General features: G+C 40.2%; 2 protein-coding genes across 2 annotated transcripts; both read right to left on the reverse strand.

The window, feature by feature from the left end:
- Positions 1-7,375: 7,375 nt before the first annotated feature.
- Positions 7,376-12,380, reverse strand: LOC113076903 (hyaluronan synthase 1-like). Its single transcript, XM_026249515.1, has 5 exons — positions 12,222-12,380; positions 11,233-11,955; positions 10,862-11,087; positions 10,271-10,403; positions 7,376-9,443 (listed from the first exon to the last, which is right to left on the reverse strand). The coding sequence occupies exons 2-5, from the start codon at positions 11,938-11,940 to the stop codon at positions 8,768-8,770; spliced, it is 1,743 nt and encodes a 580-aa protein (XP_026105300.1). The 5' UTR covers positions 11,941-11,955; positions 12,222-12,380; the 3' UTR covers positions 7,376-8,767.
- A 20,598-nt stretch (positions 12,381-32,978) lies between these two features.
- LOC113076900 (uncharacterized) lies at positions 32,979-39,628 on the reverse strand. Its single transcript, XM_026249512.1, has 2 exons — positions 33,262-39,628; positions 32,979-33,050 (listed from the first exon to the last, which is right to left on the reverse strand). The coding sequence occupies exon 1, from the start codon at positions 39,626-39,628 to the stop codon at positions 33,668-33,670; it is 5,961 nt and encodes a 1,986-aa protein (XP_026105297.1). The 3' UTR covers positions 32,979-33,050; positions 33,262-33,667.
- Between the last annotated feature and the right edge of the window lie 32,461 nt (positions 39,629-72,089).

Below are 72,089 nucleotides of genomic sequence, written 5' to 3' on the forward strand. Positions count from 1 at the left end.
AGCTCAAAATCACTTTCCAGAACATTCTCGTTCAACATTCCTGTCTGGTGGAATGATCTTTCCACCCCTATCCAAAATGCTGAATCCCTGACAATTTTCAAGCGACAGCTGAAATCTCTTTCTAAACTACTTGGCTTCATAGTTAAAACAAAAACAAAAACAAAAAAGCACTTTCTCTTTATTCCTTTGTCTAAAACATTGGTATTACAAGCACTTCCTGTGTCTGTTTGCCTCTTAGGATAAAAGCGTCTGCAAAATGACTAAATGTACATGTAGCCAACTATGGTAGAATCCCAAAAATCAAGTCAAAACAGGGAAAATCAAGAAAAATATTGGACAGGCAAATCTCGTGGTCTCACAAATCCAGCTGAAAGTGGTACCGATAACATAATATGCTGATTGTCGGTTGCTTTTAAATGAACTTTAATTTATAAAACAAAATGTATTTGGCCAAATTAACCTTCACTTACTTAATAACATAAACACAGGCTTTACTCCCTTCAAACCTTAACTGGATTGTCACTGTTTCTGTCACTTCAACATCCCATCCAGGCGAACACACAAAAATTAAATGTGTGATGATAAAATGCATTTAAAACTATCCGATCCGTGGATTATCCGTAGAAGATATAACTATCATCATACACCGGTAAAGGCATTTCCATTTGATTTAGGACCAGTTTATTAACCTTTTAACTGTCACCCCCATTTTTGAACATACACGTGAAAGTACACTATTCACACTTAAATTGTTATAATTCATAAACGCTTTTGAATACAGACCAAAGGTTGGTCTCTTTTTAAAGAAGACAATCTGCAGATTATTGCAGAAGTGAAATCATTTTATAAAAATGAAAGCATAAAAAAGTTATAGAAGTTTAAATTTACTGTAAATACATTTATTATTTTATTTTTATTATATTTTATATAAAATAAATATTCTATAAAATGTTTTAATCGAAAATTGCTATAAAATTAAAGTCATATGTCTAAATAAGTTGTGTTCCAAATTTGAAGTTGATATAAAAAAAATGTAGGTTCATATGCAATTTTGTTTAGGCGTTATACCACAAAAAGCCACCGGGGGCCATTGAAACTCCATTGAATTTTTTGGATTAATTTGTTTGTCACAAATGTATCAATTTCTCTCTCAATATTATGTCTATGACAAAATAACCACCAAATATGGAATCTTGAGACTCAGACCTTTCCAACGATATGTATTTTGTCAAGATTATGAAAAGTTTTGATTCTAAAAGACCGTAATATATTTGGAATATGACCCCTCCCACTAAAGGGGAGGACCACGCTAAAAGATTTTAAAGTAAGATTTCCATGGTAACGCAGTGTCTGATTTCAAAATGGTTTTCATAAGATGAATTTGTAGTATATAAGCTTTCAAATTATATATAATTTATGATGATTACTAAAACATGTGATAGGGAAAAAGGAAGCGGAGTAGATTTTTTGTGACAAAGGTCAGAACTCATGTTATGATGTATATGTTTTGAGGTGCACTCTTCTTATAAATTAATCTTTTACTGTTCCTTCATAATTTTTAACAACAAAACGTGGTCAAATATCTATTTAGGAGTCTTAGACCTTTCCAACGATATATAGTTTGTCATGATTAGATTAGGATATAATTGTAATATATTGAAGTATATTTAGGCGTCCCGTATACGGGACGGTGACATTTAACAGGTTAAAGAATAATTTAAATATTATTATATAGAAGTCAGCTTTTGAAAATGAGCAGGAGAATATGCGAGAGGCAGTAAATATGAGTTTATGAATGAGGCTGTACCACTAGGCTACATCAAGTTATATACCTCCTTTTATATGACTAAATATAGCCAGACGTGACTTAAGGCGTTGCTCTGTTTTCAGTCTTTACTCAGTGTTTTGCAGCGGTTGTCCCAACAACACATTACATCCAAACTGGGCGAGAAAAATACTTAATTGTACAGTATTGCAATTTTGTTTAGGACAATGTGTTTTTAGAGCTGCAATTTCTTTTACAATGTCTGAATTTTATTGCAGGGCTTAAGATTTAAAGACCTAATGTTTTTTTGTTTCTTTGTTTCATAAATTTCAAATACATTTAAGTAAGCAGGTTTTTAGGAATTAACTTTGCTGATCACTTTCATCACCACTGGTCATCGCCAACTCAGTGTTGAGGTCATGACTGCTACATGGTGCCAAAGTAAAATGGACATAGGAAATTTTAATTCAAAGAAGCAACCTCTGTTTTGATTTTATTTACAGTTTTAAAAAAGTCATTGTCAGGCATGTTCTCAAATGCAAACTGTTAAATAATTGGTATGATGGAATCATTACTAAGTTTTGAATGTGAAAAAGGTTTGGGATTAAGTACTCTCAAGAGTTTCCTTGAAAGAATTAACTATCCTAAGTGTCAGATGTGACATGGAAACTCATGACTCATGTCTTAAAAGATGTTTATGAGGACTGTTCTTTCCAAAGTTATAAAAAAAGACTGTCAAAATGTTTGATGACAATCAACATGTAATGACTGTGGAAACAAGAGTGTTTTTAAAGCACTGCTGGAATCCAGCAAAATGTGTCTGAAATTAGATTTCAAGAGGGGCAAAAATTATTTATAGGAACTGCCAGTTCTGTGAAATCAAACCATCTTACTTATTGCAGGAAAAAAAATATTAAGAGTTAATATTTAATATTAAACAGATTTTATTTAAAATTTTAATATATTTTAAGTAAAAAAAAGAGAAAACTCCCATTTACTCACTATCATGTTGTTCCAAACCCACTATTTTGAACAATGTTTCAGCTGTTTTTGCCCATTCAGTGAAAGTGAAATCAGCTTTGAAATACTAAACTCCACATACAGACAAAAAACGATAGGGCTTTTCCTGTATTACAACTTTGTGTTCTGAATTAAGCAGAAACAACACAAACAACAAACTGTAAAACCTAAGTAGAGGACCACATTATCAATTGTTATTTGTTGTAGTCTTCAAGTGTACAAATATCATCATATATAATGGTAGCAGTTACAGTTTTGACATTTAAATTTATCAATGAATCTGAATCATTTGTGGTTGCTGTTGTGGTCTAGCTTCAGCGTGTGAGAAGTGAAACACAAATAACAGTAGGATGAATGCACTGTCTGAGGTCTACACAGCACCTCTTACTCACATCTGTTTCCTCTTTTAATCATTCCCAGATGTAAAGTCTGGGTCTGTAGACCCTCTGACGCAAGAAAGGGAAAAGAGAGAGCATGATCTGAATAATTACAAACATTTGTCGAGGGTGAAGCATAACATTTGCCATGGGCTGACTACCAGTAACAGAAAGAGATTTTCTCAAGCGCAATCACAATTGCGTGTTTGAGTCATTGTGAGTCATATATCAGTGCCAATCAGTATCTGACCAAATAAAGAAACCATTGGTTGGAAAATCTCTGGTTGACCGCAGTAGTCACCGTTTTATCAACCTCTCAGAGTTGAAAGAGTAAGAATGATACAGGGCAGGTCCATTACTGGAATTTCACTATCAAAAAAAATATTTTGGCAAATAGAAGAACTGCATTGCATTACTAAAGAGCTCAAGTTGGTTTTCTGAGTCATTTCCCACAGAATATGTGTTTTATGTGCTTAAAGGCGCGGTCTGTTGCTTGGAAAATCTTCGAAAATCCAGTCATTTTAATAAGAATCCATGCATCCAGGAGTTTCCAGTAAGGGCGATAACTTCCTGCAGATTCCATTTGAATTCAAGCTGGACACTTGAATTTTCTGTATTTATTAACAGAAAGCTTCTTGGTTTGAAAGTGACTTTTATGTGAGCTGGGCTTCATACATCTTTACACTATTGACAATGGACCTTTTTTCTTAAGGACAAAATATCTCACCAAACAAATGTGTATTTAGTTTTTCACAAATAATTTTTCATGTTGACCGACAAATTGCTACTTGGTTTGAAAGTAACTTATGTGAGCAGTGCTTTATGTATCACTACACTTATTAATATTTTTGTCAGCAAAATCTCACAAATGTGACCACACCTTTAAAACCTACAGGGCCCTTTTTTAACGATCTAAGCACATTGTAATATGCTCAGCTAACCTAGAGTTTCTCATGGTTATGTGTAGACTTTTTTATCTGCGATGGGAGTCCACTTCCACCGTTATAACTGCAGCCTATATTTCACCGGATGCTAACAGCAAGCTTGCCATGAACAAACTGCATGCGGCCATTAAACAACAGACTGCTCATCTGGAGGCTGCTTTTGTAGCGGGTGATTTTAATCACTCCAATTTACAGTGCTCCCCGTGTGAAGCCATCACTAGCCGCATTTCCACTGTCGGGCCAGTGCGAGCTAGGGCTTAAAGCGGGCCGGGCGGGGCTCATAGCCCCGGGCCAGTAGCACCGAGGCCAGAATAGCGCAGGGTTTCCACAGTGGAGCTTGAAGCACCGCTGTACGTCACTAAAACACGCCCTTTACACGCCTCTCAGAACAACGTCATGCAACCTCATAATTTCACCATCAAAGAGAAGTTATCAGAAAACTGAAAACAGAAAGACTGTTTGTTTGCATGCTTCGTTATATATTCAAATTCAAAAGCATCGATGTTTTAACTATATAATTGATTTAATTTATCAGGACTCAAAATTAATCACACATAAATACACTTATTTCTATTTTATTAATTTATTTTTAACGCTTATGAAAATAGCCTGCTTATTCAGTCGAGTCTGTTTCTGTTTATTAGCCACAGCCGTCATATTTATAATAAATGATAATATCTCTATTTTTATAAAAGCTCCCGAACAAAAAACATTATTTGGCTATATTCTTTTATGATAGGCAACGTGAGCTAAACTCTCGAGACGAGGCTTGTGACAGATAATATAAGTTACTTAATAAATACAATTTCTTCAAGCGGTCATATTTTACCATGGTAACATGTTTAGCGTGCATATCTTTTTCATCGCTTATAAATATTTCAACCTTGTATGGTGATTATAATCCACATTGGATCAAGTTATTTCAAAAACTCGCTGCTGACTGAAAGAGAGTTTTGAGCTCGACTTATTTAAAAAAAAAAGGTGTTTAATGCTGGTGTTAAAGCTGTTGTCTTTCTGAAATGATCCGCAGGGCATACTCGCTATTTTTATAAAAGCTCCCGAACAAAAATCATTATTATATTTTGATGGTATGCAACGTGGAGCTAAACTCTTGAAACGAGACAACAGATAAAATGTTACTTAATAAATACACAATTGTGATAGAGAATAAGAAGCTGACGTCTGATTTATCCAAGCGGTCATATTTAACATGTTTACTGTGTAACGGTAATGTTTAGCGTGCATACATCGCTTATAAATATTTCTGCATTGTTTAGTGATTATAATCCACATCGGATCAAGTTATATCAAACACTTGCTGCTAACTAAGAGTGAGTTTTGAGCTCAACTTATTTTAAAACGTCTTTAATGCTGCTGTTAAAACTGTTATCTTTCTGAAATGATCCGCGCTGACGCTCTCCAGACACGGAGAAACTCGGCCTTTGTTCATAACCCCTCCTCTAGCCCCAGCTGGCCCGCTTTGGCCCAAGGTTTTCGTCGGGCCAAAAAACCCTGGCCGTTGGCCCCGAGGAAGCCCCAGCGAGGCACGATCAAGCCCCGGAAGTGACTGTGGAAACGCGACTGTCCCTGGCACGCACTAGCACGCCCGGTCTTAGCTCGATAGTGGAAACACGGCTATTGTGGACTTCAGGAAGAAGAAACGAAGCATGCATGATCCATCCACATTAATGTTGTCCCATTGCTCAACTGTCTTAGGTCTTCTTTGTTGCATCTTCCTCTTTGCGAAGATGCAACAAATGTTTTCTATGGGTGAAAAATCTGGACTGCAGGCTGGCCATTTCAATACCCGGATCCTTCCTCTATGCAGCCATGATGTTGTAATTGAAGCAGTATGTGGTCTGCCATTGTCAAGTTGGAAAATGCAAGGTCTTCCCTGAAAGAGACGACGTCTGGATGGGAGCATATGTTGTTCTAGAACTTGGATATACCTTTCAGCATTGATGGTGCCTTTCCAGATGTGTAAGCTGCCCATGCCACACGCACTCATGCAACCCCATACCATCAGAGATGCACGTTTCTGAACTGAGCGCTGGTAACAACTTGGGTTGTCCTTGTCTCTTTAGTACAGGTGACATGGCATCCCAGTTTTCCAAAAAGAACTTCAAATTTTGATTAGTCTGACCACAAGAAAGTTTTACGCTTTGCCACTGTCCAATTTAAATGAGCCCGGTGGATTGTGTTCACGACACTGTTTTCTGGAAGTATTCCTGAGCCTATGTTGTGATTTCCATTACAGTTGTATTCCTGTATGTGATGCAGTGCCGTCTAAGGGCACGAAGATCCTTATGCACAGAGATTGTGTTTATGTTTATGCACTGTAGATGATGATAACTTCAAACTCCTTTCTGATATTGCTCCACTATTTTTCACCGGAGCATTGGGGGAATTGGTGATCCTCTGCCCATCTTGACTTCTGAGAGACACTGCCACTCTGAGAGGCTCTTTTTATACCCAATCATGTTGCCAATTGACCTTATAAGTTGCAAATTGGTCCTCCAGCTGTTCTTTATATGTATATTTAATTTTTCTGGCCTCTTTTTGCTACCTGTCCCAGATTTTTTGGCATGTGTAGCTCTCATGAAATCCAAAATGAGCCAATATTTGGCATGACATTTCAAAATGTCTCACTTTCAACATTTGATATGTTATCTATATTCTATTGTGAATAAAATATAAGTTCATGAGATTTGTAAATGATTCCATTCCTTTTTTGTACAGTGTCCCAACTTTTTTGGAACCAGGTTTGTAATCTAGTATAGTTTGACCTGCTGAGACTGGCATTCAACATTTTCTCAAGCACTTTCTTTCATTCCTTATGATACAAGCCTTAGTCCCACTTTGCTTTTCTCATTCTTATTTTCATAAATAAGAATACTACAGTCTAAACAGTCTAAACATGTTACAACACTTTAACTTTTCTCATGAAATGTTTTGCATGAAGCAATTCCCCCCACCCACCCCCAAACGACAACCACCCTGCTCTCATTCAGCCTGTGTTAAATCATTTTAAATCATTTACTTTGGATTGAACATGCATACATTATCCCACAGGTTTTTTATGGCCAACCATAACTTATTTGTGGGCTGTTATCCTACAGTGTTATTGATTTTGCTGTAAATGACACCTAAACTGATTTATGTCACAATATTTACTTCTATGTTGTTTACATATTATTTTAAACAGATAATAATTCATGGTGAAATAGTTTTGTCAAATACCTGTTTGAAATAAATTTAGAACATTTTCTTTTAAAAACAATTTATTGAATCCCTTGTATTATTTAAATAACACACATTTGTAACTTCACATTTACACAATATTTGAAATGACGACATAAAATACCCTGTCAAGTTACATTAGAAAGCATTAAAATGTATTTTAAATCAATACACATCACAAAACACATTTAGAAATACCTGCACAGTTTTCTCATGAAATATTTGCCATATTTGTGTTAGTAGTCATTTTGATGATGACAGATGCTAAAATATCATCAACATCACATGATCAGTGCTGTATCTATTTATGTTCTACAAATAATGTGTTGTAACAGTATGTCTTATGGCGCTTTTCCACAGCGTGGTAAGACGTTTCCACTGCAGTTTATTACTACATTAGATTTGGCGGGATTGTTCACGTCGTTATAGTTGTGCCGCCTACTACTGCCACCAATCGTGAAAAACTTTGTAATTTCCACGTCGCCCCATCAAGCTCTCTCTGGATCCAGTCCTCTGCTATCAGAGAGAGGAATGTCTGTACTTCCTCAAGAGTCAACGAAACTGCCATTTTTGGGTTGTTAAAAAAGGAGCGCTCATTCAAAATAGTTGCTTTAGCTCCTTCGCTGGCTGTTCTGATTTCAATCTAGCACTTATTTTATGTTTGTATCGCAAGCATAGACTGTATCATAGACATATACACCAGTGTACATGTCTATGAGACTCTATAATAGGGCTATACAAATCTTGCCCTGGAGGGCCAATGCGGTGCAGAGTTTGGCTCCAACCCTAGTCAAACACACCTGAGCATGCTAATCAATGTTTTTGGGATCATTAGAAAATCACAGGCAGGTGACTTTGATCAGGGTTGGATCCAAACTCTGCACCGCATTGGCCCTTCAGGGCAAGATTTGAATAGCCATGCTCTATAAAAACAGGTCGCAAGTTCAGTGATGCAGGTAGTGACGATTCTCTCCTGCAAATCCATGATCAGTAGTGTTTACACATCATGTTTTGGTAACGGTTCATTTGGAACCCCAACCAAGGTGGTACTAAAAAAAGTACCAGGTACTGTAACCAGTGGAAATTCTCTCACTAATAATAACATATTTGTATTATTTGGGTTCAATGCTATGTTTGTTGAATTAAAAAACCTACAGCATCAATTTTGACTCTGTATGCATGCTTTCTGCACATTTCATGTAGTCATTATATTTGATAAAGACTGGTTGTTTCAAGTCATTCCCAATCTCTGAATACTTAGTGGACATCGTAAATTGCATACATTATGTGCAATATTAAAATAAATCATAAATACAATTGCAAGTTTAAAAACAGTCCATAAATAAAATTGCATGTAAACCATTTAGAAAAGAAAAAACAAGTGTTCTTTAATAAATAAAAAATGTGCCCAAATAATTGTCTTATACATTCACAGTGTAACTCTGTGAGCGTTTTCGGAATAATCTCCGAAACCACATCCAATAGAGGCAGATCATTACCAGCCAGTAGCACACATAAGCTGTAGCTCCAAATATCAAAAACTTGATCTCCTCTTTCTTTCCATCTGTTGTCCAGTCCATTTTGCTTTCCCTGTAGATTGTGTACACCAGGCCTCCCAACAAAATGGCAGCCCACACTGATAGAGGTACCAGGGGGATATAATTCCCCACCATTTTACGACGGCCCGATGTCCCCCAGCTGCTTTTGTTCATGGTGATAATGGCAAAGTATTTTGCAGGCAGGAGGCTAGTCATATAGAGGGCAGAGTATAAGGACATGAAGAGCATCACTGCTTTCTGTCGTAGGATGCAGGCATATGTTGCCTTTACCAGTCCAATCAACTGGATGCAGCACAAGACCCACAAAATGTCCCACAGAGTGCCTGTCCAGAAGAGCTTGATAATGGTGGCAGTGACAAAAAAAGGAAAGATGCCTGACACAATGGATTCATAGGTCATCCACAGGTGATGCTTGTGCCACCACATAGCATTATAGAGCCATTCACGAAAGTAGGATTTGGTCCAACGCGTCTGCTGATTGAGCCAGCGCAGAGACTGGGCAGGAGTCTCCGTGTAGCACTTTGAACGGGCAGTGTACCTTAAAGAAACAGAAACTCTGTCAAAACATGCCTGTTTATTAGAATTGATAAGTATTTGACAGAAAAAGGATCTCATGATTTATATGGTACCAATGCAGTCTAATGGTGTCAGACTATTTTCCACCATTTGACCAATTGGTTCTTGCTGTCATTCCCATTAAAGATCACATCATTTTTACAACTTTCAAAACTGTTCAACAAAGTTATTGTCTATTACAATTATTGATTTATTTTTCAGAAAGACGTTTTGTTAGCTGAACAATTGGTAAGTTAAATCACAGTCATGGCCTCTTTTTCATTCCTGTCAAAAAGTAAATATGGAGCTGAGCATTATGTTTTGGGGTAATTTGTACAATCTTATTCATACATTTATGTACAATCTGTTTATGCCCTGCTGATGGATAGGTATGGGGTGTGCCTTCGTGCTTATTTTTTTCTCTCTTAAAATGTTTCCATATAAATCTCATCGTACAAATCCGTGAAATTGCCACCTCATAAAATAGTTATGTTCTCTCATACTGACATAGAGATTGTGTTAATCACATCATGAAAGGTAGACTTCACAGACTTATGTTATTGAAAAAGTATCAATGTGAATCTGTTTGAACTTTCTTATCTGTTCTGTTTGCCATAATAATATCTTGATATTATCATGTTGACCCTCACATCACTACAGACAGTCCTGTTTTACTGAGCTGGGAACGGTTTGTAATGGTAGTGTGCCAAACAGTGCTCAAGTTGAACATTTCTGCCAAAAGATGGACAGCTACTCATTGTGTATTTAGCTTGTAAATAGCCAATTGTGAATCATACTGTCACTACTTACTTTGTAGCATAGCCCATGCTTAGCATTCGATTAGTGAGATGACGATCATCCCCGAAAGTACAGTGGGTGCCAAGAAATTTCTGGTTGTACCAGGATTCCAGAAACTGCTGCAGCAGGTCATTCCTATAAAGACCTGAAGGAAAGATCATGATACTCAGTTATTCCTACAGACGAAATGTTAAAACTCAAATCAGAGCCTGCTAGGGTAGATCAGATGAGAACCGAGCAATTCCAACATTTTTATCAGTGTTTCTCAACAACAGTGCTCTGAGTGAACCAAGATTTGAATTAATTTTTTTAAAAAAAAATATTTATTTTTTTACATATTAGAATGGAGCCAAATGTTTTAGTTTGCTTCATCAATGCCTAAATTCCATTTGGCTGTTGATTAATATAATCCAATAGCCTGTAGTGACATCCTTTGTAAAGTAATTTTATTTCCGAGGTAGTTCAAGTTATTGGATTAAATGTGTTTTGATTAAAAAAGTTGCACGGATGACTCAGTCAGCATTAAGACCAGAAATATGCATTTAGTACATAGGCTCAGATTTGATTTAATGCAGACTTTAGGTTGTTTAATTTCTGTATTACCTAAGGGGCCGCTGATACAGGAGACGCAGTCGAAGAAGGACTGGCAGGACCTCTCAATGTTAAATGCCATCCAGTAGCGCAGGCTGCTCATGAAGCTGATATAGGAGTCTTTGAGGTTAAGGATCATCACATCGCCTCCCACGGCGCCGTATTTCTGGTTGCTCTCCAGCACCTTGCAGAGCTCAGCTGTGGCCAGGGGATCTAATTTTGTGTCCGAATCACATACCTGATTAAACAGCAGAATAAAAAAAGAAAATTGATTATTCCCTGTATGAAGTTTTTTTTTACATACACACATTGCTTTTTTCTCTAACATTCAATGCTCAAATTTGTACTTAAATTAAACTTGTGTACTTGTCAGTATTACTCACCTGTATATAATCTACAGAGGATCCTAGTGCCTTGAATGCTGTATACATCACTTCCCTCTTTCCTCCCCATTTCTGCATGATGCACACACACTTCTTGGTCCTGATGAGTTCTTCAACCTCTAAGCGCTGAGTGTCTTCAAACATAACTCCGTCGACTGCTTCTGGAGCATAAGTTTCTGCTTCTGGAGCATCAGATTCAGCTGCATCCTTGTCTTGGCTAGTGGGGTTCCAGGAGTGATAGTTGTTTTGCCATATATAAGAGCCAGGATCCTGGTCTGCAAAGACCTCACAGAACATCTCCATCATGTAGCGGTCATCATCTGAGTTCCCATCCACCACCATGATGATGCGTAGCAGCTCAGATGGGTACTGCAGCGCCCGTACTGACTGAAGGCACTCACGAAGATAAGCAGGGTCCTCCTGATAGGCTGATATAGTAAAGCCGATGGTTTTTGTGTAAGAGCATGGTTTGCGTCTGGCATTCATGCGTCTATGCTCCACAAAGGCAAAGAAGCTCTGAATTAGGACATGGAGGCTGAGCAGCACTCCATAGAAACCTAATGAAATGATGTTGTATGGAGATGTGGCTATCTGGAAACCATCGATGTATGCCCATAACATCACCCCAAGTACCAGAAGAGCAAAGAGAAATGTGAGAATGGCCCGGACCAGAGAGCCAAATCTCCTTAATACTGGCTTGATATCCATTTTATAATGAAAATGCTAGAAGCAAGGGGGGGGGTTAGAAAAAAAGAAAAATTAATTTGTAATAATCATCATCATCAAAAACGATGGAAGGTCAATATACCTTGTAATCACAGTGATGTAATGCTTTAGTCCAAATATTAACTAATATTGCACCAATATTGCAAATGAAATTAATGTACATATTATGTATTATATATGATTATACATAAATACAAGCAAAACATTTGAAATAAATATATTCATATAAATAGATTTAAATGAATCTGATGATATTAACATACCTATTCAATCGAACCAATCTTTACGCAGGTTCATTCACTCCTTCTTTGACCTGCTCTCCTCCTGAACTAACTGGACAGTCAACTCCTAAAATCTCATAGTCTGGCTCAGGGAACATTCCTTCTGTAGATGTGTAATGAGCTCCAAATGTGCCTGAGCTCAGATGACGCCCCACTCACAGGACTTCCATCCGTGACTCACACACTCGACGTCAAAACTCAGAACTCCTCTTTCTGAAATTCTGAGGTACTGGGTGTCCTCCAAAAAGGTTAGGAGATTGTAAACAAAAACTGTTTAACATGAAACAGTACACATGTTAATGCTATAAAAGTGTGCACATTGAGAGAATTAAACAGCAGATGTTTCTATTACCAACTTCTTTAAATTGAGCAAATGCTGCTGTGACGAGTGGGGTGGGGGCGAGAGCCGTGGGAATGGAGCGAGGCCGGTGGAGTAATTGGGAAATGAGCGACACCTGCGACACTCACCGGTCTCGAGTCCCACGGAGGAGATCAGAAGGATACAAAAGAGGAGCGACGACAGTGAAGGACGAGAGAGGACCAGGCCTGGGCTTTATTTGTGTTTGGTCTTTGTTTGTGCGCCACAGTCGTCTGCGAGAGGCTGTCACACTGTTTTGTGTTTATTTTATCCTTAAAGTTTCATTTAAATGTCTGTCGGTTCCCGCCTCCTTCTCCCCATGATTGTGAAGTTTTATACCGTTACACTGGTGCCGAAACCTGTGAAGGAAGGAGGGACGCGCTGCCGAAGATCCCTCGCCGCTGGGTTGAATCCACGGTGCCATCGAGCAGGGCGTAGCAGTCTGGCGCCAGGGATGCTTGAGGCGGTGGGCTAGAGTGAGCTGCCGGGGACGGACGAACAAAGGAGTCGGCACTGTTCGCCGGGGGCCGGAGCCTGCTGTCATCCTCCAAAATGGGGAGTAGCAGGGAACGGGGGACTCCTGCTGGCTGCCCGAACATGGAGGATACGTTGCCGTCCACTGGGCGGTGGAGGTGTCTTTCCGTCCAACGAGGGCAATCCAGTGCCTGTGGGAATGGAGCGAGGACGGTGGAGTGATTGGGAAATGAGCAACACCTGCTCGAACTCACTGGTCTTGCATCCCACACAGGAGATCGTAAGGATATAAAAGAGGAGCGATGACACTGAAGGACGAGAGAGGACCAGGCACCTGGACTTGTGTTTGGTTTTTGTTTGTGGGCGTCAGTTGTCCACGAGGGGCTATCGCGCTCTTTTGTGTTTATTTTATCATTGAAGTTTCATTTAAATGTCTGCCGGTTCCCGCCTCCTTCTTACAGCTGCTAATACACATACATTTGTTAATAAAATTAATAAAACAAAAACATCCATGTTTTCATGTTAGTGAATGAAAGGAAACAATCCACTCGCATGCCTCTGTCCAATGATGGTGCATCTCGGGCCAATGACATCACTTCCAGGGAGGCATTACCAGGCCTGTTGTACATGCCCCCTTCCCTTGACTCCACCTCCATGTCAACACAGTGCCAGAAAGGGAGACACAGAGAAACGTGAAGCACAAAAAGAAAAACAGTACTGCAAGTTTAAACTAGACTGAAACGCAAATTAAAAGCAGTAATGCAAATACTAAATACTCTCTTTTTTTTTTTTGGCAAAACATTTTTTTTTTTTTGGCAAAACATTTTTTTTTTTTTTGGCAAAACATTTTTTTTTCTATCAATAATTATTATTTTTTTTTTGCAATTCTTTATTTTTGTTTGCAAAAAGCACATTTATAGTTTCTCAATACTTTCATTTTTGTTTGCAAAACTTAATTTTCTTCTGCAATATTTCAATACTTTTGCAAGCATTTGTGGCCTTGTTTTGACTCCATATAGCTGCTTCTGAAATTAGTTTTTATTAAGGTATTGTTTTCCTGTAACACCATGTTATACCAGCAGAGGGCAGCACCGCATTATCGACCAGTGACTCGGTCGCCCCTCTCGTTCTAAATGCGTCTGTACAGGTACATCTACATAAATTAGAATGTCGTGGAAAAGTTCATTTATTTCAGTAATTCAACTCAAATTATGAAACTTGTGTATTAAATAAATAGTAGTGCACACAGAAGTAGTTTAAGTCTTTGGTTCTTTTAATTGTGATTATTTTGGCTCGCATAAAACAAAAACACACCAATCTCAACAAATTAGAATACTTCATAAGACCAATAATAATAATAATAATAAAAACACTTTTAGTGAATTGTTGTCCTGCTGGAAAGTATGTTCATTTACTTTGCATGTACTTAATATTTGGTAGGGACTCCTTTTGCTTTAATTACTGCCTCAAATTCGGCGTGGCATGGAGGTGATCAGTTTGTGGCACTGATGAGGTGGTGTGGAAGCCCAGGTTTTTTTGACAGTGGCCTTCAGATCATCTGCATTGTTTGGTCTCTTGCTTCTCATCTTCCTCTTGACATTACCCCATCGATTCACTATGGGGTTCAGGTCTGGTGAGTTTGCTGTCCAGTCAAGCACACCAACACCATGGTCATTTAACCCAGCTTCTTTGGCAATGAATGTTTGTGGCTTACCCTCCTTGTGGAGGGTGTCAATGATCGTCTTCTGGACAACTGTCAGATCAGAAGTCTTCCCCATGATTGTGTAGCCTAGTGAACCAAACTAAGAGACCTTTTTGAAGGTTCAGGAATCCTTTACAGGTGTTTTGAGTTGATTAGCTGATTGTCATGTCACCATATTCTTATTTGTCTAGATGAATTGGTGGGTTTTTGTTAAATGTGAGCCAAAATCATCACAATTAAAAGAACCAAAGACAACTACTTCAGTCTGTGTGCATTGAATTTATTTAATATACAAGTTTCAATCTGAGTTGAATTACTGAAATAAATGTAATAAATAAATTTCCATGACATTCTAATTTATTGAGATGCACCTGTATGTGTAAGTGAACAAAATTTTTACATACAAATCAATATAAAATAAATGGAACAATTTTATCTGGCTATTAAAAGGTTGGTTCATCCAAAAATTAAAATGATGTTATTAATAACTCACCCTCATGTCGTTCCAAACCAGTAAGACCTCCATTTATCTTCGGAACATAGTTTTGTTATGATCGGAGACCCAGGGAAACACAGGAGACAAAAGATCCAATCGCAGTGTGGGTTTTAATGGGTTTTAATTCCAAATCAGAAATCAACAAGCAGGGGTCAAAACCATAAATCCAAACAGTACACTGGCTGAACTGCTGTGAAGAGAGAACTGAAGATGAACACGGAGCCGAGCCAGATAATGAGTTCTCTCTTCACAGCAGTTCAGTCAGTGTACTGTTTGAGTAAATGAATTACTCCAGAATATTGGTTTGTTTGAACTCAGAGGGAGTGTCAGCCACATTAAAAAAGTTAACAGCTTAAGTCATTTGTGTGTTAATGCTTATTGGAGATGCAAACCGTTTAAAACGATTCAGTTCGATTTGGTGAACTGGTTCAAAAAGATCCGGTTACATCGAATGATTCATTCGCGAATCGGATATGAAAAACTGCTTTGTTTTGAACTCTCTCACAACAGACACGGAAGAGAAGACTGATGAATAAAGTCATAGTTTTGATATTTTTAGACCAAAATGTATTTTCGATGCTTCAAAAAATTCTAACTGACCCTCTGATGTCACATGGACTACTTTGATGATGTTTTTCTTACCTTTCTGGACATGGACAGTATACCATACACACAGCTTCAATGGAGGGTCGAGAGCTCTCGGACTAAATCCAGTATGACCTCCATTTATCTTCTGAACACAGTTTAAGATATTTTCTTAAACTGTGTTCAGAAGATAAATGGAGGTCTTACTGGTTTGGAACGACATGAGGGTTATTAATGACATAATTTTCACTTTTGGGTGAACTAACGCTTTAAGCTAGGTCTAATATTAAACTTAAGTTAGTAAAGAAAAAAAATGTAATACATATTTCTCTATCAAATTACATGTCGTTTTGAAACACCTTCGGTTTACATATCACAGCTGATTCAGTGTAATATCTAAATATATGGGGATTACATTTATATTATTTTTGTTTTGATCATATATATATATATATACACACACACACACACAGTATAAATAAAGCATTAACAGCAGTACAAACTGATGGAAATATCTATGAACTTTTAAAATATTCAGCTAAGCTAGTTGTTTTTATTGTTGGATTTTATTAAATTTTAATATTAGGAATGTTAGTGAGAAGAAGATAAATTAAAAACTTTTACATATCAGTCTGCATTAGTGATGGACATCGGTTATGATCATCTTTATTATGTCTTCTGAATAAAACAGCTCCCTCCTCAGTGTAATGAGAAATGGTGTTTTAATTTGTGGACTACTGTTTTATTAGTGAGTTATATCTGTGAGGATCACTTCTACTGCTGGAATCAGGATTTATACGGCAACAAGAGGATGCGCTGAGGACTCCCTCTTTAAGGCCTTAAATGGGTCAGATGTTGCTAAAAAGAACATTATTTTGTGTATTTGGTGTAATGAAATGTGTTTATGTGGTTTAGGGCAAAAAAAAAAGACATTATTTTTCACATACTGTACATTATTGCTTCTGCCTTCTGACACACATCGCTTTTACAAAGCTCATCGGTCTGAAAAGCGAGGACTTCTCTGATTGGCAAGCTGTAAATGTGCTGTAAATTGGAAGAAATACCTCAAGTGTGTCGGAAATGTTATGCCCCTCAACATACTGTGATTATGTGTGTCCCGGCACGACAAGACAAAAACAATAAAAATCCATTACAAATGAGACATTTGTTGCATCTATTAGGGACATAAATACTGATTATAAGGGCATGGACAAGTCTTAAATTTTATAAAGAATCTCCTTGGATTTGAGACTTTAGTCTTTGCAACTTTACAGTTCCCTTTCAGTCGGTCACGTTCGACGTTACGAATGGGGATCTCGCCCGAGAGCCCAATCACCTTCGAGTGGTACAAAACGAGCCAATGGTACACAAAGTACCTTGGTCTGCGGAATTTGCATTGCGAGCTCTGCCCCGCAGAGCGGGTATATAAGGAGCAACGCGAGCAACTCCCATTCAAGCTTTCGCTTCGGAGCCGAGCACATCGCTTGCTGCAATCCCTGGAGTGTTTACAAGCAAGAGCTGGTGTTGGTGTGACGGTGCGATTCAGCGGTTCGTCTGGGTTTCCTGCGACAGCTCCCGCGTTCCCCTGAGCGCTTCAACACCTCTAAAAGAGACAAATTTCTCTCACAAAAGAGATACGGGCCGATTTGCGTTTTTTTCAAGATGTCATTTCGCCTGTGTGTTTCTGGGTGCGGTCGATATATCGCTCCTCGTGACGGTCACGATCGTTGTGTCACGTGTCTGGGCTTCCAGCACGCTGAGACTGCGTTCGTGGATGGCTCATGTTCTCATTGCGGGGACATGACCATCTCGGCGTTGCGATCGAGACTCGATTTCCTTAAAAGGTATAGAGTCCCCTCTGCCACACCCCATTCTAGCTCTTCTTCTCGTAAGAGGGCTACTTCGGCTGGTGGCCAGGGTGATCTGAGGGTTACCGTGTGGGCTTCCCCGACGAGCGAACCTCCTCGGGCCACACCCCCCTCACATACGCCGCAGCCGGTCGAGTTCCCGGATGAGTTTGCTGCACCCTCTCAGGCTCCTGACATCTCATTCGGGGCTCGCGAAGAGGACCGTATGTCGATCACCGCATCACAAGGCGGGCTTGAGTCCTCGGGAGATGAGGGTTCGGCTGCGTTGCCTCGGGAGTGCCAGCGTTGTCCGAGTCCGATCCCGAGCTGACGGCCGTGCTTTCCCGGGCAGCGGAGAGCATCTGGCTTGAGTGGAATCCTCCACCCTGTCCCGAGCGCTCGAGGCTGGATGATTGGTTCCTGGGGGCTGCTCATGCGGATCGTCAGCACCCCCCTCTGGTTCCTTTCTTCCCGGAAGTGGACCAGGAAGTAACTAGTTCATGGAAGGCACCTTTAACTGCCCAAAACCGTTCTGGTTCTTCCTCCGCCTTCACTGCTCTCGATGGCGGGGCGGCCAAGGGGTATGCTGGGATTCCCCCGTTTTGTTGCGGTGCAACTGTGTCCACAGAGCGCCTCCGCTTGGCGTGGTGGTTCCAAGCTGCCCTCCAAGGCCTGTAAGTTCTCATCCACGCTTGTGGCCAAGGCTTACAGAGCTGCGGGCCAGGCCGCTTCTGCCCTGCATGCCATGGCCTCACTTCAGGTCTATCAGGCCAAGCTGCTCCGGCAGCTGCATGAGGGCGGTGCTGACCCGGGTGTTTTGCAGGAGGCGCGCACTGCTACCGACCTCGCTCTCCGGGCGACGAAGGTCACTGCGCGCTCCTTGGGTCACCCGGCGTTCCTGAGACGGGCAACCTGGAGTTGGAGATGTCAGCTCATCAGGAGATGGTAGCAGGACCATCCCTTCCCCCGGAGGAGGGCCGGGGGAGAATCCTTTGTTCTCGTTTTATTTTTGTTCCGCCACTGGCCCTGCGGCCGGTGGTACCCAAACCTTCACTAAAAGAGCTGTTTCCTCTACCTCCGGGTCCCAAGAGGCCACGAACGACAGCTGGCGACGTGCTTCCTCGCCGCTCTCGTTCTCCTCTCCCCTTGCCAGTTTCCACACAACGACGGCTTAAGAACGTTTCGCCTTCTCATGCCCTCTTTGCCACTTGGAGTCAGACGAGTGCCCGCACTCCGCCCCCGCTAAGGGACGCTATGCCTCCCATGCCGGGGCTGTCTGCTCCACCACGCTGCCCCACTGTGGGTATGCCTGTAGTCCCCTTGACCCCGCTGGTTTGGTTCCTGGGAGCCTGGCTAGAGCTCCCCAGGCCTTCCCGCTGGCTCATCCAGACACTCAGGCTCGGCTACGCGATGCAGTTCGCTCGGCGTCCCCCCAGGTTTCAGGGTGTCCACGCGACGATGGTGGGCAAAGATGCCCCTGTCATGCGCGCGGAGGTCGCGACCCTGCTGGCAAAGGGCGCGATAGAGCCGGTCCCTCCAGCTGACATGAAGTCCGGCTTTTACAGCCCTTACTTCATAGTACCCAAGAAGACAGGTGGGTTACGGCCAATCCTGGACCTGCATGCCTTGAACCGAGCTCTGCACAGACTCCCGTTCAAGATGCTAAAGCCCAAGCGCATTTTCGAATGCATTCGTCCGATGGATTAGTTTGCAGCGATCGACCTGAAGGACGCGTACTTTCATGTCTCCATTCTTCCTCGACACAGACCGTTTCTTCGGTTTGCTTTCGAGGGGCAGGCATATCAGTACAAGGTTCTCCCATTCGGGTTGGCCCTGTCTCCCCGCGTCTTTACGAAGGTCGCGGAGGGAGCCCTGGCTCCTCTCAGGGAACAAGGTGTCCGTATCCTCAACTACCTCGACAACTGGCTGATCCTAGCTCACCCTTGAGAGCGGTTGTTCGAGCACAGGGATCTGGTGCTCAGACACCTCGCCCGACTGGGTCTTCAGGTCAACTGGGAAAAGAGCCAAATCTCTCCCCTGTGCAGAGGATCTCTTTTCTCAGTATGGAAATAGACTCGGTCGCCATGTTCGCCCAGCTTACAAACGAGCGCGCGCAGTCACTGCTGAATTGCCTGAGACAATTCGAGGGCAAGAGAGCGGTTCCACTGAAACCATTTCAGAGACTCCTGGGGCATATGGCGTCCGCGGCGGCAGTCATACCACTCGGGCTACTCCATATGAGAACGCTTCAGCACTGGCTTCACGACCGAGTCCCGAGATGGGCATGGCAACAGGGCACGCTCTGAGTGACCATCACTCTGGCCTGCCGCCGATACTACACCCCGTGGTTGGACCCCTCGTTTCTATGGGCCGGTGTGCCCCTAGAACCGGTGTCCAGACATGTTGTTGTGTCAACAGATGCCTCTGCCACGGGCTGGGGTGCCATGTGCAACGGGCATGCTGCGTCAGGCTCCTGGACAGGACCCCGACTTCAGTGGCATGTCAATTGCCTCGAGTTGCTAGCAGTACGTCTTGCTCTGCACCACTTCAGGGCCCTGCTGAAGGACGAGCATGTTCTGGTCCGTACGGACAAGACTGCGACCGTAGCGTACATCAACCGTCAGGGTGGTCTACGCTCCCGCCGCATGTCGCAACTCGCTTGCCATCTCCTCCTGTGGAGTCACAAGCATCTGAGGTTGCTTCGTGCCATTCACATTCCGGGCAGGCTCAATCGTGCAGCCAACGAGCTCTCACGACAGCAGTCTCGCCCCGGGGAATGGAGACTCCACCCCCAGTCGATTCAGCTGATTTGGGAAAAGTTCAGAGACGCTCAAGTAGACCTGTATGCCTCTCCAGAAAATTCCCACTGCCAGTTGTTTTACTCCCTGACCGAGGGCACCCTCAGCACGGATGCCCTGGCACACAGCTGGCCACTGGGCCTGCGCAAGTATGCGTTTCCCCCAGTGAGCCTTCTTGCACAGACGTTGTGCAAGATCAGGGAGGACGAGGAGCAGGTCCTCATGGTTGCGCCTTTTTGGCCCGGCCGGACCTGGTTCCCCGAATTTGTACTCCTCACGACAGCCCCTCCCTTGGCCAATTCCTCTGAGGAAGGACCTTCTTTCTCAGAGACGGGGCACCCTCTGGCACCCACGTCCCGATCTATGGAACCTATATGTGTGGGTTCTGGACGGGTCACGGAAGGTTTAGGTACCTTGCCACCACAGGTGGTAGCTACCATCACTTCAGCTAGAGCCATGTCCACCAGACATGCCTATGTTTTGAAGTGGAACCTCTTCATCACTTGGTGTTCTTCACTGCGTGAGGACCCCTGGAATTGCCCGATTGGGTCAGTGCTTTCCTTTCTTCAGGAGGGGTTGGAACAAAGGCTGTCTCCTTCCACCCTCAAGGTCTATGTGGCTGCCATTTTGGCTCACCATGACCCGGTTGAAGGTAAGTCTCTTGGAAGGCACGATCTGATCATCAGGTTCCTGAGAGGAGCAAGGAGGCTCAATCCGCCTCGCCCTCAGCAAGTCCCCTCTTGGGACCTCGCAGTGGTTCTATCAGCACTGCAGAGAGCTCCCTTCGAACCCTTGCTTTCAGTAGAGCTAAAGTCTTTATCTTTGAAAACTGTGCTCCTGACGGCTTTGGCTTCGGTGAAGAGGGTCGGGGACCTGTAGGCATTTTCAGTTGACGAAGCGTGCCTGGAATTCGGGCCGGCTAACTCTCACGTTATCTTGAGACCCCGGCCTGGGCACGTGCCCAAAGTTCCCACCACTCCTTTTAGGGATCAGGTGGTGAACTTGCAAGCACTGCCCCTGGAGGAGGCAGACCCAGCCCTGGCGCTGCTCTGTCCAGTACGTGCGGTCCACACCTACGTGGACAGAACTCGGTGCCTTAGGACCTCAGACCAGCTCTTTGTCTGTTACGGAGGCCAGCAGAAGGGAAAGGCTGTCTCCAAGCAGAGGTTATCCCACTGGATAGTGGATGCTAATGTCCTGGCTTATCAGGCTCGAGACCTGCCATGCCCCCTAGGGGTGAGAGCTCACTCAACTAGGAGCGTAGCTCCCTCCTGGGTGCTGGCGCATGGTGCCTCGCTAGCAGACATCTGTAGAGCTGCGGGCTGGGCGACACCTAACACATTTGCGAGATTTTATAATCTCTGTGTAGAGCCCGTGTCCTCCCAGGTACTCGCCCCTTCGGGCCAGTAAGGACTTGCCCTTTGGTCAGCCATGTGTGGGACTAGCTGCCTCCATGTGTCGTGATTCCCCTTTCTGGGTAATCCCACGTGTGTATGTCCACAGTAAGTCTCCCCACAGCATGTTGCGTTTTGTAAGGGACCCCATTCGTAACGTCAAACGTGACCAAGTGAAAGGGAACATCTTGGTTACGTATGTAACCCTCGTTCCCTGAAGGAGGGAACGGAGACGTTACGTCCCCTTGCCACATCGCTGTTCCGCTGAACGGCCGGGTCACTGGCTCGGCTCCTCAACGAAGACTTGAATGCGAGTTGCTCGCGTTGCTCCTTATACACCCGCTCTGCGGCGCGGAGCTCGCGATGCAAATTCCGCAGACCAAGGTACTTTGTGTACCATTGGCTCGTTTTGTACCCCTCAAAGGTGATTGGGCTTTCGGGCGAGATCCCCATTCGTAACGTCTCCGTTCCCTCCTTCAGGGAATGAGGGTTACATATGTAACCAAGACGATCTTTATTAAGAGCTTGTAACATTCCAAAGAGAAAGGAAAACTTAAAATTGCAACATATAACCTCTTCAAAGGAACGGACCACTATTTAGAACATTTTCCAACTCCCCTAGAGTGAAACCGTGTGAGCTAACTTCCAACGATAGCCTATTTTTAGGTGCTGTGTAATATCATTGTGCCTGCTGCACCCGTTGTACAACAGCAAAGTTCTGTTATTATTACACCAGAATGAGAGTATATTTCCTAGCGATATCGGCCCTATTTTTGAGTTAGAAGCTAATGGTCTAATCAGATTCAATGATCTATGTTAAGCTACAGTGAATGTGCTACCGCCAAACCCAAGAGATTGGCAGAATGGATTTGAAAATGGTAAAACTAAACTGTTTAACTCTAGAGGGAGTTGGAAATAAATAAAAAATCGTGGGGTGTGCCTTTAAGGCACACTGCTTACAATCTACTGAACCTAAAGAGGAATCACTATTTATCTAACAACACATATGTGCCATTATGTATATAGAATGCGGTATATAGTCCATTTGCAATTAGTGGTTCAACTGTAACATTATGAAGCGACAAGAATCCTTTTTGTACACTAAGAAAAAAAAAACTTGATTCAACTATTCAAAACAATTCACCTTTGGTGTGGCTGACACAGAAGAGTGTACGCTGCCTGCATTCAACTCATATTCTACAAAAAATGGCGCTATGATCTGGACTTTGACAGTGTAAATTACTTGGCAGTGAATGGTGTAATTTACTTGACAGCCATTAAGCCACAAGCCTCACGGTTTTCATCCAAAATATATAAAACTGTGTTCTGAAGACAAACAAAGCTTTTACAGGTTTGGAACGACATGGGGGTAAGTGATTAATGACAAAATTCACATTTTGGGGAGGAGTAACCTTATAAGTTGTTATTTGCTCTGACATTTTATCAAGCCTCATAAGCCTTAAAAATTTTACATCTGACTCAAGATGAGTTGGCAAAAATCCTTTGAAGAATAATTGTATGTCCCTCTAGGAAAGCTTAAATAAAGGGGTTAATTAAAAAGACATACATGGCAAGAGCTGTGGGCATTGGAAGAAAAGGGAAGATACATATATGAAACAAATAACGAAGGAAGTTTGAAAAATCTGTGGCTAAATAAAGCTGCGGTAGGGAACTTTTGACGCTCTAGCGGTTAATAAACAGAACTGCATGCGTCTTGCGGAAGAACATCGTAGCCGGAACTACTTCTCTCTGTTTATGTCTGTGAAGAATCACAAAGGTACTGGGTTACTCCGCCGCGGTATCCCCGAAGCAATCTAAAATAGTCCGAATATAAACACTTATTATAAGTGCACCCTAGTGATTCAGGACAAGCCAAAAACACGGTTTGGAAAATGGATTCATGGTGTACTCGCTTATTATATACATGTTTCTACATTTTGAACACAAACAAAGTTACGGACCGCAGCTCTGATTGGTTGTTTTTTACCGGGAGTGATGGAGTTTCTGCAAATGGCAATAGGACCACTGGGAGGAGCCAGAGGAGCTTGATTTTTTTCACAGATTATCTGTCTCATATTCTACTGTCAGGACATAATGACAGGTTTAATAAATATGTAAAAAAATATTTTTTTAAAAAAAAGTTCCTTACAGCACCTATAAGGGATGACACAAGTTCACAATTTCGTTTTGGAATTTTTTTTATTTATAAATTAACAGAATACAAGATTGTACCAAAAATTTGGATTACCAGAAACAGTTGTACCAGATACATGTTCTCAAATGTAAAATGTGCTGGTTATTGTGAAGAAAGGTATCATCTCTAAAAGAGGAAGTTAAAGCTATGAGGGGAAAAAAATAAATTAACATTAAAAACCTACTGATTAATAATTCAACAATAACAATTAGAATATCTTAAGAAAACAATATTAATTAGAAGAATTTAGTTTTTTTTTATAATTTTGTAGCGTATCAGACCTGAACCAGACAAATGAAAGAGTCGATCAGGACTGTGGTTGAAACACGAGCCAAATTCCTCAGAAAGGCAACAGGAAGTCATGAATCATTCCATGCCACAAGTCAGAAACAAGTTAACCAACTCTTTCACAGAACAGCTTTCGACATTAACACCACTAGAACAATTATTGACAGTTTCAATTCGTAGAAGAGAAATAATTGAGTTGCAATGCCAGACATCACATGTATACCCATGAGAGTTATACACAATATCCTTAAACACTTTCCCCACCTAGCAGAACCAGACTGAAATTCCTAAGGGGGGCCTTTTAACCTATGGTCTCCACAGAAATCTTCGTCAGAGAATGACACAGAAACTGTCTTTTCTAGATATAAAATGGACCAAAATGAACTCAAAATGACTTATAAATGAATATCAGTCCATCGCTGTTTGAATCTGTTTGCTTGAAACAGTTCTTACCATCAGTTATTTGTCAAATGTATCATATTCTTGTTATAGGAACCATGTCCAAAATTATACCCTCGCAGGGCGCCTCAGTGATCAGCAGTTAAACAGTGATTCTGTTCAAATTCCCTTTAAAATCTAAAATGATTCCCTTTGAGCTAAATTGACCTTGTTTCCCTTATAATTTTTTATAAATTTTTTATCAACGTTTCACACTCCACCCCAGTAGGTGGTGGAAATGCACCAAAGCTGGCTTGCAAACCACCGGAAAATCCAAAAGAAGAAGAGTAAGAAGAGATAATGGGAAAATTCCAAATGGAAGTGAGCATCTATGCCCCAATCTATACTTTCATGTTTTCGGACATGAAAGCATTTGTTATCTTTTGTTTTGGTGTAAATTAATTACTAAATGCTAAATTGACAAAAATGTCAGCCACAGGAAGACTAGACTACTGTGTTTCATTGTATAGCATTAATAGAAAGCAAAATAATATAAAAATTGGTAATACAAAGTATTTTTACAAAACTAAGATTTATTAGTGTTTTTGTGCTGTGACAGTGAGGGCAGGAACATATGTGACTTATTAACGTATACTTACTACTAGACTGTCTTATTCTGGCATTTAATGCCAAGGAGGACTCTACAAGACTCTGAAGGACTGAACTAGGGAGAACACAGCCTTCTGTTTGAGAAGCACCCATTTATTCTGAAATGTTGCTCAAATGCGGTCACAAAAGAGATTGTTAAATGCCGTTTCAAAGTAAATTTAGGACATTTAGTTGCTGTCTTTTGTTTTATTTTTGTATTTTGCTATTTTAGTTACTGGCTGAAAAGGAGCTCAAGGTCTGTTAAATATATTTAAACATTTATATGGCATATTTTGTTTTTATGCTGATTTATGCTTGGCCTTTATGTGTTTGCATTATTAACTAAGTTGTTAATCATTGAGGTAAGTTTTAATTTTTCTAATTTTGTTATACCCAATTGTTTCTTTTCATTTCTGTGAATTTCTTGCAAATACTGATATTGTTTTGTTTGTTGTAGCTCTTATGGTGTTGTGGAGCCGAATAGGGTGTATTGTGTTCAGCACGGACAATAAATGAATGACGGGACAACACTAACCGTGCAAGAGCAAATTTCTTTATTTCAATGTGACTGCTACATTCACCAGAAGCACATGCTTCATGCTGTCTAAGTTCTGTGTAGCATGTGGCTGTGTTTTTCACCGACTGAACATTAAACATTAAAATTACATTAAAAAAAGTAACATTAAAATTATTGAAGATGAAAAATAGCTCAATTGCATACATCAATAACTCATTACAGGGCACTGTAATTTACTAATTAATATGTCAATATTCCATTCTTCATATCAATTATGGTGATATCTCTTACAGTAAATTAACGCAAATCAAACAGTGGTTTGTCCAGCAAACGGCCGTAAGATTAACTTATCAATTTTCAATAGTGTTATCACTTCTTATAATTCCAGGAAAAATATTCTCTGGCCATGAAAACATTATCCTATCATTATGATGAATTTAGTTGCTTAAAGTAAACAGCGTGTAGCTAAAGATCAGACACTTCATTGACTCGTAATGTGAGCTGTTCAGAGGCAATCATGAATATATATTGGTTTTTAATAATTGAACTAATAATACATCAAACTACAAATCACACAGAGTAAATATGCGTACGACAATACAGACAGTAAACTTTGTACAAGACATAACGGAATCCAAATAAGGAAGAGGGAGAGAGAGAGAATGAATGAGAGAGAAAGGGTGAGAGGGAGGTGAGAGAGAGAGAGCGTGATCACAGAATGAGCTCAGTTATGCAAACTCACAGACAGTAACCTTTGAAAGACAACAATGATTCAAATCATAGACAAACTTTAAGCAGCATTTAAATCTCCCTAGAAAAAGATACTTGCAAGTCTCCAGCGTGCGTGAGCGTAGTCTTTTGAGACCAGCGTGTGGGTTCTCTCGTGGTGCTGCTGCGGAATCGCACGGTATTTGAAAGGTCCAACAAAGCAGTGTTTCAGAATTCGTCTTCCTCGTGTGGAGAGGTGAATAGGCGAATAAACTTAGTAATGAAAAGAAACAAAAACAACGGAATGAGAACGGCTGTCCTCTCAGCCTCCGTGCTGAGAGGGACGACGATAGGAGAGTGGCCCAAGGCCGCTCAGAGGGACGAGCAGAAGCGACGAGGGTCGAAGCAGGAGAGAAGAGAGAGGGAGGAACTTCCTGTGTCAGCTCTTATGGCTTGAAATGGTTCACACATCTGTTCGCATGAAAAACCAATGAACGTCCGCGATCTGAAGCGGGAAAAAGTTCCTTTGTCTCTGTGGAAACACCCACTCTGACTTATAGCATTTCAGTAGTGATATTCTAGCAAGTTCGTGGACCCACTTTATATTAAGTGGCCTTAACTACTGTGTAATTACATTTTAATTAATAATTTAGTACAATGTACTTATTGTGTACATACTAGTGCTGTCAATCGATTAAAAAAAATTAACTAATTAATCGCACAATTTTTTAAAATTAATCGCGATTAATCGCGATTAATCGCAATTAAAAGACTGAAACTTTTTGGATATGTAAATGTAAAATGTAAATAATTAATGTAAACTCAAGATAAAGAAACTATTTAAATTCAAAATATGATTGTTTATTGGAATTTTTGTTTAACTTGTAACACAGATTTTCTCATGTAAACAACATACCTGCAATAAACCATCAATATCCTCCAAATTAACTGTTGGCTTGAAAGCCATATTTATTACAGAAATAAAAACACAGGCATGTAAGTACCATTTGAATTTCAAAACAATCAATGCCAATAAAAAACAAAAATGATTTCCATATTGAATTCTAAGTGGACTGCAAAGAAATTCCAAAGTATAGTCATTGCCAGTGCTTTAAGTGGGCCAGTATGCACCAGTACCGCCACTTCCAAATATAGCTCTTGAGCGTACCGCCACCTCTCCGTGCACCCAGAACGTGCTTGTAGCGTACCGGTACGCTCATTTGGACATCTGTTTTAACAGAGGTTTTAATCTTTTACCTGCACTGCCGATTTTCAGAGCGCCCTTCACAATGCAAGCTTCCTAATTCATCCCACCCAGAGCAGAAACTACATTACCCATTCACCCTTAAGTTATACAAGTGAATAGCGCATGTGTCGCTTTTCCCACTGTTAAGTGTCAACAACTCAACGTGGCCGGAGAAGGTGTGTGAAACTCGTTGTGAGTTATACTAAAGCAAAATCTTGAGTATTTATTGTCTGATAAACATTAAAAACTGTCTGCAGAGGTTCAGTCGTCCTGCAGCCCCCGCTGGCTGCTCATTGGCTGCAGCATCTTTTTTCTAAGTTCTAAAAAAATACCGTAGACGGCAAGGCACAAATTTAGATATTCATTTATCTAATTAATCTATAGCCTATGCACAAAGACAATATGATCTTTTTGTCCCCTTTTTGTTATAAAGCTTGATGAAGAGAGAGAGCGCAAGTTGCTGCAGCTGAGGAGGACAGTGATGCACGCGTACAGGAGTGATTGACAGTTCGCGGCACTGTGTACAAAAAATACTCTGCTACACAATTATTTCGTTATTTTCGTTTAAGCTTATTAACGTTAGCGTTACAGAAAGGTCTGATTTACGCACTGTTACAGTCATTGTTTTTTTTTTTTTTTTAAACAATGACATTTGAGTTCATGATTTTAATGTTGCTGTTTCTTGTGGCAGACTAAATGAAGAGTAATGTTTCTTGTGGCAGACTGAAGAGTAATCCGGCAGAGTTTTATACTGAAACTTTCCGTCTAAAAGTCCTTCCTTGGTCTTATCCATATTTCTTTGCACGTTGAACACACATGGCCACAACTGGAAATAAAAAAAACTGCAACCGCGTTAATTGCGTTATTTTTTTTTAACGCGTTAAATATTTCAAATTAATCGAATGCGTTAACGCGCTAATTTTGACAGCACTAGTACATACATGTTTTTACATTGTACTCATATTTAAAAAAAAACAGTCATGTAATTACATATGTATTAAATTTCTGTAATTACATTTAGAATTACACTGTTGACCCATACTTTACACCTTAACCCACCCTTAAACTTACCCATACCTCCAACCCTCTCCCTAACCTTACCCCTATCCCTCAGTAGCAGCAAAAGTGTTTTACAATACAATATGAACACAATTAGTACATTGTACTTATTTTTTTATGTAAGTACATAGTAGTTAAGGCCACCTAATATAAAGTGGGACCAAAAAGATATAAAAAATAACATATAGAAATGATCAAAACATGAAGTTACATTCAAATGCAGAATTACACACATTTAAAGTTTGATTAAACACACAATATAAACTGCAGATACTCCAATTTATATGGGGAAACATCTAATGCACCAAAAAGCAATACTTAATACATTGAGAATACATTTGAGTATATTTTACCATTCTCTTTCTAAAGCCCCTTTCACACTGCACGTCGGACCCACAATATTTCCAGAACATTGCCGGGTTGCCTTCTGTGTGAAAGCAACCACGTCCCGGAATTGATTACCGAATTGAACCCGGGTCGGGGACCTAGTGTCACAAACACAGCCTCTGTGGCTCTCTCCGATCACCACCAGAGGGAACCGTCACCTGAGTATTAACCTCCTTCAAACTACATTTCCCATACACCCCGTACCTGGGGCTGATTATCTGCACAAGTGTCGCTCATCTTCATCCCCTATTTAAGGAACTCACCCTGTTCACTCAAACGCGAAGTCTTGTTTTGCCCATGCAGACATTACCGAGCGTTTCCCCACTGTTGGATCTTCCGTGTATGACCTGGACTGATTATTGGACTCTGATTCTCTGCCGCCTGCCTTCTCGACCTCTGCCTTGTTCTCTCGCCTCTGCCTGCCAGCCGCCAGCCCTGATTCTACGCTCTGTCAAGGTTTATGATTCTGATTTGTCTACGTGGCATCTTACGCCCCTGATTGACCTGTTTCTGTTTACTCTGTGGATTATTGAAATAAAGCTGCTTATGGATCACAACGTCTCTGACTCAGCGTTACACCTAGTAACATTGCGGTAATCGATCCCGGGACGAGCGCTGTGTGAACAAAAGCCAGATCTAATTCCGTGTCGAAGTGATGACGCGCGTTATCGCGCGACTCTTTTCCTGGCTGTTTTGAAGAAAGATCAACATTAGCGACAAAAACATATGTGCAAACTGTAATAAAGCAGAGATCAGTTAGTTCCTCACTTTCCGCGCTGACACCGAGATCGTTTGCTTTCTTCAGTGAAAGTATAACGTGCCTAGCGTTGTCGACTCATACATTACACGTCACGCGCTGATGTCACATGTTGTTACGGGATCTTCAAGGGTTGTGTGTGAAAGCACGCACATATACCGGGTCATCACTGGCAGTGTGAAAGTGCCAAATCTAGCGACCAGGGAACAATTGCAGGAACACTTTACCCCTGTATTTGCCGGTATGGCAGTGTGAAAGGGGCTTAAGAGTTAGCTTTCCTGTCCTGTTTGTTAGCTCATAAAATTTTACGACCTTGTCAGGAGTAGGGTTACAGAATCATGACTCTATTTGAGAACCTTAAAATGAGGAGAAACATCTCCAATTTGCAAGTCAGCAAAATTATAATCCTCGCATAACAAGGATTAACCATTTTATGCAACGCATAAACATATTCAAAATACATATTATTAATAAAATGACAAAGGTAAAGAACTTTAAGAAAGGTTTGTTTGTGTGTGTGTGCTTATGTGTGTGTGTGTGTTGTGGAATGTGTTTCGTTTCTCCTTTGAGGCTGCTCACGGGTATCCCTGGACAGTCTCAATAGGTGTAATAACTGTCACCCACAGCAGATGTTACCGACTTCACGGCACCCCAAATGGTGAATTATGTTGTAAAACGAAGGTCCTTGTTTACTCACGTTCTGGTCTTTGAGTGCAGAATGTGTTAGAGTCAGGATTCATTAATATGGAACAGATGGAAATACCATCAGCTCATTAGTGTTACAATTTCAACTTGACTGAGTCTTTTTGGATGATGAACCATTTAAACTGTTCATCCAAAGAAGCATCAACATTCAGTCCTTTCTTCAAAAACTTTGCTTGCTTCTTGTTCTTCTTTTCCATGTACCAAGCAGATATGGTTCTGCTGTTGCAGCCAGTCTCTGATATTTTTGCAGAGGATCTGTGTCTCAGGGTCTCAGCAGCAGGGATATATTTAACTCTGTGTATGTGTGTGTGTGTGTGTTGCTGAAGGGATGGGTCCTGCCCTCTACTCTCTTCCTCTTTCTCTAGCTGACAACGCAAAATAAAACAAAGAAAGATAAAGAGAACAAAGTTAAATCCTAAATATTCTTATAATTCAATTTTTTTCTTTTCAGTTGAGCTGATCTGTCTCTTTCCCAAACATTGAACAGCTTTACTATCAAAATCAGAAGGCCCACGATTCTAGCCACTATAATTCATAAAGGTACCTTTTACTTTAGCGTGTTTAAACGTTTTAGGGTTCTCAAAACAGCACTACCTTTAGCGCAGACCCGCCACTTTAAACTGCTCCTATTCTTACAACTTATAACTTTCCCACACTTTTCTAAGTGCGGCTTTTTAGTGAATAGTCATGTTTGAGAGTTTAACCTGCCCCTTATAGCAGACTCGCCACATTCTACCACTTCTAATCACAGCTAATTTGCTAAATCGCATTACGGCTTATTCTCTAGAAAATTTGACTAAATGGCTTTTTACTCTAAAAGATCCACTTTTACCGCAACTTCATTCAAATATCTTGGAGGTCCACCGATCAGAACGACTCAATAAGTTACATCAAATTAAATTACTTAAATTTATATGTCTGACACATTTATTGGCAACACAACTGGTATTTTAAAATTACACAGTTCTTTTCAGCAGTTTTAGCCACCGTCTCAACATCACATATGTCATCAGGCAGACTTAGATTTATTTTTAGGAAAAAGAAAAATGTCTTACCTGATGAATCGTGATAATTGAGACAAACGTCTGAAATGGATATCCTGTTCTTTGACGCCAAATGTTGATCTAAAATCAGTCTTTGTCCCCTTACAATTCAATCACAATACCAGTTGCCTCGTCAGGCATAGGAGAGAAACTTGTTGTCTTTGCCAGCTGTATGTTCTTTTCTCCGTTTCTCAGTTTCTCTGAGGCTTTAACAGTGACCGTAGCTTATATACCACTGACCAAATTCCTTACAAGGTACAGAAACATGTTTGTTTGTTTAAAATAGAATGTATACTTCATGCTTACATCAGTTGGTATATTTATACATGCATTGGTGGAAAGAAAATGCCACCCTATGCATCAGTGGAACACATTACATGTACATACGTTCCTTCATGTACACATTCTGGTACGGTCAAAATTAGCTCATCTCCCTGTGTTTGTCATATGATCCTACATATTCATGCAGACTTTAACTCATGCAGTAAAACTTTAACTCATGCACTAAAACTTCACAAATAAATATAAGTAATATTAAAATAAGAAATTTTTGGTCTACAGTTCTCTCTCATGCCAGGGTGGGCTCTCGATCCCAAGTTCAGCCCAGGGAGGGCTCCTGATTCTTCGTTAAGCCCAGGGAGGGGCTCCTGATCCCCCAAGGTCAGCCCAAGAGGGGTTCCAGATCCCTGCTCCCGATTCCCCATTATGCCAGGGGATGGCTGCCGATCCCGGGTTATGCCCGGGGAGGGAACTAGGCCCCGTGTTCAGCCCCCGAAGTTCCCCCAAGTGTTTTTTTTTGGGGGGGTGGGGGGGTTAGACATAGGGATCCAGCTATAGGGGCCTCGGAGTCAGTTCCGCCATGGCCTCCTGGGTCTCCATCTCTGCCATGGCCTCCCGTGTCCATCCTGGAGGACCTCCAGAGTGACCCCCCCCCCCCTTGAAAGTTATATGATGTGGGGTCATGTCTTCTGGAGGGGGGGCATCATGTCAGTGTTGTGGACTTGAGTTTCCTTGTTTTACTCTGGTCTTAGTTTCGGTTTTCCTTTTTTGGTCAGGTTCCAGGTGTTCCCCGTTTAGTTAATTTGGTTCCAGCCGTGTTGTAGCAGCCCCTTGGCGTCGACAAACGAGACAGAGAGTTTCGACGGGTGCTTAAATCTTCTTTATTTCGCTCGCTTTGAGCGCCATTAACCGTGACTTCGAGAAACGTTGTGTTGTAGCACCGTGAAACTACATAAAGAAACAATATACTCATTAAATAAAAAACTTATGTACAAATGACAGATTACTTAAACAAATACACATTTACAGATACCCAAAAGGCAAATAAATTATTACATACATGAGAAATTAACCAAAAGAGCGACAAATAACACGTGCCATACGAAATTATATATTACTTTAAAATACAACATGCAAAACACACAATAAAGACACATACCTCGCTCCGCTTGCCAAAGGGTACTAGATGAACCAAAACGTAAAGTGCATCCACCTTTTACAATATATATATCAAACTTTTGTAAACGCCATGTGAGAACCACAATGTGCTCCTCGTCCGCACCTTTCTTCTACCTGCGTTACAGCTTACGTTACGTAGAGAGCGTGCGTGCGCACACACAACACATTTAAAGTGACACACACATACATATTTTTGCGGTCATTTACACTCCCACCAATTATGAGATGATGAAAGAACAGAACGAACTGTGAATGAATCAGAACATGATTTCTGAACATCAATATGACCGCCTTCACAGTTTTTATGCATGTGAAGTCTAAAATGTTAGGTTTTATAGAACTTAATTACATGGTCTGATGCAATGATATCACAAAGCAGTCGCTGATTACTCATTTTCAATAAGTACCACCAATTTTTGGATGGGCCTTTCAATGACTGTGGGCTTGGAGCATTGATTTTGTTTTCGCTCCCCTAACTGCAACTTAACTCGCCTTACAAGACCATCACTTCCTTCACTGGTTTCCACCACTCGGCCTAATTGCCACTGACCTCTGGGAAGCATATCGTCTTTGATGATTACAACATCATTCACTTGAAGGTTACGGCGAGGAATATGCCATTTCTGACGTGCTGCAATGTTGAGAAGGTATTCCTTCTTCCAACGACTCCAAAATTGTTCGATTAGGTATTGAACTCTGCGCCATCTTTTAGTGGCATACACATCTTGTTTTACAAACTTTCCTGGAGGTGGAAGAGCAACATCAGATTTCATCATTATCAGATGGTTTGGGGTCAATGGTTCGAGTGAATTTGGATCATTAATCCCATCTACCGTTAGAGGGCGGCTGTTTACAATGGCCATTGCTTCATAGAACAGCGTTCTGAGGGATGCGTCATCAAGCCTGCCTGGGCATAAAGCAAGTGTGGCATTGAGTACATTTCGCACAGTACGTATCTGACGCTCCCAGACACCTCCAGCATGGCTTGCAGAAGGAGCATTAAAGACAAACTCGCATTGCCTTTCTGTAAGAAAGATCTCTAAGGCGTTGGTGTCAATCTCTTTCAGTGATTTTGCGAATTCATTTTTAGCTCCAACAAAGTTAGTGCCGTGGTCACACTGAAGTTTGCGAACTGCTCCTCTGAGGCTGATAAAGCACCTTAGGGCATTGATAAAGGAGTCTGTAGATAGGTCCTCAATCATTTCAATATGGACTGCACGAGATGATAGACAAGTGAATAATAGGCCATATCTCTTAAGCTCCTTACGAGCTCTCTTCACAATAAATGGCCCGAAACAGTCCATACCACAGTACGTGAATGGAGCGGAAACCTCAACACGTTCTCTGGGAAGTTCTGCCATACGCTGTTCTTCAGCTGGTCGTCTGAGTTTCCGACATTGCACACACTTGTGTATGAACTTAGCGACGGACTTACTGCCTCCAATGATCCAGAATCCATTCATTCTTAACTCCATTTGAGTTTGGCTTCTTCCCTGGTGACGAACTTTGATGTGGTAATGCGACAGAATTAGTTTAGTGATGTGGTTACCTTTTGGAAGTATTACAAGATGTTTTAGATCTTGACTGAGAGATGAGTGTTTTAGCCTCCCACCAACACGGAGGATGCCATTGTCCAAAATAGGATCCAGAGGGTACAGTGCGCTTGAATTTGGTAGAGCTTCTCCTCTTTCAATTATTTGCATTTCCTTTGAGAATGCTTGCTGCTGTACAAGCTTGATGACCACCTTAGCAGCTCTCTCACGTTCTTCAACTGTCACATGATCACCGTTGTACATCTGTTTGTGGCCCAATCTGTTTATTCTTGCAACCACCCTTAGAAGCATAGACCAAGAAGAGAATCGACTTAAGCGACTGAGGATGTCTGCTCCGTCTCTGACGGAGGTCACAAAGGTTTGGACTAATTTAACTTCAGGATCACCGACAAGCAGGTTCACAGGTGTATATGGTGTTGCATTTACTTCCTGTTCCCACAGGAATTTGGGTCCTGATAACCACATTGATGTAGAGATGGCAGACGCATTAAGCCCTCTAGATGCATAATCAGCAGGGTTATCTGTTGTATTTACGTAACACCACTGACTAGGATCTGTGACATCTCGTATCAGCTGCACTCGATTTGCGACAAAAACATGAAACCTACGGGCTTCGTTGTTAATGTATGCTAAAACGACCTGCGAGTCTGTCCAGAAGAACTCTTGGTCAATCTTCATTTCCAGCTCATTTTTCAGCATGACACTCATTCTGGCAGATATGACAGCGGCTGAGAGTTCTAACCTGGGAATACTTATGACCTTTGTAGGTGAGACCCTGGCTTTAGCCATCACCAGACAGCAGTGGACTTCACTCTTTTCATTTTTGAAGCGGAGGTAGGAACAAGCACCATATCCTACATTACTCGCATCAGAGAAGTGGTGTAACTCTGTTCTGACTATTTCACTGAAGGTATGTGGGTGATAACATCTTGGTATCAATACTTCCTTGAGTTTCAGAAGATCGTTTTTCCAATCCACCCATTGAGGACGCAAGTCATCAGGAAGTTCATTGTCCCATTCAGTACCTCTACGACAAAGTTCTTGTAGGATACACTTTCCCTGTAGAATAAATGGGGCGACAAACCCAAGAGGGTCATATAGAGAGGCTATAACAGACAGAATACCACGGCGAGTCAATGGTTGATCCTTAAGGTCGATGCTGAAACTGAATGTGTCATCCTTTGTTGACCATTGAATGCCGAGTACACGTCCAGCTGGTGTTGCTTCAAGATTAAAGTCAAGAGGCTTTGATGTTGTTGCCTTTTCTAACGGGTTTAAACAACTCAGAACGTCTTCCTTATTTGAGTTAAATTTGTGAAGCCGTAAACCTCCATGTTTACACACTCTTTGAGCTTGCATTATTAGTTCTTTGGCTTCACTGGTTGAGGGAACACTGGTTAACCCATCATCCACATAAAAGTTCTTCTCAATGAATGCTGAGGCTGAAGGATAGTTAACCTTGTGTTGCTGTGCCAGGTACTTTAGGTCGAAATTAGCACACCCAGGTGAAGACGTGGCACCAAAGAGGTGGACTGCCATGCGATATTCTTGAGGCTCTTTCTCCAAGTCTCCACCCTCCCACCATAAGAATCTCAGGTAATTGCGTTCATCAGGTGGGACGAGAAACTGGTGAAACATCTTCTCTATGTCACAGGTAACTGCAACTGGCTCCTTTCTGAAACGGCACAGCACTCCCACCAAGGAATTGGTTAGATCAGGCCCAGTCAGAAGTGTGTCATTTAATGATATACCACGAAACTTTGCTGAACAATCGAATACCACCCTCAGCTTGTTTGGTTTCTGAGGGTGGTACACCCCATGGTGTGGGATGTACCACACTGTCTCTCCACTTAGTACAGCTGGAGCTTGTTCTGCATCACCTTTGATAATCATCTCTTCCATGAAAGCCTTGTAGTGATCATAATACTGTTTATTGGACTTGAGCCGTTTCTTTAGGTGTTGTAGTCGAGCAGTTGCTAGCCCTTTGTTGTTGGGCAGTGAGGGTCGGCTGCTGCACTTAAATGGGAGAGGAAGCTCGTAATGTCCATTATCCTTCTGATGAATATTGGCACTGAGGTGCTGTATGAAACGAACATCCTCTTGTGACACACATTTATCCTCATAAGCTTTTTCATTGAAATCTGACTCAAGAATTTTCAGGATATCATTGGCCGATGGGACAGGTATTTCCTTTACTGCAACACGGTGGACAAAACTCTGATTTCCTTGTCGGTCAAGGTGTGGATTAGACAGGCCTATAATACTCCACCCAAGCACAGTTCTTTGCGCGAAAGGCTCATTTTCACCACCTATAATTGCTTCCAAGGGAGCTAGAGCAGATGGGCAGTCAAATCCAATTAAAAGTCCAACTTCACAGTTCAAAAGTGGTGACAGCTGACTTGCTAAGTGTCTGAGGTGACTCCACTGAAGCGCTGTGTGCTTGGTGGGAATATACGACTTGTCCACTGGAATGAAGTCTCTTGTGTATGCTTGCTGTAGTGGTATAGAACTTGCAGATTGTAGTCCTCTTACTTTAAGTCCACAGACTCTCTTACTGGCAGTGATCGTGTCAGCAGCTGTCATGGTGCTGAGCCTCAATTGCACAGGTTGTGAGACAACATTCAAACTTTCAAGAAGATCTTCCAAGATGAAACTTGAGTCGCTCTGGGTGTCAAGTAGAGCATAAGTTAGTACTTCTCTTTGGGGTTCGTCCACTGTAGAGATGAAAACTGGCACAATGCTGGAAGTAGCAGGAGAACATTGAGTGAGTGCGTGGGTCATGACTTTATGAACTTCCTCACTTGCTTGAACATTCGTAGATGCTCCTTTAGGGTCCTTTGAAGGAGCTTTATCCCTTTCTTCATGTAAGCAGGTAGGATGACTTCGACCACACGTACCACATGTATGTCTTCTTCTACAGTCTTTACTCATGTGTCCCTTTCGGAGACATCCGAAACAGAGGTGGGTTTCGTGAATGAAGGCTTTCTTTTCTTCAATAGTCTTTCTAGCAAATGTAGAGCATTGGGCAATGTGATGTTTTTCATCTTTGCAGAAAAGGCACGATGTCTTTGGCTTAGAGCTGTACGTCTCTGGTCCTTTTGAGCTCAAGTCCTTCACCTGAACCTTTGTACTGAGAGCCTTAGCGCGCTTGGGGAACCTTTCATCTGTGTTCCTTTGATTCACAAATAGTGCAGAGGTTATAGGGTTACCAGCTATTTTTGCTTCCTTTTGCAGAAATTCTGTGAAGCATTTGAAACTTGGATAGTCACCTGATGTGTCTAGCTCTTCCACCACGATTCGGTTCCACTTTCTTACAATCCATTCGGGGAGTTTCTTTAACAGCTTGTGGTTTTCTTCAGAATCATTTAGGATGGCTAATCCTTTTACGTGAGGAATTGCCTCGACACAACCTTGTAGGAAATCTGTGAAGTCTCGTAATGCCAGTGGGTCATTTGCTCCAATTTTGGGCCATCTCATCAGCTTGTCTCGAAACGCTCTTTGGATGACGAACGAGTTCCCGTACCTTTCCTGTAACACTTTCCAGGCACCTTGATACGCATCCTCAGAATTTCTGTAGAAATATCCCTCCACCGCTTTGCGAGCTTCCCCAGCAAGGTAATTCTTCAGATAGAACATTTTTTCACCAGAAGGAAGAGGTTTTCGATCAATGAGGGCCATGAATGACATCTTCCAATCTATGAATTTTAAAGGGTCACCAACAAAGACAGTGGGTTCTGGAACAGGCAGCCGATGTGTGCTTAGTGAGTTTGCTATTGCTTGAGCTAGATTTGCAGTTTCCTGAGGTGATGTAACTCCATATCCTTCACATGATGCTTGCTGAGGTAGGAACGACTGTGCTTCCGGGTTCAGTTGAGATGTAAGCTCTGTCCTTTGGCAGCCAGTGTGAATGCTAGGGCCTTCGTCATCTTCACAGAGATGAAGGTTGCCTTCTAAATCGTTATACACTTTGACACGAGCTGCTGCTACTTTAACTTCTTTGTCAACTTGTAGCTGTTGTAGCCGTTTCTTTTCCTCAACTAGCCTTAACTGCATTTCAGCCTCCTTCTGCTTTATCTCCGCTAACATTCTCAATTCACAAAGCTTCCAGTCATGCTCCATCTTATCAAGCTTAGCTTGTTGATTGTGAATTTCTTGTAAAGCTTTAGCTTGTTCCAGTTTCGCTGCAAATTCTGCCTGTGCATCAGCACGCTTACTTGAGACTTTAGAAGTCTTGGATTGGTTATCGGATCCCAGTGATGACTCTGAAACGACTGTGTTTGTTACTGTACATCCAAAGACGGATCCATATTCATCCTTATTCAGCACTTGCCTTACTCTTTCCTTCACAAGTTCTTCGTTGTAACTTTCATTAAATGTTTCCAGTCGTTTACTGACAAGATCAGTGATCTCTGCAGTTAGTGCAGCGCAGGCATCCATACGTTTAACAATGTCTGGAGTAGTTGTGTGGTTACGCAGAATTGCTTCATAACGCTGATAGACTGAATCATGTCTGCCTTGAATGTCCTGCTGTATTTGATCCAGGTCTTCACGTGTACAGAATGTTTTCAAATTTGATCTAGCCTCTCTTGCATCCTGCTTCCAGGACTCATATGTCTTATGGAAGGACTTTTCCTGTTTCTTTGCTTCGAGCTCATGCATCTCTCGACCTTTCTCTGTTAAGCTTCTTTCACGTGAGCTTGCTCTGAGCGGTTGCACTGGTGGGTTACTTATTTCTTCAGCTGGAAGTGGTATCTCCTCAACTGGTTCAACTTCCTTTTCAGGTGGGTTTTCCATGGCCTCTTTAATGTTGTTTACTTCTTTAAACTGGGCAACTTAAGCTATAAGTGATACCATTTCCATCAGATCTCTAAAATGTAAGCACTCAAAATATTAGCAAGGAGAATCAACACAAATGCACAACTGTAAACACTTTTAACATTTAAATATTTCCCTTGTAATAGATCAGAAATGTCAGTTTACAAACAGTGATAAAGTTAACTGTACTCTTTGTGTATGACTTTTTAAATGTCCAAGATAAATCTTCAACAATCAACGTTCAAATTTAACACACAAGTTTTTATAGTCTTTAAATAATCAAGCAAACTTGAATATTTTCTCGTGATTTGACTTATTCAATTTAAATGTCTCTTGTAGTTTTATCCTTCAATTTAATAGTCCAAAAAATATTCTCCTTTTCATTTGAACATGTCAACTTACAGAGTTCCAATGAATGGATGCAGCTCACGTGGGAATACGATTTAACTCACAGTCTCGATATCATCTGTAGTGTTAAACGGTGCCTTGTTACCACCTTGCGATCTTTCCCTTTAAGCAGTTATAATGACGTCACGATCCGCTGTGACTGCGCAAACGTCCGCAGCGCCGTGCTGATTGATCCTCGTGCGGCGTTGTGATGAACTCTCTCGAACCGGGCAGCAGCGAAGTAATGCAGAGTCCCGATAAGCGTCGAGTTTCACTGTAGCAGCCCCTTGGCGTCGACAAACGAGACAGAGAGTTTCGACGGGTGCTTAAATCTTCTTTATTTTGCTCGCTTTGAGCGCCATTAACCGTGACTTCGAGAAACGTTGTGTTGTAGCACCGTGAAACTACATAAAGAAACAATATACTCATAAATAAAAAACTTATGTACAAATGACAGATTACTTAAACAAATACACATTTACAGATACCCAAAAGGCAAATAAATTATTACATACATGAGAAATTAACCAAAAGAGCGACAAATAACACGTGCCATACGAAATTATATATTACTTTAAAATACAACATGCAAAACACACAATAAAGACACATACCTCGCTCCGCTTGCCAAAGGGTACTAGATGAACCAAAACGTAAAGTGCATCCACCTTTTACAATATATATATCAAACTTTTGTAAACGCCATGTGAGAACCACAATGTGCTCCTCGTCCGCACCTTTCTTCTACCTGCGTTACAGCTTACGTTACGTAGAGAGCGTGCGTGCGCACACACAACACATTTAAAGTGACACACACATACATATTTTTGCGGTCATTTACACGTGTCCCATCAATGTCTGTCTTTTTATATAGTGTTCTCTGTCCGCTGTTGAATGTCATTATTTCTATTGTGTGTATCTCCTTGTGGGTTGAATTAAAATCAAACTTCAGTATTCTCCTGGGTCTTCTTGTTCCTTCTCTCCAAGTGAAGTATGACAGTTATATCAATATATAGAATTGTTCCCTATTCTAATAAGTTCAATTTATGGTTTTTAATTCATGAGCATATATTGATATTTCATATGGGGCAAACACCTCAGAAGACCACAGATGATGCCAACCCTCAGACAACAAACCAAACTACCAAATTTTGCTTTAAGTTTGATCGTGAGATATAATAATTGCTGCTAATAGTGTTCAGCATCTGTTTGATTGCATGACATTAACTAACTGCTTGATTTTAATCATACATGTCTGCCATATGTACATGAACTGGAGATAGTCACCACTGATAAGCTCTTACAAAATATATGTAGAAACTTACATTTTCTGTAAAGCTGCTTTGCAACAATTTGCATTGTGAACGGCCCTATACAAATAAACTTGAATTGAGATGAATTGAAAGAATTGAGTTCTTCTGCACTGTGTGCTTGATACAACACGTTACAGAATACCAAACCTTAAATTACAAAAAGATAGACTCACTAGTAGTGTGCCATCTCCTCCTCCTTGAACAGAGGAGTTTCCTTGAGTATTTGGGCAGGGTATGGCGGTGTTTCCATCACAGCCTGTGACCCCAAACCCAGCCAATCATCACCCTGCTGCATGGGCGCTAAAGCCCACCACTAACGGAAAGCGCAAGCCCGCCACAACATGAGTCAAGCATTTGAGAACGCTTATACAACATATGTTTATGAAAGAACCATTTGTGGGAGAAAAAAAAAAACAAACAAAAAATAAATGAGTGGCAGGAAAAAAATCCCAAAAAATATTACAACCGGACAGATGCACATGAGAGCATGAAATCCACAAAAAAAAAAAAAAATACCCAGAACTGTTAGATGTTAGCAAAACAAGGTTGTATGCAACATTCTGTCATTTTTGTTCTGTTGTTTTTAAAGTTGCTGATGTTGTTCTTAAAGTCACAATGTTGTTTAAAAGAAAGATGCTACTGCATTTCTCTTTCCAATGATATTGTATTAATATCCAAACGGAGTATCACAGATGTGTTACTGAAATTGAAATATGGCTCCATGCTCCTACAAAAAAGCAGCAGGTGTCTAACATGTATTGCACATGTTAGACACATGCTGCTTTTTTATCGGAAATGTGTTTATAGGCCATTATTTGTTTATATAGGTCATGTTTTTGCCAAAGCTCTACAAGTTTGCTTTCCAGTTCACGTTTCTAAATTTACCAAGGACCACCTGCGTTCCTCTTCAAAAAACAATGTACGTTTAATTTGATTGACCTTTCTCCATTAATACCACCTTCATTGAGATTGACTGGATTAGTTCCATCTTGTCATTGTGTCGCTCACATTAGCCTACGAGATCCCGATGCTAACCACAGCCGGTAGCCAGTGCAAGGATATAAAGAGAGGTGTAACATAGGCTCTTTTGGGTTCATTGAAGATGAGTCGTGCCGCTACATTCTGAATCATTTGTAGTTTGATTGTGCTTGATGGATAAATGGAGTGTTACTGATAATACCCTTAAAATTATAACTAAAGGTTATCTTAACTTAAGGTGGTTAGTTGCAGTTGAGAACTTCATTCTGCATGTTTGCATACAAAACCAGCTTTAAATATACTATTGCATAATCTCTGTCTGCTGATTTATATAATTAAGGTTGTGGGCAGAAATTAGCAGTCTCTTATGTGCACCTTATAATGAGCCATCTGACAAACAGAATGTGATTTGGAGATCTTGATGCAAGTGGGAAATGATGATAATTGCTGGAGCCTTAAGTGAGCCTGGGAGACATGACCATAACAATAGTTCTGGGTTATGAACCAGTTTTCTGGAAAAAAATATAAATTAATTCCAAACCACCCAACCTACCAACAAATGCATAAATAATATTATAAGATGTGATATATTATAAAATAATAAGAAATGGAAGGTTAGATAGGTTTGTCTTAAAATGTTTTAGGCCTGAAGTTAAAGGGAGGGGGGGTAAAATGTTTTTTTATGTATTCAGAGTTGTTCGCAGTGTTAAAGAGATGGATTCTCATGCTAAACGATCGTGGATCTAATGACGTAGACAAGAACTGAAGTCCTTATATGAGCATTTCTCCCGGAAAGGCGCGCCCACACACACACATTGACCAGAGAAGAGCGAGACCGTGCACATCAACGTGCTTCAAAATTGTCGGCAGCGCTGCATGGGATTTGTTTGAGAATGCCTCCAAATAAGTGCATTTTTGAATGTGAGGGAAAGTTTACCGTGTTCAGCTTCCCCAAGAACCCAGTGTTACATGAACAGTGGATGCAGTCGACGCTGGATTTGCACATTGTTTGCTATTAAAACATGGAGACGTCCCTGTGATAAAAGACCCCATTCATATATGTACAATTGCATCAGGTTTCTGTATTTTGTTGGAAATCAGCACATAAGTGAATATATGTTAATGGAAACCAAACGAAACATCAGTATTATAACTCCGCTCACGGCATGCCTCCGGAAAGAATTGGAAAGCTGTATTTTTCTTTTATAAGTATCAACTATATGAATAAACTAATAAACTAAACTAAGACTTTTTGGATATATGAAGGATGCAGTACTACTCTATAGGTACTCAAGATTAACATGAGATTAGGTGAAACTGTGTATGTTATGTACCCTTTAAACTATTTTTAAAGGTGTTTAAAAATGCTTTTAATATTTGAAATCAAAGGATCACACCTTTATCTTGATAGCCCCACCCCCAAATTCATGAACATGATATGCAACCCAGGCAACTCCGTCATCATGAGTGAACACGTACCTTACTGGTGAGAAGTGTGTTTTGGTGCTCGGTCTGATACACTTTCAACAGTGTTTTTGAGAAATTGCTTATTGCAATTTTAAACACTCTATTTATTATCCTCAGAGAGGTTGTTGAATTTTTCTGCAGAAAAATGCATTTTACTGCCATCCCATAGAGCATGTGACTTACTCTTGCCTTCCTTGTTCTTCCGAGTTCCCATTCCGTTTAATCCGGTTCTGTCTTTTGTTTTGTTTTGTTTGTCACCTTGGACTGTTTGTTTTTGATTTACCCTTTTTGTTAATAAACATACCAGCATTTGGATCTACCCTCTCCTTGTGTTTTCCTATAACACACCGTCACTGTTTTTTTTTTTGTGGGTTCACATCTATAAACCCGATTCCAGAAAAGTTGGGACACTGTACAAATTGTGAGTAAAAAAGGAATGGAATAATTTACAAATCTCATAAACTTATATTTTATTCACAGTAGAATATAGATATCATATCAAATGTTGAAAGTGAGACATTTTGAAATGTCATGCCAAATATTGGCGAATTTTGGATTTAATGAGAGCTACACATTCCAAAAGAGTTGGGATAGATAGCATTAAGAGGCCGGAAAAGTGAAATGTACATATAAGGAACAGCAGGGAGGACCAGTTTGCAACTTATTAGGTCAATTGGCAACATGATTGGGTATAAAAAGAGCCTCTCAAAGTGGCAGTGTCTCTCAGAAGTCAAGATGGGCAGAGGATCACCAATTCCCCCAATGCTGCAGCGAAAAATAGTGGAGCAATATCGGAAAGGAGTTTCTCAGAGAAAAAATTTGAAGAATCTGAAGTTATCATCATCTACAGTGCATAATATCATCCAAAGATTCAGAGAATCTGGAGCAATCTCTGTGCGTAAGGGTCAAGGCCGGAAAACCATACTGGATGCCTGTGATCTTCGGGCCCTTAGACAGCACTGCATCACATACAGGAATGCTACTGTAATGGAAATCACAACATGGGCTCAGGAATACTTCCAGAAAACATTGTCATGAACACAATCCACTGTGCCATTCGCTGTACTGGCTAAAACTCTAAATGTCAAAAAAGAAGTCATATCTAAACATGATCCAGAAGCACAGCCGTTTTCTCTGGGACAAGGCTAATTTAAAATGGACAGTGGCAAAGTAAAAAAACTGTTCTGTGGTCAAACGAATCAAAATATGAAGTTCTTTTTGGAAAACTGGGACGCCATGTCATCCAGACTAAAGAGAACAAGACAACCCAAGTTGTTTTCAGTGCTCAGTTCAGAAACGTGCATCTCTGATGGTATGGGGTTGCATGAGTGCGTGTGGCATGGGCAGCTTACACATCTGGAAAGGCACCATCAATGATAAAAGGTATATCCAAGTTCTAGAGCAACATATGCTCCCATCCAGACATCGTCTCTTTCAGGGAAGACCTTGCATTTTCCAACATGACTATGCCAGACCACATACTGCATCAATTACAACATCATGGCTGTGTAGAAGAAGGATCCAGGTACTAAAATGGCCAGCCTGCAGTCCAGATTTTTCACCCATAGAAAACATTAGGCGCATCATAAAGAGGAAGATGCGACAAAGAAGACCTAAGACAGTTGAGCAACTAGAAGCCTCTATTAGACAAGTATAGGACAACATTCATATTCCTAAACTTGAGCAACTTGTTTCCTCAGTCCCCAGACGTTTGCAGACTGTTATAAAAAGAAGAGGGGATGCCACACAGTGGTAAACATTTTCTTGTCTCAACTTTTTGAGATGCCATGAAATTTAAAATCAACTTATTTTTCCCTTAAAATTATACACTTTCTCAGTTTAAACATTTGATATGTCATCTATGTTGTATTCTGAATAAAATATTGAAATTTGATACCTCCACATCATTGCATTGTTTTTATTCACAATTTGTACAGTATCCCAACTTCTTTGGAATCAGGTTTTATCATTAAATACAGAAACATTTCACAGATGATTCCAAAAGGTTTGTGACCAAAGGTTTGTGAACCCCATATAACTCTAGACCCAGAAAAAAGTTCACATACTGGCTGCCAATATTCACAATACACCCACACAGCAAGTATCTGTTTCGATGGTCTATAATAAATGAAGATGTGTAGGGGGTTTCCAGAGCACATTCACACCTCTGTAGATTGGGTGTGTCTTAAAAGAAGCCATCCGATTTCTGTAACCTTCATGGGAAGGAGGGATGGAAGGGAAACTGTAATCTCACAGCAATCATCCACCTAGATAGCACCTTTCTACAGCTGGGATTGATTATGATTTTCTTATCAGTCATTGCTGTGTTTGCAATGTTTGACCATTAAGACTATCTTGTGGTAGTGCAGATGTATATTGTTCAATAAAAGACAACTGGAACAATGAGTTTATAATGAGAAAAAGTTCTCTACACCCCTTTATATCAATTCCAGGTGGTAAAAACTGATTTAACTGAAAAACTGGCATCATAACAGGCCTACCAAGTTGCGTTTTGTGTGTATTCCCAAAAATACTGTTACATGCACATACAACTCATGTCTGCGTTATTTTTCTAATAATTCAACGGCCCAGAGTCAACTATTTCGCTTATAATACTTATATAATAAATTTATGCCCCCCCTCAAAGTGATTAGTGCTACTACACTAGTGGGGAGACGGATCACAAAACTTATCACGGATCCGTGGTTTAATTAAAGTCAATTTAATTTTTAAATGCGCTACTTTGGCTGGCTCTGATATCTGCCGCGCAGCCTCTCTGTATTCACCACTCTACAGACTTGCTCAATGTCCCGCCCACAGCGCTATCTGATTGATTACACCTCACGAGTAATACCCTATCAACACTTACGAGACGGTTGAAGCCGGTCCGCTGCAAGTATAGAGCATCACAGTCCCGCCCACAGTTTGTGCCGGAAGTAAAAATTCAATGCAATTTCTGCCTTGACATTTGGGGTATAAGCCATAAAAACGTAACCATACATGGTAGACTTAAAACCAGCTACGGCTGTACTAAGTGATAGTATATGCTCATATAAATGCAAAAGGATCATGGGGCACTAACCTTGTTTTGACATAAATGCATTTTATTCACAATGTCTTGGCTAAGTACTTCATTACCCACAATCCTGAACAATCCCACAATCCCACAGTGATGCATCTGATTGGTGGAGCTCATGTAACTATCTGGTTAAACCCGCGAAGGTCCGTGAAGACTGAAGATCATTAAGAGAGTTTTGCAGGGAGGTTGGTAACATCAGTTAGCATTATCGTCAACTTTAGCTAGGCTACTGTAGCCTTCATATGGTATGAGTCATCAAGCATTTTATAAAGCCACTGTCAAAACAATATTTAGCCTAGCCATACCTTTTTGTGTATTTACTGAACATTTGTGTAATGGCAACGACATGTGTTGACGACTGAGCGGTGATTGCAGTCAGGTACAAAGCACTGCACCATGTTGCTGACGTACACGATTAATACTGAAAGAACTGCTATTACTGCACATTCACTATATATAATAAAATTCACTGGAGGAAAAAGTTCGCGCGGGCGGCCGTCATCAGATTCGAAAGTCGCTCAAAAGGCTCGTTCGCGGTTGTGGCTTCAGTCGAATTCAGTGAGGCGCGGTGGTTTAGGATGAGTAGTTCCTGCGCTCGAAATGAAAATTTGTACACATGCTTGTACCTTTGACTTTTTTGGATTTTGTCTTAATTTTTTCACTTGAAATGATATGTTATATGCTTATGAGTTCAGCCATAGCTGGTTATCCTCACACATGCTCTAAAACTCTTTAGATACGGATTTTTCCAAAAGTCAATGGGAGAAATGAATGGGAAATTTACTTCCGGCACCAAAGCTCTCTTGGGCTGTGGGCGGGACTCTGATGCTCTATAGCTCTCTGCAGGAAAGTAATGGGAGTTACCAGATCAAGGTGTTTTTACACCATGATACCTGATTGGTTGATGTAATAGTGACGTTAGGTTTAGGGGTGGGGTTGGGTAAGGGGGATCATTTAGATTGCATGATTCAGAAACACCCAGCAGTTTGAAAACTCCCACATGGTGATAAACGCCCACTTTTGCTCTACAGAGACCTAAGTCTCGTCCGCTGGGCAGTGGAGCTGCTAACTTGGCGTCTTTGTCGCTAGATTTAGATTTAGCACAAGCATGAGGTCTCTCTTTCCCAGATTAATGTTTGAGAGTTGGTTCTTAATGGACTGCGTTTCAGTCATTATAATATTAATTCCGTTGTCTGACAACAGAAACTTCAAACTATAGTAATAGAAACAGTTTTATTGAGAATTTAATTAAACGGCTAAATTAAATTGCTGTATGTGAGCATATGGAGGCAATACACTTTGAGGCAATGCACTTATGTCATAAATATGCTAATTAGCGCATGACGTCATCTAGTTCATGTTCTCATGGTTTATTTTTATGAATTAAAATGTTTCAAAACAAGTTTTTTTTTTCACAAATCACACCCTGTATACTACGGTAACCACACCTCAAGACATCGATCAGAAGATAGGGATTCTTCCGGTTTTTGTTCTTAAATCGATATTGTGAGTAGGATTATTACATATGTAGCAGTATAATGCAGTTATTAATGAGATTATTAGAAAGAGAGCGAGAGAGACAGGGACACACAGAGAAAGAATGAGAGAGAGAGCTTGTGTAGGCTACCTCTGTGTGTCCCTCAACAGTGTTCTGCAGCAGCATCTCTAAACAGCACTGTTATTACCTCACTAGTGAAAAATTTCATGTGTACCAGTATTTACTTTAGGAAAATCATCTCATGTTGTTGTTTTGAACTGTAATGCGCTCAAGAGAGCTGCCTGGAACTACATTTGCCATGTTTTCCCCTGAAAATAACTGCACAACTCAAAACGTTAGTCAGCCAATCAGATTCAAGCATTCAACAGCCCCGTGGTATAATACTAATTATTTTTTACACAAGCTCAGGCATTTTTTATTATTCACTGTATTATACATTGTCTGTGTTTTCAGTGACTTAATCACAAAACTTTTTAGACTTTGTTTTCACCCGTTTTTGATGCTGACCACTTCTGAAAATTCATCTTAATATCAGATGGAAAAAGGTCCATCCATACACAACATACAGGTAGACCAGGGGTGGTGAACTCTGATCCTGGAGAGTCGCAGCCCTGCAGAGTTCAGCTCCAACTCTAATTAAAACTCTTCTGCCTGTAGCTTTCTAATAACCCTTCATACCTTGATTAGCTTGTTCAGGTGTGTTTGATTAGGATTGAAGCAAAACTCTGCAGGGCTATGGCTTGACGTACACCACCCCTGAACTAGAAAAATCAAAGGAGTCACCATGACACACGGGGCAGCTGTTACCACAATAAATCCTAAACAGATGCAGTTACTAGACTTTTCATGTGTCCTGCTGAGAAAAATAAAACATACACATCCATGTTCATTCAATCACCAGTCAATGCAAGGCCTGCATTTGAACCTCAAGCAAACATTTCCTTAAAAAAAAAAACATGTTGGGGAAACCAGGGGCCTGTACCATGAAGCCGGATTATTTGGCTAGCCAGGTAAGTTTCAGTTTAGTTTGCACCAATCCTGGGTTTTAGTTACCATCTAAGTGGCTTGGCTTTTAGCTGTGTTTATTGCCATAGTAACTTACACTCCACGGCTGACCTGCTCTGGGGCAAGTTATGTTGGTTAGAGATCTCAAACTGAAGCTGGACCAGTCAGATGTGAGAGAAGTGACACATGTTTGACACAGTCACTCCAGTTTATCTTGCTCCAAATTAAAGGTCACTAATGCTAAAAAAAAAAAAAAAAAACAACAACAACAAAAAAAAGATAATTACTGAGTCTTTTTATGATTTATATAATTATTGTGATTCATATTATTATTTATCTTTTACACACAAGCAATTTTACTTTAACAGTTATTATAAATCGTTTATTTTAAATAGTAATGTATACAGATAAGATACAGATCAAAAGATTGCACTATTTAAAAAATATATATATTTTCACTATATATTTTCATATGTGTAAACTAAGTTAACGAGATTCACTTGTGACTTCACTCATAAAGCAAGATAATTTATTTTATTTGTCCTCCTTCATATTTCATATGACGTTTAAATTTGTCATGTTCTTCAATCTCTTAACCTTTAGCAAAACCTTTAACCTTCAGTTTTGAATCTCGCTGGGTCTCTCGCGAGAAGTAAATCAAACTTGATTTGTATTGCAAGGCCATGATTAGCTGTTCACCAGTGATGTCACATATTCATGTACACGCGCTCCACAAACTCAGGATCAAAGCCTGAGTTGACAAAGAAAGTTGATGATCAGCATCATGGTACCAACAAAGCTGGACTGGAGAGGTTTGGTTTTGTCCACTCAAAACTAATCCTGTAACTCTGAATTTGTTCAGCTACCATCATGGTACAGGCCCCAAATGTGTGAAAAGCGAGAAATATTTTGTGTGTTGGGAGAAGGAAGGGTGTTGGAAGTAAAATGGTATGGAGTCTTCAGTTAAGTTTATTACATCTGTAAATATGAAACAATATCATATGAAACATATTAGAAAAGTAAAAAGAATGGTCAAAGTAACAAATAATAACTTAAATTATACTACATTGTAAAAATAAAAATAAAAATAGAAGACCTAGTAAATAATAATAAAATATTTAGCTGCACACTAAAAAAAATCCCTTAAAAAAAATTCTGTAAGCTGGGGTCCCAGAAAAATAGCGTAAAATAAAGGGCACATTAAATAACATTAATTTTCCGTAATTCAAAAAAAAAGTTTTTTGCTGTAATTTTACATTAAATGTTCTGTATTATCTTCAGCTTTTAATGTTCAATAAGATGTTTTACTTAAATATTGTGGGAAGTTAAGTAAAAACCATTGAATTATCATTAAGTTTGAACAGTGCTTTAATTCAAATAATCAGCCTTAAGTGCGGAACAGTGTTTTAACAATCTATTGACCTATCTGCAAGAATATACAATCTTTTACTAATATTTTTTGTTCAAAACTGCAACAATATACCAGTAAATAGATTATAGCACTACTGCAACAATATTTCAAAGCTTTTTCCATAACTGCAATAGTATAAAAAATATTTTTTACAAACTATCTTAACTGCAACAATATTCCAATTTAAAAAAGTCCAAAAGTTAAAACTAGATCACAACTGCAACAACACACCAAATCAGTTTGTTCATAACTGCAATATTAAAAGAAATATTAAATATAAAAATATATATATTTAAAAAATATTAAAAGAAATATCATAACTGCAACAACACACAATAAAAGGAACTGTTCAAAACTGCAACAATATAATAGTTTGGTAAACAAATAATTACATTTTTTTCTTAAAACTGAACCACCTCTGAACAGATTAATTAATTTAGACAGAATAATTCAACCATGAAAGCAAATAATCAGAAAATATTTCAAGTCTGTGACACTGACAGGAATTTCTGCTAGGCAATGTAGAAAGATCTGACACTCAAAGTTTTTACTCCATCTATTCATAGTCCATGATCTTATTAATCAATGAAAGAACCTTTGGACTGACTGCCAATTTCTTTCTCGATGTGATCTTCCCCATTTTCGATCCCTTCTTGGGGTTCATCTTAAAAAGGCATCTGTTGAATGCAAAACAATCCTTAGTAATAAAACATGGACTGTGAAGATGAATCACATTCAATTATGAATGCAATATTTCGTAGCATGTCAGTTAATTACAGCTCTATGTAGTATTGTGTTATTCTGTGGTATTACTTAATACAAATGTGTTATTCTATGTTATTTACTTAATATGGTATTATCTTACTTATAATATTATGGATAACTATGACAGAAAGCAATATACTGATCAATATGCTGAGTTATTCCCAAATACTGGTTGTCATGAAAAGGGTCAGGTGTATAAAAGCCCTCCCATAGGGCAGTACTAGTAGTGTTGAATAGGATTGGACATAAAAGACCTCCCACTAGGAGATCCTGGTAATAATCCACTAAGTTGTATCTGTGAACTAAACTGACCTCTGTAATGCACCAGTGAACTAAAATAACCCTGAGAACTTTGGGTGATTTCCAAATGCTGACAGTGGTAAACAGACTTTGAGAGAGGTCTCATGTGACCATATCCAACCAATAGGGAGAGACTGTTTAATTGTTGATTTGGCCGAATTCCATCATTAAGCGATAAGGGCTGGCAAACTTGGCGGGCAATGCCAATTAAAAACCAGAACTACCAAATAAGGTATAGAGATAGAGGTATAAAATGAGTGCATGGACAGACAGAAGATTCAGATGCGGCGGCCGTCATCTCGGCTTTGTTGTTTTGAGCAATAAAGTCTATATTCTGACACCTGGAACCCCGTCTCCTTAGCCTTATTTATTTGACTGAAGAAATTCATCATCAGCCCTAAGACACGACAGTAGTAAATGCTGCTCCGTTTGAAAACCAGTGATGAATATTTACTACTAATCACAGGACCAGTTTTATTGAAGAGACACGCATGACTGTCTTCTGTGAGGGTTTTGTTTGTTTGGTGCCATGTGTTTTTTTCCTGTCTTTTCTGACCCCGCCCACCTTGTCACCTCATTATTGTTTAGTTGCTCCACCTGTGTTTCTCCCTTGCTCCCAGACTCATTACCTTCACTCTGCACACCTGTCTCTCAATCACACACTCAGCTGTTGCTCATTGTCTTGGATATTCTTGTCTCACACACTACTCTGACTGGCTGTATTATTTGTTGTTTGTTTATGCTGTGGTTGCTGGTTTCATTTCTTCATGTCTGCGGCATCCACTCTTGTTACTGCTGTTTTGTTTGTGTTTTGTTTTTTCCCGTGTTGGCTTTTTTTGTTCCGGTTTATAATTAATGAATAATTTCCCTGCATTTGGACCCAGACCCTGTTTCTTCCTCTGCACGTCCTACCGTGCCGTGACAACAAATGCATGTGATTAATCGTGCAGTCCTAGAAACATGTGAGGATGCTCATGTCAGAGTGTGTATGTGTAAGGATGCTTGTGTGGTCATGTATGAATGCTTGTGTGGATGCGTGTGTGTCTATGTAAATGTGTATGTGAGAGTGTCTGTCTGTGTGTGTGTATATATGTGAGGATGTTTCATGTTTGTATGAGGATGTGTGAGTTTATGTGAAAGCATGTGAACGCTAGGACGTGTTTGTGGGTGCATGTGACAATGTGAGTGTGAGGACGCATTTGTGAGGAAAAATGTTGTGAAAGTGTGTACTTGTGTTTGTGAGAATGTGTATATGTGTGAGTATTTGAGAGGGTGTGTATGAGTGTGATGGTTGATGGTTAATGATGACATATAGTGAGATCACAAGGATGCAAGATTGCTGAAGAACACCTACTGAGAAACAGCCAAAGTTCTCTGTGGTCAAAAGGGTAATTTCCTGTTGTCATGCATAAGAAAAAGAGATCAACACTGTGATAAACCTACTGCAAATATTAAAGAGTTTTCCTTTTAAAATATTAAATATATCACACACAATTATGTTTCTGACAGTTAGTAACTTGCAGAGACTCGCACTGTTACGCAGAAGATAACTGCCGATGATGGTGACGGTAAACATGACATTTAATGCATTGTAATTTCTGAACCGTAACTTGCAACCTGCTATGCAACAAAATGTGCCTTATTCATTTCTGTGTAACCCTTAATGTAGTATGTAACCGTTTAGAGTTTTCACAGAAACACTACAACTATTACAAGTGTAATCTGTTAACATATTTGCATTGTGCAACTCTCACCCTTTCAAGTTGACCTTGGTGGGTAAAAATACAATCTCTCTAACCACTAGGCCATGACACAAGGAAAGTTCAAAGATAAGGATTTTTATTTCCCAACAATTATGGCAACAAAAAAAAAGTCAAATAAACAGATGGTAACTAAAGCTCCAAACAAAAAATTCAAAAATACAACTGACTTCCTACAAATGAAACAACGGGGACTTATATATTGGCTGATCAGACCAATTTAGACACAGGGGAAGACTAACAACAACACTACAACATAAGCTACAAATAAAAGCAAAATCTACCTAAAACTTATTCCAAAAGGAATGTACTTTTACTTAACCTTAATTCAACAAAAGTACAATATAAAACTAAACCTAAAATATCTAAGGAGAGAATGAGCTACTCCCCCGGACATAACAACAATGGTAGTGTCCAAGTAGGCCACCTCGCCTATAAAAATGCTCCAAATGCCACCTGTTTAAGCCAGGGGGGCAGAGTTTCATATTTACTTGGCTAGCGGACCCCCATCTGCTGTTAGCATTCCATTGACTCCCATTCATTTTGGCGTCACTTCGACAGCGAATAACTTTACATCTGAGGCATTTAAAGACTCCATTTGTCCATTAATTATTTCTAAAGAAACACGAAAATGTATAAAAGGCTCAATTACTTTGTATTTTACGTTATGGTCCCGTAGAAGCAGTTTTTATAAAAAATAGGCTAATGATTGCGTCGTAACCAGTGACTCTCTGTCGCACAGTAGAGAAATTACCGTATGGACAGGAGGAGAAGCTCGCAGACAATCTTTTACTGTCTATGAGGAAATCGGTGGAGGCATAAAGTCAAGGGAGATAATTAATCAGAACACTTAACAAAATTTGCTCCAGTTCACACTCGCCTTCTCTGGAAGATTCGGTGGGTGATTCAGATTTCACTTGGCACAGCAATTACAAGACTTACAGGTTGCTCATGTGATATCTATTTCATCAAGCTCAGTTTGAGTCCGCGCAGTACGCCCGATCCCCAGGAAGTGCGTGCTTCTAATTGACTTCACATGTCTACGTTGAATCTAATGGGGTCGCTGTGTCTATTTCTTTTACTGTCTATGCTTTAAGCCAGGCAACTTCCTGGTAGAGCTGTAATCGGGCCTTTAAAGTTAGGCCCGACAGGACCCGAGCCCGACAATTTTGATTGACAGCTTTTTAAAAGCCTGAACCTGTTTACAGCCCGACATTATTCAAATGTGCACACACACACAGCTCTTTTTCTAAAATGTATCTAAAATTTTTAGATACATTTTAAAATATAGCTGCAAGCAGCAATCACGGGGCCAAGCATTCCAGCGGCCACATCAGGAGCTAAGCAGACCAAATGCAACAATGAATAATGAAATTAATAATTGCATGATTGTAATTGAAATGGCTGAAAATCGTTAATAAAAGTTCCACAGCGAGGAGCTAAGCATGGCATGGAGCATCAGACCAAATGCAACGAGTAAGAAAAGCAATTATTGGAAGAGTGTAATTGAAACAGCCAGTAAAACTCCAGTAAAATGATGCATTATCATTTTTGGAAAATATGTGGCGCTGTAATCAAATCGCTTTGTTGTGTTCTGTGGGAGGTGACAATGTTGTGGGCAATTTCTTTCAAAATACTTACAGACCTTTAGGGCAATGAGTCGAACATGCCCACCGAGTTTCGTTCCGATCGACTTCTATTAACCTTGTCAAATAGGTTCTTAAAGTTGTTTGGCCAATGGCGGCCATGTTTTTTAAGATAAGTGAAATTCCTCATAGAGCACTTGTGCCACATTGGGCCATATCAGTTTTCAAGTTGATTGGATCAACTGTTGCTTAGTTATAGCCATTTGATTTTTTTTCATCCTGTAGCGCCACCAAGTGGCAGATATGGAAAAATAATAATAATTTGACTAAAGTTTTTGTTCATGCATATGAGTTCTGAGTTTGGTGAAGATATCTCATTTTGTTCCCGAGTTATAGCCTTTTTCATAAAATTGGTCCACGAATTTGAATGTTTTGGGTGACCTGGTTTTTTGTTCAGTCTTGATCAAACCACTGCAGTAATATTCTCAGGACTCTCTAGATCAATAACTTTGAAAAAATATGTTGTATTTTGTCCTTTGGTTAGATAACATTTAAACAGGCCTAAAAAACAAAATTTCTGTTGTGAATGGCATTAAACTGCAAAAAAAAAAGGGGTAATATAATCACACATGCATTAGATCTGTATTTTTTCTAAACAATCATGCAAAATTTAACAGATATTAGGTAAAAAAGAACACTGTAATATTTATAAAGCTTCAAAACCCAGTGTTGAATAAAAAATTGCAATTATAACCACTAGATGTCACCGGAAGACCACTAATGAGCTCAGTAAAGACTAAAACATTACAGTTTATGGGCTTGTTGAGGGATTCATCTAGAAAAAATGTATATTACTATTATTTAATATTACTGTTCAAGCATTTCAGATCACATTGATTCAAAGTTTACCAATTTATTCATACAGATATATCTAATGTTTATAATTATGCCAGATTATGATTGCAATGAAACCTGAAAAATGACATAGAAGCCCATAAAAACAGAAGACTTGCAATAGGTTTTATCACCCATCATTTATTTTAATTATCTATATATATAACAAAATGTGTGCATCTGTGTGTGGGTTGAAGCATGCTTATTGAGTATTAATATACTAGTTTAAACATTTCATGTTTGTGTGTGTCTGTAATTCTGTTCTATTCTTTTACTGTCAGCCATATCTATGTTATTTAAAATCAGTGCAGTACTATTATCTAGACTGTGAAATTATACATAAATTGCGTATGCTTCTTTGGAATGAAATTAAGACAACATATAACAGTTATAAAGGTTAAAGAGTCAGTGTTGTATGATAAATTGCATTTACGACCACTAGATGTCACTGGAAGACCACTAATGGGCTTTGCAGAGATATAGCCTCAGACTCATTTTGTGAAGATGCCTGACATCTGAAGCAGCGCTGTACAAAAACGGTTTCGTCTATTGACACGAAATCCATAACTTTTTGTCAGCACGGTCTGAAGATGATCTGATTCAATTTTGGTGAAAATCAGACAAACGGTTGAGGATGAGTTTTAAAAAAAAGGTTTTCAACATGAATCAAAATGGCGGACAGGAAGTTTTGCTTAATATGACATAATTGGTATGTATGTTGTCGGCATGTCCCAAGGAACATTTTGAGACATGTTTCATGATAATAGGCTAATGCACTTAAAAGTTATTAGCATTATTGGAAATGTAATAATTAGCGGTTATTGATTGGTTTATTACTCTTGACCAATAGGTGGCGCTGTGACCAAAATGATGTGGCGTGGTCAATGTGATGTGACAATGTCACATATTAAGTTTTGTGTAAATATCTCCAACCTTTGCAGAGATACAGCCTCAGATGCAGTTTGGCATCTTTCCAGCAAATTCGTTGGTACGCTAATTGAAAACAGTTACGTGTATCGACACAAATTCCATAACTTTTTGCCAGCATGGTCTGAAGATGATCCAAATCAAATTTGGTGAAAATCTGAGCAACGGTCTAGGAGGAGTTCGAAAAAGTAGGTTTTCAACATGAATCAAAATGGCGGACAGGAAATTTTGCAAAAATTGACAAATGGGGTATCGGTGTTCTCGGCATGACCCAAGGAATCTATCAACATCAGCTTTGTTACAATAGGCTAATGTATGCAAAAGTTATTAGCATTTTTCGAAAAAATCGTTATAACTATTGACCACAAGGTGGCGCTGCCCCCAATTTTTTTGTGTACATTCAGGGCATGGAGCCGGACATTTTTGTAATTATTTGCGAAACGATACGGAACTTCATTCTTAAGATACAGCAATTTACAACTAAATCCAAAATGGCCGACGCCCAAAATGGCCGAATTGGGAAAATTCGGTATCATTCGACTCGGAATGATGCACTGAATCTAAAGACACCACTTTTGTGATTTTTGGCAAAACCGTTCAGAAGTTATGAGCAAAAACATGCATTTTTCATATCTCCTGACCACTAGGGGGCACAGCGCCGAAACACTGCAGGTAGTCCCAGGGAATGGTTGTTATAAGACCCACCAAGATTGGTCTCAATAGGCCAAACCGTTGCGGAGATATAGCCTCACGTTCACGTTTGCGTGCTTTTCGAAGAATTCGTTCATGAGCTATTCGGAAACGGTTTGAGAAATCAACTTGAATTCCATAACTTTTTGCCAGCATGGTCTGAAGATTATCTGATTCAATTTTCGTGACAATCGGTGCAACGGCCTAGGACGAGTTCGAAAAAGTAGGTTTTACGAACAATTGACGATAGCGAAAAAACTAAGCCTTGCGATTTTTGAATTTCGGTGTCCATTCGACTCGGCATGAGCCAAGGAATCACAGGAAAAAAGAATTTTCATTTTGTGGCTTACGGTTCAAGAGTTATTAGCATCAAGTTTTTGAAAGTCTAGACAATTGGTGGCGCTAGAGAGTTTGAGTTAGAGACTTCAAATTTGCTACGGTTAATGTTCAGACAGTCCTCTATTAGTGTGCCAAATTATACAACTTTCCCGCAATCGGTTCTATGGGCTACCATAGACTTGGGGTGGAAGAAGAAGAATAATAATAATAAATATAGCTGCAAGCAGCAATTACGGGGCCAAGCACTCCAACGGCAAATGTAGGAGCTAAGCATGGCATGGAGCATCACACCAAATGCATTAATGAGCAATAACAGCAATTTTAGGATGATTGTAATTGAAATGGCTAAAAAAATCATAAATACAACCTCTAGTAGCATGATTTACTGGCTTATCAAAATTGACCAATAGGTGGTGCTGTTATCAAGTCAATTTGGTGTACTCTGTGTGACTTTTCAATGACACAAACAAAGTTTGGTGTCAATATGCCAAAGCATTGCAGAGATACAGCCTCAAGTGTCATTTTGGCATTGTGCCTCAAATTCGTCGCTGTGGTATGCGAAAACGGTTTTGTCTATCGATACAAAATCCATAACATTTTGTCAGTACAGTCTACAGATCATCTGAGTCAATTTTGGTGAAAATCGGACCAACGGTTGATGAGGAGTTCGAAAAAGTAGGTTTTCAACATAAATCAAAATGGCGGACAGGAAGTTCGGCTTACTCTGGCATATATGGTATCTATGTTGTCGGCATAAGCCAGGGAATATTTTGAGGCCAGTTTCATTACAATAGGCTAATGCATTAAAAAGTTACTAGCATTTTTATAAGTGTAATTATTCATAGTTAATGAATGGTTCATTACTCTTGACCAATAGGTGGCGCTGTTACCAAATTTATGTGGCATGGTCAGTGTCAGGTGGCGATGACACATACAAAGTTTGGTGCAAAAATGTCAAAGCGTTGCAGAGATACAGCCTCAAATGCATTTTGGCACCCTTCCAGCAAATTCGTTGATGCGCTAAATCAGAACCGTTTTGTATATCGACACGAAATCCATAACTTTTTGCCAGCATGGTCTGAAGATGATTCACGTCAAATTTGGTGAAAATCGGACTAACGGTCTAGGAGGAGTTCGAAAAAGTAGGTTTTCAACATTAATCAAAATGGCGGACAGGAAGTATGGCCAATTTTGGCATAATTGGTATCTATGTTCTCGGCATGACCCAAAGAATACGGGGAGACCATTTGCATTTCAATTGTCTAATTTACTCAAAAGTTATTAGCATTTTTGTTATAATTCATTATAACTCTTGACCACAAGGTGGCGCTGCCACCAAACTTTTTGAGTACATTCAGGGCATGGAGCCGAATATTTTTGTAATTATTTGCGAAACGATATGATGCTGCGTTGAAAAAATACAGCATTTTAAAACATAATTCAAAATGGCCGACGCCTAAAATGGCTGACACGGGAAATTTGCATATCATACGACTCGACATGACTCACTGAATCTAAAGAGACCAGTTGTGTGATTTTTGGCCAAACCATTCAGAAGATATAAGCCAAAATATGCATTTTTCATATCTCCTGACCACTAGGTGGCGCTGTGTCGAAACACTGCAGGTAGTCTCAGGTCATGCTTATTATAACACACACCAAGTTTGGTTTCAATATGCCAAACCGTTGCTGAGATATAGCCTCAAGTGCATTTTTGCGTGCTTTTCGTCAAATTTGTTTACGTGTCATTCGACAATGGTTGGACGAATCAACTTGAATTCCATAACTTTTTGCCAGCATGATCTGAAGATGATCTGAGCCAATTTTCGTGGCAATCGGACTAACCGTCTAGCACGAGTTCGAAAAAGTAGGTTTTTCGAAAAATTGAAAATAGCGAAAAAACTAAACCTTGCGATTTTTGAATTTTGGGGTTCATTCGACTTGGCATGAGCCAAGGATTCAGAGGAAAAAAGAATTTCCATTTTCTGGCTTACGGTTCAAAAGTTATTAGCATACAAACATTGAAAGTTTGGACAAGTGGTGGCGCTAGAGAGTAGGAGTTAGAGACTTCAAATTAGCTATAGTTAATGTTGGGACTGTCCTCTATCAGTGTGCCAAATTATACAACTTTCCCGCAATCGGTTCTATGGGCTGCCATAGACTTGCGGCGGAAGAAGAAGAAGAAGAAGAAGAAGAAGAAGCAGAATAATAATAACGCCAACGATTACAATAGGTGCCTACGCACCTTCGGTGCTTGGCCCCTAATAATAATAACGCCAACGAACACAATAGGTGCCTTCGCACCTTCGGTGCTTGGCCCCTAATTAAAATGGGTATTTGGCAATAACGAAATTTAGATAAAGGCTCCTCCGGATTTCATTCGCCACTAGCAGCTGACATTTCATAAAAGAATAATGCCAACATTAGCGTAAATACTCTGTCCACATTATTGAGTGTTCGAATTGAGGGGGGAGGGCTGGGACCCCCATAAGCATCAAGGGACCCCCCATAAGGCCCAAAAAATGACCTCGGGGGGTCCCCTGGTTTTTCATTAAAACTAAAATAGAAACAATATTTTACATAGTCTTATCTATTCTTTATCTATCCGCTCCCATTAAAAGCTACTTCAAATTAGATGTGAGTCTGAAAATACGCTCAAGTGTGCCACACACTGTTTTCTGAAGGAATTTACAGGCTGCGGGCGTGACGTCGCTGTGTGGACTGACAAGCCCCTTTCACACTGCAATTCCGGCAAATTCACGGATAAATTGTTTCAGCAATTGTTCCCGGGTCTCTAGATTTTGCACTTTCACACTGCCAGTGATTACCGGGATATGTGGGCTTTTTACATACAACCCTTAAAGATCCCGTAAGCGAACGATCTCGGTGTCACCATGGAAAGTGAGGAACTAACTGATCTCTGCTTCATTACAGTTTGCACATATTTTTCGTAGCAAACGTTGATCTTCCTTCAAAACAGTCGGTAAAAGAGTTGCGCGATAACGCGTGTCATCACTTCGACACGACATTAGATCTGGCTTTTGTTCACACAGCGCTCGTCCCGGGTTGAACCCGGCAATGTTACTAGGTCCCCGACCCTGGTTCAATGCCGGAATCAATCCCGGGATGTGGTTGCTTTCACACAGAAGGCGACCCGGCAATGTTCCGGCAATATGCCGGGTCCGACGTGCAGTGTGAAAGGGGCTCAATTGTTCCCGGGTCGCTACATTTTGCATTTTCACACTGCCAGTGATTACCTGGAATATGTGCGTGCTTTTACGCACAACCCATATAGGTCCCATAATGTCACGTGACATCAGGGCATGACGTGTAATGACATGTAATGTTTTCTTGGGTTAAATTCAGTATTTTCTTGCATTAATTTGCCTTTTGCATTGAATTTAAAACCCCTTTCTCCATTTAACCTTAAATACTACACTAATTATTTTAGGCTATACATAATAACGGAAAATAGGATACAATTTTACCGTTTTAGGATACAAAAATGGTTGATCCTGCATGTTTGTCTTCGGTGTAATAATCTTTGCATATTAACCCTGTTATTAACCCTGAGTTATTAACCCTGCTTTGTCATCGTTGACACAGAAAAAGCCTTCACCTGATGAACATGTTAATCAGTAATAATGTCCTTAATTAAATTAACACTGTTTTTGAGCAGTTAGGCCCTGTGTCCACCAAAGCGTTTTTAGGCAGCTGAAAAAGCCACGCCCAGCTGTGAGCACTTGAGAGCGCTTTTTGTGGCCTTCTTTTTTTTCCGTTGAGACCACTGATCTATACCGTATTTTCCGGACCATAAGTCGCACTTTTTTTCATAGATTGTCTGGTCCTGCGACTTAACGCATTCATCCACATTTATACGATAGTTCATCGCAATTACCTTCAAATAAAATAGCGTTGGAAAATGCATGGAGAGAGGTTGCAACCGCGATGGGAAAACCCATAGATAAAGTAAAAACGAACTGGAAAAGTGCCCGTGACAAAATCAAATTACATACATTCACAAAAAGTGGAAGGTGGCGTGCAGAAGTGGTGCGGGGCAGCTAAGTTTCGGCTACCCAAAAATATTGACTCAACTTAGCTGGCTGAGTGAATTCATAAAGCATAGGACTACAGAATAACGTTGTGTGTGTAGCCTATCTAGAAGTCAATGCTGTGTGCCCTTCTCGAGAAGCTGAAATAGTCTACGGCAGGGGAGAGAGAGGGAGGGACATGTGTGTGTACATCCAAATCCATTCAATTTGTACATTTAAATTTAAGTTATATTATATTTTATTATTTTGATTCCTTTATAACTCATTTACTGAGAATGGAAGGCTACTGATTTGGTCAGGACGTTTGAAACAGGAGTAGGCCTACATTTTCTTTCTGTGTAGGCAGGTGAGGGAGACGATGAGGGCCACGATGATAATGATGATGAGGAGGAGGAAAGCATTATTGCACAGGGAGATCAGGCACTTCCATCTACCCCCAATCCCGACTCATCCATATCCCAGTTTCCCCCACTTCTGACCCTCCCACCACCCCAACACTAGTGGCTTCGACCGTTTCTACACCATCTCATCCCCCTACCACCCCAACATCATCAGCCTCCCGTGGTGGTAAAAGGAAGCGCAAAAGCCACAGGCCGATTATGGATCCATGTGAGCGTACGCTCCTCAATAGGCTGCAGGAAATACAGCAGGAGAGAGAGAGGGAGAGAGAGAGAGAGAGGGAGAGGGAAAGCGAAAAGAGGGACATACACACCACTTTTTGTAATTACCTGTGCCATTTTCTACAAAATCTCCCACAGGAACAAAGTGCAATTTTGATGCGTGACATTAAACAGCTCATGCGGCAGTATGAGCCCTTTTAAAATTCAACTTAATTTGTCTACCAATTTTGTAGGCTACATGCTGTTACTGACGTTATTTGTTACTGACATTTTTTAGGTCATGTTCTGTGTAAAACATGTTAAAGTTCAGTAGCCTTCATATGAAAATGAATTACACTGTCACCATTTGGTTTTCACAATGCCATATTAGTTAAAATGTGTAATGATTTTCACAATGCCATATTAGTTAAAATGTGTAATGATTTTCACAATGCCATATTAGTTAAAATGTGTAAAGTATTAACTAATTTAAAAAAATCATGCTTCAAAGCGACCTTTTATCAATTTATTGGTCAGTGCTACCCAATCGTAGCACACTGTACTGGTGGGGAAACACGCCAGCATCTGATAAAAAGAAGTCAGCCAGCTGCTCCCTGACAAGTGCCGCTCTCCGGGAGGGTCTGCTGCTGCCGACCGAACACCGTGGTCCGTCGACCATGTTCTGGTCCCCTGCAACGTGCTGCCTCCACTGTCCAGGCTGGACCTCTCCGGTATCAGACGTCGCATCCACAAAGGTGGCAGGCATATATCTGGCACGTTCAGTGGATGCCAGAAAGTTGTGGAGAGCCACGCACGCCTTCATGAGCTTCACCGCTTTTTCAGGTTTGCAGTCAATCGGGCAGCTGAAAATTCGGAAGCGAGCAGCCAATTTTTCCCGAAGGCATTCTCCACCACGCGTCTCACCCTGGCCTGTCGGTAATTGTAAATACGCTTCCTATCCTGCAGGTTTGTGCCTTTAATAATGAGAAGACAAATAATGTTATTAACTATAAATATATAACAATCTATAAACAAGCTAAGACCAGTGCATTCTTTTTCATTGCTTCTGGGCTATTTTATTGAGCAGGTCTGCTATCAATTATTTTTATTCTCACCTGGATAGGGTCGCATCAGGTTCTCCTGTAAGGGAAATGCCTCATCCCCCAGAAAAAAAAAAGGACTGGGAGTTGTGGTGCTCGGTAGGACAGCAGGAGCAGGTAGATTGAGACTGCCCTGTGCCAGTCTGGATCCAAACGCACTGCGGCCCAACACACCTCCATCAATCTCACGCCCGAATGCGCCAACATCGACGTAAATAAATCTGTAGTTCGCATCAGCAGCTGCCATAAGGATAATAGAAAAAAAACTTTGTAATTGTAGAAGTCGCTGCCTGATTGTGAATATAGAACATGCTTCCCGTCAATCGCCCCGACACATAGGGGAAACTGCCACTGTCTCCAAAAGTCCTCCGCTATGTCTTGCCACTGACTGCTCGAAGGAAAGGCCATGTACTCCCCCTGAAGGGCATCCCAGATGGCACAACACATCAGACTCGTCCAGGCTTCGCATGGGAAGCACCAGAGACACAAACTCCCCATCCTGATCTCTTTTTTTATTTAAAGGGCGAACATACCACCATACCTATTTTTGGACTGATGCGACTTATACTCAGGTGCGACTTATAGTCCGAAAAATACGGTATATGATATCTATATTATACATCAGCGGTTAAGACGCGTTGGTTGCTATGATACAGAATAACCACTAAACTGTCTGTTTTGGTAAATCTTTTTTTTCTGACTTAAATTCTCTGGATGCTCAGAAACCAGCAATATTAATTTATATTCCATTTTTCTTGTTGTTGCGCTTGTTGACACATCGTTGTAACAAATAACAGTTGTGACAGTTGATCGGTGTGGAATTTGGCCAGCCCCTCCTGCACTCTGATTGGTCAGCTGACTAGAAAGTGACAGTGATGAGCGCAGTGTTTTATCCAAAGTCGAACAGTCCCGTCAGGTTCGGGCAAAGATCTTCAGCTCTACTTCCTGGATCTCTCACGGGGGTAGAATCCAACACTGGTTAGCTCAGAAACAAATAGTTATACAAACAGAATGACAATCCAAAAGTAACTAAGGGTGCGTGCTCCCAAAAATATACTTCTGGATGGTCAACTAAATAAAGTATAATGTATGTGAAATGAACTACGTGTCCTGTGAGTTATTTGTAACTAAATATTTACAGCAAATGTGTATGAAAAAGTATATAAAATAATCCTAAAGAAAAACCACAAAAACTCAAGAAAAATATAAGTGCATGTGTTTACCGCTCTTGAACTGGTTTTGAGGCCATGGCTGTGGCCATCACACAAAGCATTTACAAAGGAGATTTAAAGGATCATTTATCTTCCAAACAGAAAAGTTAAACACACCACAGAGGGATTAAAATCACAGAGATATTTTTTTCAAGATGCAAATAATGAAACTGTACAGCTGTACACTTGATAAAAAAAGAGGACTAAACCTCTGCAATTTCAAAGAAAAAATTATCCGAGTGTACAGTTTCATTTTATTGCATCTTGAAATAAATATTTTAGAGTTCTGTATTCCTCTGTGTTGTGTTTGTTTATTTATTTTGCTAGGAAGATAACAGAGGCTTTAATGTCCTTTGTAATATATGTGCTTATAATTCAAGAGCAAGGCATGTATATTGTATAGCTATATTTATAAACTGCTAATGACTATATTATTGTTGGGATAAAGCTTTAAAAAGGATGAACTGACTATCCAGACGCGCTCAACACAAAAGCCTACTAACCAGCCACTCGTGTTTTTCCAGGAAAAATCGGTACAGACTATCTTTCTCTTATGAATATAATAAAACTAAAGACTTTTTGGAGTTATGAAGGATGCAGTACTACTCTATAGGTACTCAAGATTAACAGGATATTGAGTGAAAACAAGCATTTCACCCCCCCCCCCCCCCCCCCCCCCTTTAAAGCTTACCTAACGATTCATATAGAGCAGTTATTATAAAGTGTTACCAGTGCAATGTTTACAAATGAAACGTTATTTTAATGTGTTACCAAAACCTTTAATTATTTATGTGTTATTTAACGATTTTATTAACCTTTAAGGATTTGTGTAATATTTTTGCCTGCATTATAGGTTAGTCTTTATCTGTGACCTGAGCTCAGGGGCGTAGATTACGCGGGGGCGTTTTATCATCACGGAAATTCGTCTCCCGCACTTTCTCGGGCAAATGTGTTCGTATAGAGGTTTTCAATAAATGGTGTGAATAAATATAGATTTAAACTCAAAGAGACAGGATAGTCTGCGCATGACCTGATGTTTTTTCGGACCGAGAATGCGAGATGAACATCACAGAGCGCTAAACACTCAATGTGTGTGTTTCATTCATACTCGAAGCCGGAGGCGCTCTCGCGCAGAAAGTCTTAACAGGAAACTCCTAATATGGACAACAGCGTCCAGCTATCGCTGCATGAAAACAGTTGTTTTTGGTTTTGTTTTCTTCAAGTCCAAAAAAATCTTCAGCAGGTGACAAAGTATATGAACAATGCAGTGCTAATTGACATAGCATTTATTGCAGTATATAAACTATTCTGCCTTATTATGTGATAACAAGTGTTTGTAGTATATAAACAAATCATTATTATTTGTTATTGTCCAGCAGTTTTGTAAGAAAACTGAAACTAAACTGAAACTGAAATCAGAAATAATTTTCAGAAATAAATAAAAATAAAAATTTCAGAAATAATTCTGATATTCTGATTTGCTGCTAAAAAAAAAAAAAAAAAAAAAAAAACTTGTATTAAGATAATGTTGAAAACAGCCGAGTATATTTTTTTCAGGTTTCTTTGATGAATAGACAGTTCAGAAGAGCAGCATTTATCTGAAATAGAGATCTCTTGTAAAATGATGTCTGTATCATCACTTTTGATCCATTTAAAAAATCCTTGCTAATACAAGTATTAATTTCTATCATTTATTTAACAAAACAAAACAAAAAATCACATAAATGCTGATCTGTGGATCCTTCTATTCATCAAAAAATGCTGAAGAAAATGTACTCCTCTGTTTTAAATCAGCAAATTAAGAATGATTTCTGATTAATGGGACACTGAAGACTGGAGGAATGATGCTGAAAATACAGCTTTGATCACAGGAATACATTATATTTAAAATATATTCAAATAGAAAACAGCTATTTTAAATAGTAAAAATATTTCAGAATATTAATGCTTCTGCTGTATGCTTTGGACAAAATAAAGGCAGGCTTCGTGAGCAGAAGAGACTTCTTTCAAAACATTAAAAATCTTACTGTTAAAAAACTGTTGACTAGTAGACTATATAGATTACAGAAATGTTATATCGTAATGTTATATATATATATATATATATATATATATATATATATATATATATATATATATGTGTGTGTGTGTGTGTGTGTAATTTTTGTCCCCTCACTTCTGAAAAGATTGCTACGCCCCTGCCTGAGCTGATTTACTGTTACATCCGTTTGTGTAAGATCAGATGAATGTCATGTCACAGGAAGTCATAGGTCATCATGTCCTGTGATGGTTGAGAAATAGTTTAAAATAAAAGTTTTTTGACATCTTTGATGTCATCTGGCAGCAAATTCCATGTGTTTTCTGCACATCCTGTCTAAATGCATCGTCTTCTGGATGTTTAAATGTGTTGCTGCATAGTTTAAGTGTATATATAAGCCTGCATATAAATGAATCACATACCCATCCATGAAAGATGCTTAGGGCCCTATCTTGCACCCAGCGCAATTGACTTTGTACACCGACGCATGTGTCATTCCTATTTTGCACCTGCGCAAAGCGCGCTTTTCCCTCCACAGAAGCACGTCGCTAAACTAGTGAATGAACTTGCGCTCCCTGGGGGGTTCGGCGCAAAAAAGGAGGCGTGTTCCGGCGCAAACAATCCCTGGTGCTATTTTGCTGTTCCATTAAACAATTGCGCCACTGACCAGAAAAAACCTAGTCTAAAGTCAGTGGCGCGTTGCGCATTGTTCATTATGCTATTTTAAGGCCGCATGCTTGACCATAATGTATAGCGTGCACAACGCGCATACACTTTGCTCATGTAATCTACACAGATGCAACAGTTATTTTTGCAAATCATAAATTGTTAAACTAAAAAAATATTAACACATGAGATGACGGAAATCATTGTGGTGTATTTTGGGTGGGTTTCTCCCATCCCCATACAACACAACTTCTCTGTCTTTCACTGCTCTTACAAGAACATCAGTCTCCTCGGCTGTGAACCGCTCCTGGCGTGCGCCTGGTAAATACGCCATAATAATAGCAATCCATAATGGAACTTGCGCACCCGCTTTTAAAGGGAATGTTGGATGACGCTCTGATTGGTTTATTTCACGTTACGCCCAAACCACACCTATGAAAATGAAGCTACTTCAGACCAACCCATTTTAGATTTGCGTCGGGCGCAAGAGCCATTTATCCCGCCGGGAAAATAGCAACAGCGCCGAGACCCGCCCACAAACTTACTTGCGCTTCGCGCTTTGACACTTGCGTTTCAGATCGTTAAAATAGGGCCCTAAGTGTGCTTGGGCCTAGATCATGCACAAGCAGCGCTTAGTGGCCATTCTTCTGGTCCTCATTGTGAGAGCCTTCGGCTTAAAGTACTGTTCTCGAAAGTAGTAGTGTTTTCAGGGGTTAAAGTGGAAAAAAATCCTGAGCCTGAACTTTTTTTGGGGGGAACACGTCTCTCCCACGTGTTCAGTCTCTCACATCATGCCTGCACCACTTTAAAGCAGGTCGCTCAGTGACGGGTCTAATGGCAGCAGCATCCCCTGTAATCCGTCTGGGCTTGCTTCACATGTGCCAGTTTCAGTGGTGGATGAAAAGCCAAAAGATTTCACCTCATTGTTTTCCGCATCGGATGATTTTGGAGACACTGAGGTGTGTTATGTCAATAAAACTTTGGATGTCAGCCAAATTCCATCGAACTGGAGTTCGGTTGGGGATTTGTGTTTCCCATGACACTGTCACGACGGACCAGTTGGGAAGCTGTTTGTCAAGGACGCCCAGCTCACGGAGTATAGATGTCGACACAATGTGACTGGCATATAAACAGGTTGGAATTGCTGGCAGTTTTTCTAGCTCTCCATTATTTCTTGAATCTGCTGCTCGGCCGTCATGTATTAATCAGGTCAGACAACATAGCGGTTGAGCCTGGAGGAGGGGGAATGGAGGTAGCACCCCGAAATGGTGAGCCTTTTATGGCGAGTATTTGGAGAAGCAAAAGTGGACTTATTCGCATCGAGTATGACGCATTGCCCGCTGTGGTTCAATTCAATTCAATTCAAGTTTATTTGTATAGCACTTTTTACAATACAAATCGTTACAAAGCAACTTTACAGAAAATTATGTTTCTACAATATTTAGTAGTAGCTTATGGTGGTGACTGTCAGTTTGTGCACGTTTGACAGGATTTTTAGAAAAAATTAATACAAGACGTAGTCAGCTAGATGATGAACATGAAATAGTATTAATTAATAATTATTTTATGATGCAGTCACACATGTAGCAATAATTGTTAGTTCTGTTTGTTGATTCAAGGTTAGCATCATCTGAGGTCCTCTGAGGGTCAGCATCATCTCTTCTCAGGTTTTCTGGATCCAGAATGGAGCTTGTGTATATCCTAGTACATCCCTGGCAAAAAATAGAAACAAAGTAGCGACATCATTAGCATAACTGATGATCCAGTAAACTAAAATTAGTTTAACCAAAGCTAATATATAAAAATGCACATTTGATCAGATGAAACTACACTCACAATTTAAGAGATACATTATTCGAATGCTTGGCGAAAGAGATGTGTTTTTAATCTATATTTAAACAGAGAGAGTGTGTCTGAACCCCGAACATTATCAGGAAGGCTATTCCAGAGTTTGGGAGCCAAATGTGAAAAAGCTCTACCTACTTTAGTGGACTTTGCTATCCTAGGAACTACCAAAAGTCCAGCGTTTTGTGACCTTAGGGTGCGTGATGGGTTGTAGCGTGGTAGAAGGCTAGTTAAATACGCAGGAGCTAAACCAAGGGCCTTTTAGGTAAGTAAGGATAATTTGTAACTGATACGGAACTTAATAGGTAGCCAGTGCAGAGACTGTAAAATTGGGGTAATATGATGATATTTTCTTGACCTGGTAAGGACTCTAGCTGCTGCATTTTGGACTACTTGTAGCTTGTTTATTGAATACCTGCCCTTGAATACCTGTATAGTTTTGTAATGGATCTATGAGTATGTCATGATCTATGGTCTCGAACGCAGCACTAAGATCAAGTAAGACTAGAAATGAGATGCAGCCTTGATCTGACGCAAGGAGCAGGTCATTTGTAATTTTAACAAGTGCAGTTTCTGTGCTATGGTGGGGCCTGAAACCTGACTGAAATTCTTCATACAGATCATTTTTATGCAGGAAGGTGCTCAATTGAGCAGACACAACTTTTTCTAAAATGTTTGACATAAATGGAAGATTTGAAATAGGCCTATAATTTGCCAGTACACTAGGGTCTAGTTTTGGTTTCTTAATAAGAGGCTTGATAACCCCCAGATTGAATGGTTTTGGGACATGACCTAAAAATAACGATGAGTTAATGATATTGAGAAGCGGCTCTTCGGCTACAGGTAACAACTCTTTCAGTAATTTAGTGGGTACAGCATCTAATAAACATGTTGTTGGTTTAGATACAGTGATGAGTTTATTTAGCTCTTTCTGTCCTATAGTTGTAAAGCAGTGCAGTTTATCTTTGGGTGCGATGGATGAAACTGAAGTGTTAGACGCTGTAGAATCTACATTCGCTATTGTATTTCTAATGTTATCTATTTTATCAGTGAAGAAATTCATAAAGTCATTACTATTTAACGTTGGTGGAATATTTAAATCAGGTGGCATCTGGTAATTTGTTAATTTAGCCACTGTGCTAAATAAAAACCTTGGATTGTTTTGGTTATTTTCTATGAGTTTGTGTATATGCTCTGCCCTAGCAGTTTTTAGAGCCTGTCTATAGCTGGACATACTGTTTTTCTATGCAATTCTAAAAACTTCCAAGTTAGTATTTCTCCATCTGCATTCAAGACTACGAGTTTCTTTCTTGAGAGAGTGAGGATTACTGTTATACCATGGCACAGTACAGAGTAATTTCATTTAAAGCAAAAAGTCTACTGAACCTTTTGTGTCCTCGTCGATACATGGGCAGTGGTCCTGACACAATGATCGTCGCCGCGGGCGTCATGCTGCGAACCGTCCCGATCAGGCTGCTGAAGTCCCTCTTCAGCGTCTCCGTCTGCAGCAGCGTGGTGTCGTAAACCCCGGCGTGAAGCATGACTGCTCTGGAGCTCTCGTCGGCCTTCAGGATCGCGGGTATCTGCGCAGAAATGTCGCGTCCTGTCTCGCGGAGGGGAGCGAAGCGGTTCCGGATGGAGATCTCGAAGGCAGGAGGGGGAGAAGTCGTCGCCCGGGGCCCAGCTTGCGTCCTCCGCTGTGGATGCACCCAGGGTCCGTGGTGTCCCGGCGTCGGAGTGAAGGACATCTGGGAAGATCGGTTCCTGGGTGCACCAGGCCTGTGCAGAGAAACACACGGAGTAGACGTGGTGGGACTTGTAACAGAAATGAGTCGAACCAGACAAATTAAAGAGTCTATCAAAGCGATGTTCGAAACACGAGAGCCGAATTCCTCAGGAAGTCATAAATCAGTTCTAGTGCCACAAGAACCAAGCAAGATGACCAACCAACTTGTTAAAACAACAGTTTTCAACATGAACACCACTAGAGCAATTATTTACAATTTCAATTAGAAGAAGAGATTGTCAAATTTGTTTTTCGTAATTGAAATGCAACGCTGGAGATCACATGAAAACCCATGAGAGTACTGCACAAGTCCCATTGACTCCCCCCCCACCTAGCAGAACCAGACTGAAATTCCTAGGGGGGAAGGGCTTTAAACCTCTGTCTTCACAGAAAAGTCTTTTGTCAAGAGAATGGCAAAGAAACTTCTTTTGTACATATATATGGACCAGAATGAACTCAAAAAAACTTATAAATGAATCATTCCATTGCTTAACTCCATATTCATTTATGTGTAACCCACACATTTGACTATCATCTATAATCACTTATTGTGTATGTCTTTTGATAACTATAGGATACATAGTCATGTCTAGAATTGATATAATCAAATTTTCTTGCTTGATATTGTCCTGACAATCATTTATTTGTAAAATATATCATAATCGTGTTATAGGAATCATGTCCAAAATTAGACCCTACCAGAGCAGGAACATTCGGACCACATGCTTGGTAAGATAAACATAT

This window comes from Carassius auratus, unplaced genomic scaffold (assembly GCF_003368295.1).
Source record: "Carassius auratus strain Wakin unplaced genomic scaffold, ASM336829v1 scaf_tig00021405, whole genome shotgun sequence".
In the NCBI taxonomy this organism is placed as follows: domain Eukaryota; kingdom Metazoa; phylum Chordata; class Actinopteri; order Cypriniformes; family Cyprinidae; genus Carassius; species Carassius auratus.

Bases quoted from the DNA above. Each gene is read 5' to 3' on its own strand.
- LOC113076903 (XM_026249515.1), bottom strand. From the start codon at position 11,940: ATGGATATCAAGCCAGTATTAAGGAGATTTGGCTCTCTGGTCCGGGCC. The intron at 10,404-10,861 runs GTAATACAGAAA...TCTTTCCTTCAG, and splicing joins CTGTATCAGCGGCCCCTTAG to GTCTTTATAGGAATGACCTG. The intron at 9,444-10,270 runs GTAAGTAGTGAC...TGTTTCTTTAAG, and splicing joins AGCATGGGCTATGCTACAAA to GTACACTGCCCGTTCAAAGT.
- LOC113076900 (XM_026249512.1), bottom strand. From the start codon at position 39,628: ATGGAAAACCCACCTGAAAAGGAAGTTGAACCAGTTGAGGAGATACCA.